We start from the raw sequence: 72,089 nt of genomic DNA, 5'->3' as shown, positions 1-72,089 counted from the left end.
AAAACTATGAAACTAAAATAAAGTAAAATTTTTATATCCAAACTCATATGTGAAAATTAAGTGAGTAAACTTCCCGAAAACGACCAAAATAGGCCAAAAAATGCATAAATATGAGTTTAAATGCCCAAAAGCCTTAAATAGGGATGAAAATAGTTTTATTAACATAAAATAACTTAGAACAACAGAAAATATAAAAGAACATGTACCCGAAAAGGATTGAAATGCAAGACTCGGTTTCGTCGAGTATTAAAGTCAATCTTAAACTAGCTATAACAACTTGCAAGATCAGACACTTTAGGATGAAAAGATGAAAATGAGCAGGGAAAAATGGCTGAGATAGAGGGTTATTTATGGGGGTGGGGGTGTTAGGATATATGTTGTGGTTTACGCTTTGTATTGTGTTTTCGGTTTTGTTTCTAATAGACCGAAATCATTATGGATTTCAGTGGGCTTGACAGGTTGGGCTTGGGCTTAGCCTACGTGGCTTATACTAGCATATATAAGCTTAATGTTTATCATTGTTAGGAAGTAAGTGAATTACGTTTCCTCTAAGGTGTAACCGATCGTGTATTACGGAATTAAGTACCCGACGTTTATAATAAACGTGTGCTTTGAATCCTGTGTCTTGTGTTCTTAATATTTGTTTCTTGATTCATCACGTGTTTGGACTCCGCCCAATCACGTGTTAAGTTGATATTGCTTTGTAGTGATCCAGATTTGGGACTTACAAGTGGTATCAGAGCCTATAGACTTAGTCTAGGCTCGGTTGCGATATCAAAGATTCTAGAAGTTGATTTTTTGGAGTTTTTGAGGTATCACTGCTCGGCCGACTCTTGAAGCATACCGGAAACCAAAGAACAGGAAGAACAAATCTTCATCAGGTTTTTAGGACTTTCGGTTGAAGGTTTTAAGATAAGATCTGTTTAAATCTTGTTAAAAATTCGAAGATATTGAAACGCCGTGTTTATCGGGATTCAGAGTATTGATCAAGTCAAACAGCATTCTCAACTCACCTTGGTTCTCGGCTCGTTCTGGTTTTAGGCGCAAGGGGTTCTCAGAAATTGCTTGCTTTCGTTTGTGTTTTGGGTTATCGGTCTCAGGGCTTGCGGTGTAACGCCCGTTAATTTTGGTTCCAAGAGTTAAAGCTTGTAAAGTATGTATTATTCTCGGGATTTAACCGACGTTTCTCGGGAGCCTTTACGTCATCTCGGTACGTTAAATTATCAAACCTTTCCTTCCAAGTTACCATATCACTTAAACTTTGAGGGATAATGTGTAACATTTTATTTATATCATAAAATAATGAAAAACCCTAACCATAAACCCCCATGCGCAGCCGATCGGACCAGACCCCCCTCTGGCGATTTTTCTTCTGTGCAGCCTGGTTTCAACCGTAAAAACTTCAATTCAAGGTCGGTTTTATGATTTCCCATGTCTTTTGCACCTTATTGACCTTTATATTGTACGTATTGATCGTTAAACGACTTGTTTTAGATTAACCGGGTGGCTGCCCAATTGAGCGTTTCCGGGACTCTTTTGAGTGAGGTTTTTGCACCAAAATTCTCCTAGGTATGTGTGGTACATCATACTTAAAAACCATATTCATTGAAGGTGTTTAGGTCGGTCAATCGATTTTAGTTCGAAAACTAGGGTTTATCGGGTGTAGAATCGTCAATTGTTGAGTTTGATGCGTTAATCAATCGAATGACCAACCAAATCAGTTTGTATAGCCCTATGGGGGGTTTAAGGGCTGTGGGAAAATTATTTTTTTGGTACTCGGGGCTGATTAGGTTGGTGATTAGTTAATCGAGTCGGTTGTGCGCAAATTGTCATTTAAACATTAAAGTGAGTGTTGTAAAAGGGAACCGTCGGCCCTATCAACTCGGGGGACATAATAATGATGTATGAAAAGGTGAAGATGGAATTTGGTCCATTTGGGGCTGATTTGTTTGACAATTGGTTTTTAAGATTTAGTACGCGCATCATGGTTAGCCCCGACTCTATTTGGGCCTGTATTCGACTCGATTTGCTTACCGAAGGGTGAGTTGTGCATCATGGTTAGCCCCGACTATGACTGTAGGATGGATTTGATTAATTGAAAGGTTTTAGGGGCTGAGGTAAAGTAAAAGAGTATGGGTTGGGCCTCGGGCCAAGTTGTTGGGCCTGAGCGGCCCGTTAGGCAAGTGTGTTCTTACGGTTTAGTTTAGTAACGCGTTGTGTACAATTTACAGGCCCTTACTTGTGAGTGTGCACTTAGAGATTTCCTAGCTCGTTGCTGGTGTTTGGTTGAAAGGGCATACGTGGATGGAAGAATGTACTTTGAACAATTTGATTTTAAAGAGTTTCATAAAATATGTTTTAAAGTTGGTTTTGGGCAAAATTCCCGAGTTTTAGGGAACTTACTTTATTATTAATGTTTTCCGCTGAAATATACTCTGAGATGGTTATTTTAATGGAATGAATTGTTTTTAAGTTTAAATATTTTTATGAGTGTTTTGAATGAATACCAACTGTGGGGTTCCCGGGTTTCGGGGCCTTACAAATTGGTATCATAGCCATGGTTCGAGGGATCCGAGCATCCCCGAATGCTTGGACTCGAACTGTAAGAAAAGAGACCAGTATGCCCACCGCGAGTAGCTGCACACCAAGAGGTAACTTTAAATTATTAGTCATTCCTTTAAATTTAAAAGTTTCCAGTATCTGGTTAACTGCCTAAGTGTTAGATCGAAGGCTAATGAGGTTAGGGGCAGGGGGTGATTAGGACGGGAGGGTAAAGTAAACGACTAATTACGCTTGATCAACGTCATTAGCAGTTTACCCTTACCTTACATGTTCTAAATGCCACCTATACTTAATCGTGTTAAAATTCTGTCTTTGTAGGGATAAGTCATTGTTAATACTCGAGAAGCTAAGAGAGGTGGTCCTAGTGTTCGCGGTCGTGGTCGTAAGCCACGTGCTGAAGCCGAGAGTGAGATTCTGTAACGTTTCCGGCAAATTCAGGTATACCCTAGCCGGTATATACTATTTATGTGTTATTTAATATGGAATATATGAATTATAATGAATTTATACAAGTATGAATGATTCACAGTACGAATTATACTCGATCATACGGTTAATCGTATTGGAATTACGATTAACCGATGAACGGTTATTGAAACCCGAACGAATCGGGGATTACGTTATAGACGAAATATATGATGTTTAGTAATGTTTACGAAGCATTAAAGCTTCGGGATAAGTGAATTATAGCACGGAAAAAGAATTTCGATTTAATGGTACGTCGGTACGTTAAACGTAACCTTTAACACCAAACCAAGCAAGAGATGATCAATCAAGCCGAAAAAGATGTGCAGTTATTAATAATATGATGTTTTAAGTCAATAAATGTCATGGTTTAAGTTTTTAAAGTTTTTAAATCGGTTTTATATAAATTTCATTTTTAAGCCGAAATACGACCGTTTTAGCCTCGTTTTAAGCCGAATTAAACGTTTAACCGAAAAACGAAACGAACCAGATTATCCACAACATTATCCAGATCACGTAATCCGAATGTGTGGCCAAGAATGGAGGTGTGGGCCCCACCCCACACCCTTATGGAGACCGATCGGATGAGGGTGTTCCCCTCATCCCTTTCATTTTCTTTTTTCTAAAACCCAAACTCCCAAATTCTCTCAACCCTTCAAACATTCATCCAACTTCCCTTTGATTTATACCAAGAAACCGAGGTAAAGATCGGATTATAGTCGTGTTCATCTTCTTTTCTCGAGTCATTTACAAGAAAATGAGGTTTCAAGTGAAAAATGGGTGAAAACCCGAGATGAAACCGATTCTTGCATGATCAAGTGATGTATACAAGTTATACAAGGGATCTTGGTCCAAGAAAGGAGTTAAAAGAGTCAAAAACGAATTTTTACGGTTAAAATCTTTGTTTATTTATCATAACCGAAACCATGAAAGAAATGGCTTGATTGTGGGTGTAACTTGCTTGGTGTGGTGTTTTTGTGCTTGTAGGTGTTGTATCTAGTTGCTAGCAAAGGCTAGAAAGCGAGATCCTCGCGGTCTAAAGCTAGAAACACAAGGTAGTTCGGTTTTTCGTATGATTTATATGATTTGGACAGATTGTGATAGACTTAGAGTTGGGTCATGAAATTTCACAGAGATGATCTACACATGAAAATATGAGATCTGTGAAAATTTGGTAATTTTTGGACAAAGGATGAATATTTGGTGAATTTAATGCTCGGTTTTGGCTAAAAAATGATGAAAAATAGTTAAACATCATGAAAAATTCTGGAAAATTCCAGATAAGCTTTTTATAACATATAAAAGTCACACACAAAATTTTAGATCCGTTGGAGAAGTCTAAGTAGGCGTTTCGGTAAAACGAGTTCTAGGGTTTTCTAGCTCGGTTTTGGTGAAAATGGCATGAAAAATGAGATTTTGGTTCTGGAAAAATTACACGGAACTATGTGGATGGTAGGGGTCATCCCAGAAAAATTTGGGATTTTTCTAAGGTCGTTTGGTATTTTCGATATATTTGGTGTTTAAATGACGTTTAAAAATAGATAAATAAATGTTAAATATAAAAATTAATTCTGGAAATATTTTTATAAAATTCCTTACTGTCAAAAAGTGATTTGTGCAAAATTTCAAGATCCGAGACTAAACGGATAATTATTTGTGCTAAAAAGAACATAAAAACAAACTTTTGAAGCTTAAAACGCGTAAACCGGCAAAGTTCGCCTAAGCGAGCTGACTGGTGTATAAAAACCCTAAAAATGGACTATTTTCATGAAACTAAGTTAATCAAGTAAAAATAAATCATCCAAAAATAATTCGGATAATTTGGGTAATTTTACCCGATTTAGCAGTTTCCGGTGTATTAAAGACGGAAACGGGCCCCGCGGCCAAACGGGGTGTTTAAACCGAGCTCTAATTTCACCACTTTAATTAAAATATCAGTAACAACTATTTTCGGGTCGTGCGTGACCAAACTCATTTTTGAAAACATAAAAACGGATAACCGTGCTAGGCACGCAAAACGGGAAAACAAACTAATGGTAGTTTTGACTAAAGAACTCTAAATGATATCACAATCTAAGTCCTGAGAAGTGTTTCGGGGTTAACATTGTCCCCGGATCGTGTACGGTACTGGGTTAACAGTATCCCCAGACGTACCGGTTAACACGAATTTAAGTTATATTAATAGAAATTGTATAGTAACGACTTAGGGATCGTATTACAGATCCGGACCGGTAGCCGTGCACAGTGTTACATATTTGCTCACGAAAATGTGAGTTTCACGAGCCCCTTTTTACTGAACTGTTTTAAATATTTTCCCGGGGCGGAAAGCATGTTTCTATCAAAATGTTTAAGTACATGCTGATCGCATGGAAATGAATGTATTTATATAATGTTTATTGTACGGGAATCGTACGGTAATGTATTAAGATGGTAATTGTCTGAGTTGCTAACAGTGTAAGGCCCGAAACAGTGTTCTGGGTTAACAGTGTCCCCAGAGGTTATTAAATGGGTTTCTGGGTTAACAGTGTCCCCAGAGGGTATTAAATGTGTTTCTGGGTTAACAGTGTCCCCAGAGGTTATTAAATGTGTTTCTGGGTTAACAGTGTCCCCAGAGGTTATTGAATGTGTCTCTGGGTTAACAGAGGTTTCACTTGTAGGCTTAGCATAATTACATCGCTATTATATGATTATTATAATGATTTGTCATCGTTTACTTAAATTAGTGAAACTCACCAACTATTCGTAGTTGACCCGTTTTCTTTACATGCTTTCTAGGTACACCCAAATTGGAATGAGTGATATGTGCTTGATGATGTGTGCTATTTTGTGGAAGCTAAAGGATCTTTATTTTGTATTAAATATGCTAATGTACTATCGGTAAAACTTATGTGTTAACGCCTAGATGATAACGAAACTCGGAACAATGTATTGAGATGTAAATTAATGTAGTGGTGTTTTCTTTATAAGCAATGCTGTTGATATCAGATGCGTCTGTTGCATCCCGTTTACGTTTCCGCTGCGGTTACGGGGTGTTACAGATTCCTACTCCCCAGCAGGAGACCCTGATTCATGAGGAGGGGGATAACCCCGCCTTAGATCCTGCCATGCGCGCGGCTATCGCGGGTGAGGTCTACCCAGGTGCTCCATAGCGCCATACCTGAGATCGTTGCTGAGGCCGTTAGGGCCATGGAGGAGTCACTGTTGGTAAAGGTTCGGATAAGGGAAGGAAGAGTAAGGAGGTGCAGGTCGAAGAGGAAAAGGAAGTGTATATGCTGAGTGGGGATGAAGATGAGGTGCGGACTATTAGTGTATTTACTCAGGGTTGCTCGTATGGTGACTTTTAGAAGTGTGACCCCCCTTCTTTTAATGGTACTAAAGATGCTTTGGCTGCACATCAGTGGGTGAGAGAGATGGAGGCCGTTCTGAGGGTTAGTAAGTGCAAGGGGGATAACATGGTGACTTATGCTCTTGCCTCGTTTTGTTCTGAGGCACTATGTTGGTGGGATAACATGGCGCAAGCTATGGGGGATCGTTCGATTAGGAGGATGACGCCCGTTAATTTTTTCGCACCAAAAACTGAACTTGAACTAAATTTGGACTGGGCTTTTCGTATTTGGGCTTGAGAAATCAGAAACTTGGGCCAAAATGGGCCCAAGGTGGGCCCATGGAGCTCCGATCGCAAAAGCAGCCCCCCCTTTTTAGTTCTTTCACATATAAACTAGATCCAAGATATTTTCAACATCATTTTCGTGAAAACTCGGGATACAAGTTCTGCTCCAGCCAAAAACCAGCAAAAACAAGGTAAAGAGGTCTTAAATAATCGATTTTCGGCTTGTTTAAACTCGTTTAATACCATAAAAACATGTTTTGATTACTAAAATCATTCCTAACCGTGTAAAAATCCTAAAAATGGTCCATAAACATGTTTTGATCATACACATAGTAAGGACCCTGTTTTGATAGTTTTTTTGGCCATAAACACGGATTAAAGAGCTGAAACGGCATTTTTACGGTTCAAAAGTTCGTTTTTGTACACTAGCCGAAACCCTAAGTTAAGGGCTGTTATGTTGATGAAAAATTGCTTGGTTTGTGATATAGGACTTGTATCTAGATTTTTTAGGAGCACAAGAACCTGAAAACTTGATTAAAAAGTCGGAAACGAGCCAAACCCTCTAAGGTAATGCCGAAACACTCGCTTACAGGCTATTTAGGTTAAGGTTGTTATTTGCATATTTTTAGGCCTTGAAATTTTGCAGGGACATCAGGGACCATGTCAATGAGTCCCTGTTCAAATTTGGTAGTTTTTCGACCATCCGAGAATATTTGGCGAATTTATTACCGAATTGGGACGTTTATTTGGGAAAAATAGCTAAAATACTTCAAAAATTATGAAACTTTTTTGGGAACTCATACTTCATGTATTTTGATCACATATGAATTTTGGGATGATATTGAGAAGTTTAAAGGTGTTTTGTTTATTTGCGTTCGTGTGAATTTTTATAGCCGAATTTGGGCCGAAAATAATATTGCACGAGCTTTTTACATTCTAGAATTGATACAGGTTGATTTGGGACATGATTTGAGCATTCATGAATTATTGTGGAATTTTTGGAAATTTTTTGGGGTATACGGACGATTTACAGACAAAATATAGCTGATAAAATGAATTTTTATAAATTAATAAATCAGTAAATAAATTCCAGAAATATTTTTATAAAAATCTTCATATTTTAATTGATAAGTGGTTAAATTTTCATAATTTAATGATTAACGGTTAATTAATTATACTAATTTGAATATTAAACAAATTCAGTTTTTATAAAAACCGACAAGTTCGCGACTAATGAACCTGCGGGAATATCAAAATACCAAGAGTGATCAAAAATCATATTTTTGGACTAATTAAGTGAAAATAAACTTTTCTATGAAAAACCTAGACAATCCGGGTGGATTGTGCGCGTTTCTTCTTAAATCAAACTGAATAAACGGAAACGTGCCCCGTGGCTAATCCGGGACCCTAATAGGTGATCCTTCTTTATAACTTAATCATTTTATTAACCAATACGTTTACCCAAGCTTATTTTCCCATAACTGTTTTCTGAACGCGTAGACGAACAACTTGGCCCAGCTGGGAAAACGGGAATCTGAGCCAAGTTCGGTTTTAAGTATTAGACATTGAACAACAACATCACAACCTAAGCCTATTGCCACTTTCTGGGCGTTCCAGCTACACCCAGATTAGTTATACAGCCCAGTTTAGTATTGAGATTATAATAATATTAAAATATTAATATTATTATAATATTGATTATAGGAACTACTGATAGCAGACCAAACAAAACACGAGCTGAGACAGTACTGATTATCGACTAAATCGTGAGTTTCATGACCCCACTTCTAAACTGTTTTACGAACTTTTGGGGTGAAAAACATGTTTGCTTATATCTATATACTTATCTGAAACATGTGATGATGTGAATTATCTAAGTGCTAACACATGAAAGTCCCCACTAACACAGTGATTAACTTCGAGCCGGTGGCTTGTGAATAGTACTATTGGTTTGACAAACCCAAGCGGGGCCAGCACGGTTGCTGAGACATTATCCCGTTTGCACATGTCCATAATTTTACGAACCAGCTATGTAGTGTTAGACATAGCTACCGGGGCATGTTGTGGGCAGAAAGGGGCTACAGTGGTTGATTGAGCGTGGGAAATGGAGGCACGCAGCACGAACAGTCCAGGCTTCACTGTAGCTTAGCATAATTACATCGCATACATCATTTACATACATACATACTTATTTCATGATTACAAGTGTTGACTTGCGAATACTCATTACTGTTTTCTTGAAACTCGTGAAACTCACCAACTCTAGTAGTTGACCCGTTTTAAACTGCCTTTCAGGTGTACCTAAATCGGAATGATTTGGTGATCTGTTACTTGCCTGAGGTGTGTGGTTGATGCTATGTGAATAGAAGCAAGGACGATAGTAGTAAGGATGTATAGTTAACGAACTAGTTTTGTTTGTATCACCTAGACGGTAAAACAATGATAGAACAAAGAAATGTAATATATTGTAAATTACTTTGTAATGTTTCTTTATAAACAATGTGTTGATACCAGAGGTGTTTGTTACATTCCCGTTTTACGGTTCCGCATTGTGCTAGTCGGGGTGTGACATGTTCCCACTTAACGATATATACCTTAAGTTCCGAATCAAACTGCCAAGCCACCAAATCACCTTTCACATCTTTTACAGGCTTGTACTTCTTCATCTGGTATGCTGATGTTCGAGCCTTGGTCAATTTTACTTCCTCTTTCTCATGATATCTAAAGGCTTCAATCATCTTGTTCATTCTTTGCATATCATGCTCGAACATACCCTCCAAAGCACGCGTATGTTTTCTTTCTTTCGCTGTGAGGTGACTTGTTACAACAGCTTTGTTCCACTTCTCAATCTCTTCACGCAATCTACGTTCCGCTGAATCAAAGTGCTCAGTAGTGAAAAACGGAATACCTGAGTCGTTGTTGTTGTCGGTGTAGAACTCAGGGTACTCCTCAACAGTAACGTCTTCGACCTCTACCTCATCAAAATCAGGCACATTCCCATGTGGAATGCCTGTATTAGTACTTTCCTCGATTTCAATATCCACGTCCACACTCTTACCCAACACATCCATCTCATATTCATTTAGATCCAGAAGCAAGGTAGTTTGTTCTTTTGTTAATGAATGATCAACAAATTCACCTTCTTCGATCTCGTCCGCGTTCACCATACTATACACTACTCCGTTCATCCCCACAAATAAAATCATATTTGCTGGAATGACATCAATCGGTTTAGCTCTCGTGTAATCCTTGTATGGCACAATCTGCAACTAACTATCTCCAGACCTACCACCAGTACTCGAATCAGTCTTATTACCTAGCGACGGTGCAGAACTGCCGCTCGGTTGCTGATCTACCCCACCACCTGTTCCATCTTAATCATCTTCATCGTTCTTTAATTTCTTCAATTCATCATCTTTACAAGTCAACTGAAGAATGATCTCATCCTATTTGTCCAATCTCTCCCCCTGAGCAGCAACAAGGGCTCTAAGTTCCCTGTTTTCACATTGAGTGAACTGAATATGTTGCAACAAATTCCTTTGCACTAGCTCATGGGCAGCCCTGTCAGCTTGCATTTGAGTCTACTGAAGGTGCAATAGATTCATCATATGAAACCATTGAGTTTGAAGATTCAAACCGAAGAAATTAGGATGAACTGGTTGCAACGGACCCTGAGGGCGAGTAAATGTCATAAATGAATGCTCAGGTCTCGGTAACTGTGTAGGTGTAATAGGTGTCACTGGTGTAGGCATACGAGCCAAAACAGTCTGAAGAATGTCACCAAAAACAGGATCTGGTCGTGCAGTAGTAATCAAGGTCAAAGATGGAGGTATCGGAGATACTGGCATATGAACCGGAGTCGGTGACCTTGGAATCTGTTAAGGCATAGGAGATGTGGAAATAGGATCTGAAACAGATACAGGAGGAGTCGAACGAACAACCGGTTGACTAGGAATCTCAATCCCTGAACCACGTCTAACCCGTTGCTTCTTTACTTTATCACTCTTCTCCACCATCAGTTCTTTCCCTTTACGTTTACGTTTCTGCTCATAACTTAACGCAGCTTGTGGTCCTGGACCACCATTACCACCATCATCTCCACCATTTCCATCACCACCACCTTCACGTTCAGAGTCGGAGTCATCATGAATCCAACGATCATTAGGCGGTGCAACATAATCAATATTCACCAAATGACTAATCAAACATTTGAACTTTGGTCGATCCGCAAGACTCTAACCTCTGTACGATCTCAAACGTCTCATTGTCTCGTTATCCATGTGCTTCAGCTTCATAACATCATCTTAATCTTTAATCAAGTCAGGATGTAGATCATTGATTATCATCTATAGAAATCTTGGATACATTAGAAACTTATGGCGGCTCATCAAATTTTCCTTCAAGTGATAATAAACCATTTCAGAGAAATTGAATGGTTTATTTAACACTAAGGCAATGAAAGTAGATTGAAGCATCGATCGACATTCATCAAATCCACCTTTACGACCTCCGAGACAGTGTATTAACACATGCAGCAAGTACTTGTATTATTCACACAAGTTTGCCTTGTTGTACATAGATCTACCTAAATCGCCATTATACTTTACCCGGTTGAATAACCCTCTAATCAAATCCTTTTCGAACTCACACCGATCGTCAATAGTATCAATAAACCCCAACGAGTCTCGAATCACTCCAACATCGATCACTTCTCATTTGTCTTGAATAATGGCCACTATCTGATTCTCAGCTTCATTCAACCTAGCTGTATCCCAGAACGCACGAATAATCTTCTGATAAACCATTGTGCGAGTATATATGGCTTTGTAAATTCTTGAACGAGTCAAGAAGCTGATCATTTCGCCAAAGATAGGTGTATCATCAAATTTCGGCTCGAGATAGGCATAGATATTATGACTTTCATTCCATGATAACAGTACAGGTGCTTGTTCAGGTACAGCTTGATCAGGATTCTGAACGTTTTCGTCTGCCATTTCTGTTAAAATCAAACATAAACATTAGAATGATATTTAAATATTACATTCTGAATAACGAATGGCTATCTCATTCATTAAATGATTTAAAACGAATAAGACATTCGTTATACATTAAAATATTACATTCGTTAAAAGTAACGAATCAAACCTATACATTAACTCATTCGTTATGATAACGAATCTGACTTGAATTTTATTAACGAATTAATTCTAATTCGTTACCCTATTCATTATCAGACTAATATCTATTCGTTATCTATAACGAATCATATAATCATTCGCTAACAAATTTACAAATAATAATTCATTTGTTAACAAATAGCGAATCTGTCCTAAATTATCACTTTAACTATCAGGAGTCCAACTTATATATTATTTTGACTTAGTGAAGTCAAAGACGACGAACATTATCGTCGAAGCCTTTGATTACCCATCAATTTTAACCATTTCACTTAACACCAATGATCGAGTATCGATTAAATGTACTAAAACACATTATTTGTTCGAGAATCGATTTGATTTTAAGTTTTAACATTCATTAACTGTTCGGTTAATCATGCAATAATAAACCAAACCCGTAAACCCTTAAACATCCAATGAACATCTATACATATTATACGTTTGAGATCGTCAGTACCTGTAGAACACGATGATGTTAATCAATTGGTCTAATAAGCAATCAACAGATTTTGAGAAAAATTTGCAAGAGTTTGGTTAGGAAGATGAAGGAATAGGAACGGGCGAATGAGAGACCATTCGTCTGTCCTTGGGATTATAAACCCTTAGATTTCACACAACCCAAGGTCATTCGTTCAAATTTGAACTAACGAATGGCCTCATTCGTTAACTTATTAATCCTAATTCGTCAATCCTTTAAGACGAATAAGAATTCATTCGTCAAACTTTAACGAATATACATTATTCGTTAATGTTTCTAACGAATGTAAGTGCCATTCATTAAAATCTTAATGAATGATACCTTAAAATCATTCCATTCGTTAAAGGTCACACGAATGTCAACCATTCGTTATGCACAACGGAAGCTAATGTCATTATAACGAATAAGTAATCTCATTCGTTAATTTTTAAATAACGAAAGGCTTTACATACGTTAAACCAATTAACGAATCACCATTTTTCCTTAGCGAATGAGACAAAAATCTCATTAAGGAATTAAATAATATTAAAAACCAATTAGGGTTTAAACAAGTAATAAAACAATCAATCACATCCAATTAGGTTTTGATTGAATACATTAAAATACCCGATCAACCACGGATCGGTAATGTTTAAACTAAACGTATTTTTTACGTTAAAACACAACTGATACCAGTTGTAAATACATTAAGCACAATTAACTAAAAACTTTTGGGGATCAATCTCTTTTCTTTTTCTTTTGAATCATTCGCTAGCTTGGTAAATCAAAACTAAAGCAAAATTGAAAAAGAAAGAAAAAATCTTTTAAGATTTTTGAAAATATTCAATGAACAAATAACTAAAAACAGTAAACAACTACACTATTAAAGCAGTACATATTTTTGGTGAGTTGAGCAGGGAATCATATTGACGAAAATGTCACCAAGTAACACTTCAATTTTGATGATTATTATTCACGTAACCCAACGATGATTGTAGACATAATTGTCCTCTTAAACTTTTCACAGACTTGTCGGAAACTTTACGATATGCTTTAATTTGGTTCAATTAGGCACGAAACCATGTGTGGACCCCATCAATCAGATATAACATTTATATCTCTTATACAGTGAATTTCACATGTACGTTTTACTTTGATTTTTCCAAATTTTAATTAACTGTGAATCATGCAAAAATAATTAAAGGAAAATAAAGCAGAACGTCAAAATTGTCCTTTAAGATCGGTATTACTACACGCAGATAAGGTTCCATTTCAACAAAATAAAAGGATAAAAATAAGTTGAAGTTGTACAGGCCTTAACCCCCAGTTCGATACATGACTTTCACACATTTGTGCTTATAGTATACGCGGACAAGGTCCAAGGCTTGTACGAAACACCAAGAAAATAAAGCAGAATACTCACATGTTAATCCTCAGGTCGGATAATCTTATCGCGCAGGAGAGGATCCAATATTTGAATAAAAATAAAGAAAAAATAAAGTTGAATTTCCTTGAAAAATAAAATAAAAACAAAGCAGAATTTTCTTCAAAAATGAAAGCATGCACACACAGTAATCATTTTGACTTTTGATTTTTCTTAAATCAGATATAATATCAATCTTTTAAGATGTAATTTCACTAGATTTGGCATTCATTATCTTTATATCTTATCAGTTCCTATATAGTCTGTCAAGCCTATCTTTGCATATCATATTGCTGGCCTTACGGTAATTTTTAATCTAGTTTATTCATGTACTAGATCAATCCCGTCAATGTACTATCATTTTTTTTTTTTTTGCTTCAAAACTCATTTTGATGAGCATTTTTCAATGTTTTTGATATTTTTCAATATTTGAATATTTTTGGAGTTTTTAAATTTCTCTATACAAACTGAAAACACAATATTTTTGGATTTTATATTTTCTCCCTCTAAAACAACAAAAATCGAAATAAAACAAGAAATAAAATGATTTAACCAAGCTTTTGAATATCTTTTAATGTTTTTAAACCATTTATACCCAGCAGATATTGAAAACGTGTTTTGTCAAACGCCTTGGAATAAAGGTCAGCCTTTTGAAAATCCGTGTGAATTTTATCAATTGATATTAATTTCTTTTCAAAACAATCACATATGAAGTGATAACGGATTTCAATGTGTTTGGTTTTCGAATGGTAGAACCGGATTTTTGGTGATTGAAATTGCAGCACAATTATCAATATAAATAGGAATAGTAAGAAACTTCAAACTGTAATCCCGCAAGTGTTGCTAGATCCAGTGAACCTGTGAGCTGCAACTCGAGGCCGCCACATACTCCACTTCGGCTGTTGAAGTTGAGACCGTTGTCTGCTTCTTACACTACCAGGAAACAAGCAGGTTCCTTAAGAATTGACATCCCACTGTTGTAGACTTGAAGTTGATTTTGCATCCTCCGTAGTCCGAATCAGTAAAAGCGGTGAGATCAAACTTATCGTCTTTGGGATACCATAACCCAATGTCTGGATTTCCCCTCAGATAATATAAGATGCGCTTTAGTGCCGCCAGATGAGTCACTCGAGGACTCGATTGGTACCTGGCACACAAACAAACAGCAAACATAATATCAGGTCACGATGCAGTCAAATACATAAGAGATCCGATCATAGCTCGATACAGGGTTGGATCTACGGTATCCTCCAATTCATCCGGTGATAAATTGTGACCCACGGGAAGAGGTGTCGAAGGAATTTTACCATCGGATATCTTGAATCGGCTCAAGACATTGTTCACATATTTCATCTGATGGATAAAGATCCCGGAATCAGACTAGTGAACTTGCAATCCTAAGAAAAAGTTCATCTCTCCCATCGAGCTCATCTCGAATTTGGTTTGCATCGTCTTTTCAAAGTCTTTACACAAGCTGTCGTTCGTTGAACCAAAAATGATGTCGTCCACATAGATTTGGATGAGGAGCAAATCATCACCCAGGTTCTTATAAAATAACGTACAATCCACAGTATCTCTCGTGAATCCACTTTCTATCATATGGTTAGCCAACGTGCTGTCCACGCTCTCGGGGCCTGGTGTAAACCATAAAGAGCCTTGTTTAATCGGTAAACACGCTCTGGAAAGTCTGGATCCTCGAAACCGGGAGGCTACTTCACATACACTTCCTCATGAATAGCTCCGTTCAAGAACACCGATTTCACGTCCAGTTGATAAACCTTGAAGTTTTTATAGGCTGCATAGGCAAGAAAGATACGTATAGCCTCTAGTGGTGCCACAGGAGCATATACTTCGGTGTAATCTATGCCTTCTTGTTGATTGTAACCAATAACAACCAATCGTGCCTTATTCCTCACGATTACCCCACGGTCGTCCTTTTTTGCACTTAAAAGCCCATTTGGTCGGAATAGCCTTTTCACACGGTCGGGTTTATCAATTAAGTCCCATACACCCAGTCGAATAAACTGTTACAGCTCCTCCTGCATAGCCTCCACCCAAGATGGTTCCTTGAGTGCCATCATGACACTTGTCGATTCGATCTGTGATAAAAAGCAGGTGTATTGTGCAATACTAAGGATACCCGAAGAGTGCAAATCCGCATAAGCACAAACTATCGAATCCTCAGTAGGAGATAAGTTACACTCAACTTGTTCGTCACATACATTAGCTAATTGGTGTCGTGTACGAACCTCGTCGTGTACATCACCAATTATCTATTCCCGAATGATTAGAATGAATCCTTAAGGAAGGAATGACAGGTACAGATACGTTATCACCCAAATTGGTGATATTTTCCTCAGACGAGCCTAAAGATACAGTTGGAGAGTCATCATCAATTAGAATAGGCTCATTTGTGTCTATAGCTTCCTCTAATGGTCCTGACGATGAATCAACAAAATCAGCTTCATCGGAAGACTTAAAAACTTCATTTGATGTTTATGATACATTAGGAGAGTCATCTACATCAACTGAAGAAGACCTTGGAATAGGAAGACATTGTTCTTCCAAATAAGATCTAATGAGATCTTCATGTACCTCTTCAACCACTGACATAAACGAATTAAATAAGCCGTCGTAATCAAACATCCAGTCGGGACCTGTACCAGTTGGCGGAGTAGTATAACTTTGGCAATCAACATGATACCATTCTTCCACACAACCCGAAGAGATATTGAAGATACGTTTCTTAGGGGAATTGTATCCCAAGAAATAACCCTCAAACGCTTTTTCATCAAACTTTCCAGTATCTCTATTCAAAACAGTACACGGACACCCGAACGGTTCCAAATACTTTAAGTTCGGCTTACGATTGTTCAGAAGCTTGTAACTCGTCTTCTTGAACTTCTTTATTGTTAATACGTGATTAAGAGTATAACATATTGTGTTCACAGCTTCGTTCCAGAATTGAACGGGTAGCTTTGAATCAGCAAGCATCGTTCTCGCAGCTTCAATCAACGTACGATTCTTTCTTTCAGATACACCATTCTGTTGAGGAACATAAGGCGCACTGAATTCCCGATGAATTCCTTTCTGTATGCAGAAGAATCCAATACATTATTCTTAAATTCAGTTCCATTGTCACTACGAATTCGTCTCACTTTCAGTTTGTAAAGTGATTCGGTCTTCGTAATCAGATTCTGAATTAAGATAGGGGTCTGATCTTTCAATCCCATAAATAACACCCATGAGTAACGTGAGAAATCATCAGTCACCACCATGCAGTACAAGTCTCCAGCAATACTAGCACGATTTACTGGACCGAAGAGATCCATATGTAGTCGTTCCAGTGGTGTAACAATCGTGTTGAGTGACTTGCTTGGATGTGATTTCTTCTTTTGTTTCCCCGTCTTGCACGCAACACAGTGATCATTGATCTTGAAATTCTTAAGGGATACACCATCCACCAATTCATTAGAAATAAGAAAATTCATCTTGCGTATGTGAATGTGTCCCATGCGGCGATGCCAAAGGATAGACTCCTTTTCGGTAGCTTTCGACACGAAACATGTAGCTGAGGGTGAAACATTTACATCATAACTCATATCTAGTACATAAATATTATTCGATCGAGGTGATCTCATAACAACCATATCTTTAGGAATTGTGTATCCCGGTTGAAGGATAACACATTCCTTGTCTGTGAAAACGGTGGTAACCTTTTTATCACATATCTGAGAAACACTCAGAAAATTATGATCCACCTTCTCACAATAATTTACTTTTTCAAACGTCACTTTCCCATTTGAAACTTCTCCTTCTTTTGTAATCATTTCCCCATTGTTACCAGCAAACGTAACATAACCTCCTTGAATATCTTTAACCTTATTCAGAAGATCTAGGTTGCCAGTAATATGCCTATAACATCCACTATCCAAAATCCATTTGTGAGTAGACCCGAACCTGGATGAACTCTGCACAAACAAGTAAATGATTAGTTCAAAAAGGCAGCTTGGGCTCTCCCTTTGATACTTTCGGAGTAAATGATAACTTAACACTAGTATTCGGAACTTGAGAATAGGTTACCGGTTTCTTGTTTTTCTTCTTTAAGTACCCGTCACGTATAATTCCCGAATCAATGTTTGAACAAATTGGTTGAGCACGGTCAACACATTTGTTTGTTACATTAAATGATTCAATCCTAACAACTTTTCTTGGATTGACATCAGAATACATTATAACACTCTCATCAACTTGCTTTTCTTTTGGTTTTTCATTCAGTTCAGTCTTATAATTTGATGACACATTGATCTCATCAACCCTTGCTCTACATTTTTTAGACACATGTCCCCGTTCACCACATCTAAAACATAAGCGTGAATGTAAAGACTTATATAGTGAACCACTTGATTGACTTTCATGCACAGGTTGAGCCTTAGTTTTGGTTCTTCAAAAGACACTTTCTATGTACCAGCATATTTAACTCCCTTTTTATTTTGGAAAAATTCTAGGATGGTAGAATTTGATGAATTCTCCATTCCAGATGATTTGACAAATTTTATTTAAATGTGGTGTTCTTTTCCATTTCTTGAACATTTTTGAATTTAGATTCGTTAAATTGTTGTTCAAGTTTAGTGACTTCTGAAGTGTCATCCTGAAAGACACTATCAATTAATTCTGGATTAAGAAGATTCAGAGGAACTTCCTTATCTGAAAAAACCTTTGAAAGACCTTTTAATTTAAATATCTTCCTGCTTGAAGATTTTGGTTGAGGATTTATGAATCTCATCAACTCCTCATTAGACACCGAAGGTCTGTCTAAATGATATACATTAGGTGATACCTTAGGAGATTTAGAAGTTTAACCCAAAGATTTTGAACCATAGACTACCTGTTCAAATTCTTCAGGTTCACATAAGATGTGATTGTCAGCAGGAATAGTCTTGTTTTTGACAATCTCATCTTGTTCAACTAACTCCTCAACAGAACCATATAATTCACTTTTGGTAAATACGGATTTACTATGGATGTGAATCGGTTCTTGAGTTGATTTATTTTGAGCAAAAATTTCAGGTTCAACTTTAAGCACTTCAGGACATTGTGTAACATCTGGAATGCTACAGTAATCACCTTTAAATGGAGGAGGAATCTCAACAAACCCTAAACCTGCTTTCCCAATTTTCTTGTGGGAATTGCTTACTTCAATTATTTCATTTAACAAAAACGAGGAATCTCGAAATTTTCCAAGTTTATTTTTCAATTCAAGAATTTCATTTTCCAGTTTAGAAATACAGGTTCGGAGTCTGAGAATCTCCTGAAAATGTAGTTCAACCACAATAATCTTACATCGAACCTCAGCTTTTAGATCATGATTGCTTTTAGACAGATTTTGGATTTTTAAAGTCGATTGTTCCAGAAATTTAGATTTATGTCTATAGCACTCATTGATCATAAAAAGCTCTTTGTGAGAGAGGTGTTCTGAGTTAAGACTGTTTCGAGTTTGGATTTGATTTCAGCACATTCAGTACACTCTAACACAACAGTTGAGGATTCAGTTTCACTAACTTGAGGTTTAGGACATACCTCGTCGATCTTAGCCATGCAAGCATACGATTCAATGTGATCAGGGTTTGAAGTGTCAGATTTGGCTTGCACAGATGAGTTATCAGATGAAATCTGATAAGAGTCAATTTCAGAGTCTGATGTATCGCTCTCTTCAGATACTTGATCACTACTTGCATATTCAAATTGATCAACTGGTTCAAATACCGCAAGATTGGCCTGATTCCCTGACAACCTTTGCGACCAATCAACCCATTCGTTAGCGACAAGAGCTTGATTGTTGTTTGACTTATTCTTCTCTCCTTCAGAAGAACTCCTTTTGCTTTGATCATTACCCGATGAATTCTTTCCTTGTGATCTCTCAGTATTACGTGGACCGGAATATTCTTTTCTTGGCTTGTCACATTCTTTGGCAAAATGGCCAAAGTCCCTGCAGTTGTAGCATTTAACCTTCAATTTATCAAAACCAACTCGTTTATTCAGAGTTGGAAGGTCTTTTCCTGTTCTTTGCATGAACTTCTTGACCTTTCTAACAATCATAGCCATTTTCCATTTGAGATCCATCAGTTCAAGATCATCAGGATCAATTTGATCATAATCTTCATCGGTTAACTCACTAGTGGCAATTTTTCTACCCACCAATTGTTCGTATGATGTCATGAAAGCACATACAAAAGCAAACTGTTGTTCGGCTTCTTGAAGATTTACTTTTGGTAATGAACTTGAAGCATTGGCGGTAGACTCAGATTTTTCACCTGATGCCATAAAGCATACATTAGGTGAGTTGTTGTTTATATTAGGAGTCTCATCTTGAGCTTGAGTGAAGAAAGCAGTGATTGGGACAGAACTTTGACTTGAAGAAGTGTTTGCTGGCATTGCTCCACCATAAATTGAAGGATTTTGGTTTTGATTGTCCTTCAATGATGTTTGACACTTTAACTTAAATTCTCTTTCCTCAATTTTGTTGATAAACTGCAATGCAGTAAGTTCTGGGTTACGAAAGAAACCGTTTTCTTTCAACACAAAGAGAAAAGTCGAATATGACGAAGGCAATGCATTCTTTAGCGTATCGATCTTGTCAGTCTCAGTAGGCTCAAGGTTAACGCTGGCCATTTCAACCACTTGATGACTAAAATGATTTATCATCTCTTCAACCGTTTCGTTCTTCATCAAGATAAAGTTACTGAATTGAAACTTCACAAGCGTTTTCTTGCTCTCTAGTGTATTATCCAGGCTTCTTCTTTTCAGGGTGTCGAATAATGATGCACAAATCTTTATGGTGCTGTATTGATGAAATATCTGTTCAGGTAATGCCATAGTGAGAGTTGAATAAGCTTTTGTCTCACTTTCAAAATCTTTCAACTCTTGAGTTTCATAATTCTTGAATTCCTTAGGAGTCCAGCCGAGATTTTCACTTCCAACCAACGGTGCGGAATACACAACATCAAGATAACGTACACTACTTGGATGAACAAATCCCAAGTGAGCACGAAACCTTGGTTCCCACCGAGCAAAATCAGAAAGTTTCAGCAATTTTGGACACTTGTTGTGACTCTCAATTTCATTGTCCATGGCAAGCATTTGCTGCATTAGAGCATTTTGGGAAGCTAAAGCATAGAACAAGGCGTTCTGAGAATCCATGATAACACTTGTTGAAAGTTAGAGGACTAAACTTGTAAACACTGAAAACTTATGATTACTTTTCACACGAATGGAGGAACAATAACGAATGTGACACGAATAAAGGATATTCGTTAACGAGAATGCTGTTAAGACGAATGGGTTTAACGAATGAACTATGAAGCGAATAAGTATCACGAATGGAGAATGAATAGCGAATGAGCTTTAAGCGAATGTGGTTGAAGTACGAATGTAGTTTTGGAACGAAAGTAGTTTTAACGAAAGGAGAGGATTAACGAATGAGCAGTTAACTTTTAACGAATGAATTATAACGAATCAGGTTGATTAACGAATGAATTAACGAGTGAGCAGTTCATGATTAACGAATCAGAACTCATCAGTTAACATATGAGACTTCATCAGTTAACGAATAAGAACTCATATCTTCAAACTTTTCACAAATTCAGATCACTGTCGAAACTAGTCCGAAATCTATGAAATATCCATCAATCAACTCGCATATCAATTCCGAACCCTTACAATTTCTCGTCCGTAATCTCAAACCACTACCAATCCTATCAATTACACTCTGTATTCACCAAACCATTTCAAATTCAAACCAGACTATCCATAGCTCAATAAACTTCAATTCAATTCTCAAAACAACCTCAAACCTCCATTACTATTCAATTAACGGATTAATACTCCTAATTACATTAAGAACAGTCCCAAATTCAATGATAACCAGACACTCTGTTTTACCGAATCAACGAATTATATCAATTCATGATATAATTGATACAATCCTTGATGAATTTGAACAATTCATTAACGAATAACATCGAAGATCTGATCTTAAGTTTCTGATACCACTTGAGAGAGCATGATAGGATCTAGATCTTGTGATGACATCGATGTTATCGCTGATTAGGTATACGATTAGGCGAGGTTTACGTTAGTGTGTGTAGTGTGTGTGTTAAGAGAATAATTGGGCAGAGTAACGAGAGGAGTAAGGAAAATGATAAGAACTGTTTCACTAGAATAACTTACAGGGGGTATATATAGGAGATGACCTTATTCGTTAAGATAGACTTAACGAATGAGTCATTCGTTACACTTACTTAACGAATAAACAACCTTATTCGTTAATACTTTAATGATAGCGAATAGCCTACATTCGTTATGTTCCATTTGTTAATCTTGGTTAACGAATGGGACTTACATTAGGACGAATGTGCCTTACATTTTGGCAAATTTACATTAATAACCCCTATAACATTAAACTATTAAATTATCATCCAATAAAGACCGAGATGGACAATACATGTATCAACATAATCAAACACCATAAAAACTCACAAACATTACAAAGCCATTATTCTAGAAATCAAAGCATAACATAGTGTATTAATTAAACCCTACATCCAAGATGATCACCAAGAGGAATTAGCCACTCATGGTTTGAGAAATCATCATAATATCAATTGTATGCCACATCAAACGAATTAAAAATGCACCAAACAATGATTACCAATCCCAAGATATTGTTCTTCATTCCCAGAAATCGTCCCCCAGTGTTTCTTGATGAAAAGATAATGAAAAGGTTAGCCCAAAACGGCCAATTAAAGCCAATATGGTTAGCTGTTACGATCGGACCGTGGTCCATGGTCCAGACCGTGGGCCACGCTCCTGGCCACGGTTCCTTCTTTCTTCCATGGTACGGTGTGGTCTGTTTCTTTTGCTTCAGGTGGACCGTGGTCCACGGTATAGACCGTGGGCCACGGTGGGGCTGGCTCCCGATTTTCTTGTTTTCTTCATAATCTTCTCGTTCCAGCTCCTTTTTCTTCACCGTTTTCACCTATGATCTTGTAACGCCGTCCTTTAGCTTTCCAAACCTACAATCACACAATATAATGTAGTATTCCAAATCCTTGAAATTAAACATAAACGCACACGATTTAGTTAGAATTACTACCCTTAAGGGTGGCTCTATGATCCACCGTCACATCCCCACACTTACACGTTGCTTGCCCTCAAGCAACACTTGAAACCACAATTGCTTTCAAAACACGCCACCAAACATACCACAAGCCTGGCTCGGTCAAGGTCCCAATTCATACCCTATTCCCACATAATTAGAGGTTTGCACTAGCTACTTGATATTATATTTTAAAACATTGAATTCTAGTCAACCTTAACATGCTTCGGTTTTTACTCACACATAACACAACGTCACTCATTAACTCCCGTGCCGGTGATCGTTCCATGAATTACAGTAGTACTCGATTCTCCTTGCATACGCTTGTACCACCGTCAAATCTCCACCTACTCGTGCTTTAACACAATCGCAAATCAAGAGGTCTTAACTGGGTTGTAATGGGGCTAGGTGTAAAGGTATGGAATGGGGATATTGAAAGTGACTTAGGTGATCCGACCCGACTTGTTACATTGAAACTAAATTAAACAATAAAACACACAACTATATACATAATAGCTTGAATCACAAACTCGAACCACAAGGCTTTGAACATTGCCTCGACTTTTCCTTATCTTTTCTCTTTTTTCTCTTTTTTTTTCAATTTTTTTTCAAGATTATAACTCGCATAACGATTAACTACTACTCTCTATTAATTACTAACAAAACAACTACGATTACAAAGAACAACCTACCAAGTCGGATCATCTCACAAATACATCAGGGTTTGATCAAATAAAAAGAATAGGTCCAATAAGTTTTCTAAAGGAACCAACCCCCCGCCCCTCTCATTACCCACGCTCATATATGTAATTTATGTGGCCCAACCCCCAAAACCCGTACTCACACTCATCCAAGACGAGGCTTTAACCTATGTGCCTCAATCACTTTTGCATTTATGCCAAGCTAAGGTCTCGAAGTGCATTGATGGCACAAGTTCTAACGGAGAATAACCATTCCGTCAGCGCTCTTCGTTTTCCCAATACCCAAGTGACTGTGGGCATATTATGTGATTAGATAAAATGAAAGCATGCTAACCTTGCCTAGACTACTACTCGACCACATTTTTAACATAGCTAAGCAAACTTGATTTTTAGGGGAATTATGACCATGAAAGGGGACCAACACTTTGCCCCGCCAATCTTACCGGATGTTTCTCTTTCAATTGTCTTCTTTTTCATCAAAAATTTTCATTTCATCATCATTTTTTTAAATAGTTTTTAAAATTTTAATCAAAAGATTCCCCATCCCCACACTTGGGATACATTGTCCCCAAGGTATGGTTTTGAGAAACTAAGAATAAGCACAAAAAAACACCACCTCTTTCTGACCCGTAACACTATCTCAAAAGATTTCTTCCTCCTCCCTTCCACCCAAATACGAAACCGAACACAAAATAAACAACTGTACAACAATATACACAAACACATGCACCTGGTATGATGAGGCCCTCATCAATAATAAGGCGGCCGTGGCGGCCCAAAGATGGAGGTCATAAAGTCCAAAAATTCACCAAAGTTGAAAGCTCCACTTCCGCCGCTGCTTCCTTCTCCCGATGATGATGGTGGTGGTGCCATCGACTGCATCGAGTCCATCCACATGGAGTGAAGCAATGGAGGCTCGGGGTATCGTACAGAGCCGTCATATGGTGGCAGAGATGTGTAATCCACACTTGGTGGATCTGGGATGACCTCTTCACCAGCATGCCACTGTTCGTGCATTCTTCTGTTTCTGTCGTCCATATACAGCATGTTTGATTCGTGCTCGCGCGTGCATAGGCGTGAGCACGGTTCCACATCTCGTTACGGTCATGCCTCTCTTTCTCGGCTCGTTCATGATAAGCCCCCATGAAAGTTTGGTGGTCGAAAAGCGCCCGGGACTCCTCCGACCAATTACCGAAAGTGGAAGGCCGATGCCTCTCCACCACCTCATTTATCGAACCCATGTGGGCCCAATTGTCTCCATATGAAGCATATCCCGAAAAATAGTCCCAACCCCTTTGTTGGGATCCACTACCACCAACATTCTCATCACCACCAACCACCTCCATGTCTTCATCGTCACTTCCTTCCTCAATTATTTCCTCCAACTCTTCATTCACCTCTCGTTGAACATCCTCCCTTAATACTCTCCATTTTTCATTACCGTTCTTCAATTGATGGTACCTTTCGCTCTTTCTATATATCCAACCTGGCCCCAACGCATCCAACTTGTGTTCCGTAAATATCTTCTTCAACCCAATTGCGCCTGCTGGGATGGCACCATGCAACTTCAGCATCGCCGTGATCAATCGACAGTGAGGGATTAACTTTCTCTTGTTTCTCTCTTTACTCGTCCATATGTTTAACATGGCTAAGTAGCGAAAGGAAATTCATGGCTTGCCAGTCATCAACGCGGCCAAAACCGGCATATCACTGTTTCTCACCACTGAAATGTCACTCCGACGGGGAGCCACATTGGATAGACATATTGTCATCAACAGTTGAGCTTCAATCCTCAACCCCCTTTTTTAAAATTCAAACCTGTACCTCTTCCCCCTTTCAACATGGACGATTATATATTATACCATTGCGGACTTTTGTCAGGATGGTCAAACAAATCTCTAACCGATGGATAGACGTACGAATTGGATGGCTTGCTGTCGAACTGAGCAAATTGATTGAGTGTCTCGATAGACATCTCCACCATCGTTCCACCCACGGTACCGATCAACTTCATCTCCGACCCCTTCCTAAACGGTGGGCACCTCAAGGTAGATATCCACTCCTCAATCTCCCTAACATATAACACAGCGCTCTCTCCATCATAGCACTGGAGAGCAACTTCCAACCTAACGCTTCAAACTTATCGAACACGCCAAATGCTTCAAGACCAGGGTCAGTCATTTCCTTCTCACACATAAACCCTTCAAACCTTTCTCTCAAAGTGCTCATCTTATCCTTGAACAATTCTGGTTGCCATTCTAAAGCATAACTCGATAATACCCCACCTTTCCAGTCGGGTTTTGGGATTTCTACTTGCACATGCTCTTCCTCTTCTCGCAACCGTTGTCTTTTGGCTTGGGCAGCCCGACTACTCAAAGATGCCGCCTTACCCTTCCCCTTGTCCGAATTCCTTCCCATCTATACACACAAACCACCAAAAACAAACCAAGTTAATTCAATATGTCCATCCCCACACTTGCTTGTTACCATAGTTGTGGATAAACAACTCGTTATATAATTAACCAATGTCACAAAACTTCAATAAACGCTTACTTTTTCAACTTTTCCATGATAAATCACCAATCTCAAGCATTTATTTCTTATCCACAACTACAATTTGTAACCATTATAACCAACAAGCAAGTGGGTTTACACAAATTAACACTACCTTGACAGATTTTGCAATATATTCAAAGAGTTGACAATGAACATACCTTGGTTTGATGTTTATGGTGATAAACAAGCACTTGTCTAAAGCAAACAAGAAAACCCAAAAAAACTTTGAAATTTTTGAACCCTAACCCTCACAATCGGGTTACCACTTAAGAATTGATGAAAATAGAGTTTGGGTTGTTAATCCTCTTACAAATTCACACACAATCGGGTTAAGAAACTTGGATTTGGGGTTATTAATTGGAAGAGATAGTGGGGAAATTAGGTTTTTAGAGAGGAGTATGTGAAGAAGGAGAAGATGGTTGGTGAGTTTTTTGGCTGAGAATGGATGTAAAAGAAATTTAAAATTCGTTTTTAACCTTTAAAACCCGTCAAACAGCAGCAGGGGAAGCCGCACCGTGGGCAACGGTTTGAACCGTGGTCCACAGTTGACCAGGGTTAACGAAGCAGTCAGGTGAGACTGTGGGCCACAGCGTGAACTGTGGTCCACGGTGATGTTGTTCCAGGAATTCCAGAGTCCACCGTACCGTGGTGACACTCTGGACCGTGGGCAACGGTGACCCGACTGTGGGACACGGTTGGGACCATGGTCCACGGTGGAACTTTTTTTTTTACAAGGAATCCAAGCAATTTACAAAACATAAACTAAAATAAAAATTACCCTACCCCCCCCCCATAAAAAACCGAGTTGTCCTCAAAATGGTAGAGAAATTCCTAAGAACTTCCCCACACTTGGTTCGAACACATTCACACGAGAGAGGTAATTTTAAAAAAATAAATTTTTAACAAAAGCTATTTACACTATACAACATACCTGGGCCTTTCTTTTACGATATGGAGCTATCCGGTGAGCTTAGAAGGAAACTCACCTTGTCTTTATCAATCATGTTCAAATCCTTTCCTTCCAATTAGGGTTTGAGGCGATGTCCGTTCACAACTTGCTTAACTTGACTTTGCATGTCTTCAATCTCCATATGACCAAACCTCCCGACTCTTGTGATCACATACGGGCCCATCCATTTGCTTTTGAGCTTCCCGGGAAACAGTTTAAGTCTTGAATTATAAAGCCACACTTTTTGCCCAACCTCAAATGTTCGTTTCCTTAATTTGGCATCATGCATCTTCTTCAAATTCTATTTGTAGTTTAAGGCACACTCATATGCCTCATCCTGGATTTCTTCCAATTCGTTCAATTTCAATTTCCTTAACTCACCAGCTTCCGTGTAATCCAAATTAACATTTTTAATTGCCCATAATGCTCGGTGAGCCAACTCCATTGGCAAATGACAACCCTTCCCATACACCAACCGATAAGGAGTGGTACCAATCGGTGTCTTGTAGGCCATGCGATAGGCCCATAATGCGTCATCTAACTTAATCGACCAATATTTTCTATCAACCCGCACTGTCTTCATTAAAATTTCTTTGCTTTGTCGATTCGAAACTTCAACTTAGCCACTTGTTTGAGGATGGTAAGGCGTTGCAATTTGGTGATTCACACCATAACGTTTCAACAATTTGCCAAATGCAAAGTTCTTGAAATGCGATCCACCATCACTTATGATAACTCGGGGAATCCCAAACCTTGAGAAGATGTTGGATTGAACAAACTTGCACACCACGGAATGATCATTAGTTCTTGTTGCAACAGCTTCTACCCACTTTGACACATAATCAACCGCAACAAGAATATAGAGGTACCCACATGAGTTTGGAAATGGGCCCATGAAGTCTATGCCCCATACATCAAAAATGTCAACAACCAAGATAGGTTGTAGAGGCAGTTCATTTCTCTTCGATATACCCCCCATTCTTTGACAATTTAAACAATGCCTAGCATATTCATTGGTATCTTTAAAAATTGTTGGCCAATAAAACCCACACATAAGTACCTTGTACCCCGTTTTAGAACCACTAAAATGGCCACCACATGCCGATGAATGGGCATGTTTCAAAATCTCTTGTACTTCATTCTCGGGTACACATCTTCTCACTACTTGGTCTACTCCAATGTATTGCTAACTTGGGCTGTGAATTGTTGCCTTCTCTTTTTTGACCAAAATTCCAGAATCGCCCCCGTGGCCAAATAGTTGAGATAATGAGCATACCACGGTGCGGTTGAAACAATAAGCAACTTTTCATCCGGAAATTTCTCGTTTATCTCCTTTAGATCATCAACACCCTCAAGAGTTATTCACGACAAATGATCCACAACTACATTCTCACAACAATTCTTGTCACGAATTTCAAGATCAAATTCTTGTAGCAACAATACCAACGAATCAAACGAGGCTTTGCATCTTTCTTTTCCATCAAATAACACACCGCACTATGATCCGAGTACACTACAACTTTACTTCCAAAAATATATGAGGGAAACTTATCTAAGGCATACACCACCGCAAGCAACTCCTTTTCCGTTGTGGTGTAGTTCAATTGTGCCTCGGATAAAGTTTTGCTCGCATAATAGATCACCACCGGCTTTTTGTCCACTCTTTGACCCAAAACCACTCCCACCGTGCTATCACTAGCATCACACATAATCTCGAACGGCTTTGACCCATCCGGTGATTGTAGGATTGGTGCTTGCACTAACTTCTCCTTCAAACTGTCAAACGCTTGCAAACACTCATTAGTAAACTCAAAGGGGACATCCTTCAATAGATGATTACATAAAGGTTTTGAAATTGCACTAAAACCTTTAATAAATCTCCTATAGAACCCGGCATATCCCAAAAACGATCTCACCCCTTTGACATTTTTCAGGGGTGGCAAAGATGAAGTTACTCTAATTTTTGCTTGATCAACTTCCATCCCCCTACTTGAAACCACATGACCCAACACAATACCTTCTTGTACCATGAAATGACTTTTCTCCCAACTTAACACCAAGTTTGTCTCAACACAACGTTTTAAAACTTTTTCTAAATCATTGAGACAAGACTCAAAAGTTGAACCAAAAGTAGAAAAGTCATCCATAAAATCCTCAAGTGAATCCCTGACCATGTCTGAAAATATGCTTATCATGCATCTTTGAAAAGTAGCCGGGGCATTACATAATCCAAATGGCATCCGTCTAAAAGCAAAGGTGCCATATGGACAAGTAAAAGTGGTTTTGTGTTGGTCATCGGGATGAATTGCAATTTGATTATAACCCGAATACCCATCCAAAAAACAATAATATTTTTGACCCGAAAGTTTTTCAATTATTTGATTAATGAATGGTAATGGAAAATGGTCTTTTGAGGTGGTGGTATTTAATTTTCTATAATCAAAGCACACTCGCCACCCGGTTACCGGTCGGGTGGCGATTTGTTCACCACTATCATCTTTTATAACCTGGATACCGGCCTTCTTGGGCACTACCTGTGTCGGGCTCACCCATGAGCAGTCTGAAATGGGATAAACAATCCCTGCATTCAACCACTTGATTACCTCTTTTTTCACCACTTCTAGCAAATTCGGGTTCAATCTCCTTTGAGTCTCCATTGTTGGTTTGGCCTCCTCATCTATAATTATTTTATGCATAACAATAGAAGGACTAATACCTTTTAAATCTGCAAGCGTCCATCCAATAGCTGCTTTATGTGCTTCCAACACTTTCACTAATGCCTGCTCTTGCTCTTGCTCCAAATTCGAAGCAATGATAGCCGGGAGGGTTTCATTCTCCCCTAAAAACACATACTTCAAGTGACTCGGAAGCTCCTTCAACTCCACCTTTGGTGGACACTCCAAAGATGGTGGTCTTCCCTATTATAGAGCTAGCACATTCTGTTTTTGTTCCTCCATCCGCAAAGCACAAACGTGTACCTGTTCAGAATCATCACAAAGGCAAGCCTCTACACAATCCTCATCATATTCATGAAGATTGCAATGATCCACCACATCTGCCAAAAAACATTCTTCTTCACTCAAAGAATTAGCAACATTAGTAAAAACATTTAAACGCATTTTCCGGTTGCCAAAAGCCATGTCAATGATACCATATCTACAATCAATGATTGCATGGGCCGTGTTCATGGTCGACCCAAGATAACATTTTGTTGTTGACTTGAGTCACCCGATGAATAATCCAACACCAAAAAATCCACAGGATAATAAAAATCCTCTACCTTCACAATTACATCCCGTACGATTCCACGGGGAAGTTTATTAGATAAATCAGCCAATACAACCTTGGTCTCCACACGTTTCAAAGGACCAAAGTCGTATTGGTCATATAAACCCACCGGAAGAATACTCACTCCGGCCCCAAGATCCAATAACGCCCTAGACATTTGAAAACCACCAACTTGAATGTTAATTAAAGGTGTTCCCGGATCTTGAAGCTTAAGAAGGAGGTCTCCTTTTAAAACCGCACTTACCCGCTCAGTTAAGTCTACCATTTAGGCACTTTTTGTTGCCTCTTTTGAGTGCATAATTCTTTTAAAAATTTTGCATAAGCGGGTACTCGTTTTATTGCTTCAAGTAAAGGTAAATTCACTTTAACCTGTTTAAACACTTCCCACATTTCCTCCTTTTGAGGACCCCGTTTTAAAATCACATTTTTCTTGCCCGGGTCAAGCAAAGCCGAAGGAAATGGAACTACATTTGATTCCATTTCCTTGTTTTTATCATTAAAATTTTGAGCTTGACCCGATGTTCGCAACGGTTCCTCAAAAGTGACATGTTTAGTGGTTTTATTAGTTTCAATTTCTTCATCATCACTTTCCTTAACCGTGGTATCCTCCACTTCACCCTCAACCAAACCGGGTGACAAATTAGCTTTATACTCTTTATCACTTCTCAAAACATTAACATGATTAATCGGAAATTACGAGATGAGTTATGAGAAGGGTTTACCTTGGTGTCGCTTGGCAACTGACCTTTGTTTTTCTTCAATTCTGCCACTTCGGTTGCAAGTTGACCCATTTGTGTGGTCAACGATTGAATGGCCTTGTCACGGACTTCATCCTTTTGCATTCGGGCTTCATCAAGTTGATTTCTTTTCTGCATGTCTTGTTGCATCATCTTTAGCATGTCCATCACTTCATTCCCACTTGATGAACTTTGGCCCGAAGATCCACTTTGATTACCACCCATTCCTTGAAATCGACCTTGACTTCCTTGATTGAAGTATTGTTGACGAGGGATAAAGGTGGTTTGAGAAGTCCCTTGGAAATTCGGATTAAGTTGAGTTTCTTGATTTCCATATCTAAAATTTGGATGATTTCTCAACCCGGGGTGATAAGTGTTTGAGTTCATGTTGAAATTCCGATTACCACCCCCCTTGACTTTGAAGTGCACTTACCTCTTCAACTTGTACTTGCCCTACCGTACACACCTCAGCCCCATGACCCAACTCATTACAATTGGTACAAACATCAATTGTTTGATTAGTAGTTTGTACCCCCACATCTTCCACGGCATGAACTTGTGGTCTTCCAATTGTCGATATTGCTCTTCTTACAGTTTGAGCCTTTCTCTTCGATGTGACCGATATTTGTTCCAAGAATGCCCAATCATCTTGTTCATAATTGGTACCGAAAGTACCATTTGTGAGTGACATCATATCCCGTTCATCTTCCTCATTCAACCCTTCATGAAAAGCATTCAACAACTCCCAAAGCTATACCATGATGAGGACAATTCTTGATCATCATGTTGAACCTCTCGAATGCTTCATGAAACATTTCACCCGATTGTTGTTGGAAAGACCTCAAGCTTCGTCTCGCATCATTAGTCTTTTGGGCCGTGTAAAACTCTTCCAAAAACCTTTGTTGCATTTCGGCCCAAGTATAAATCGATGCGGATGGCAATGTGTAAAACCATCTTTTCGCCTTATCCTCCAACGAAAATTGAAATAAAACCAATTTCACCTCATCTGGTGAGAATCCTTGACCTCCGATTGTGTTGCAAATAGAATCATATGCCTCCAAGTGAAAATAGGGTTCTTCTGTTGCAAGACCCTTGTACTTTGGTAAACTTTGGAGTGCATTAGTTCTCACCTCAAACGTTCTTCCATTTTGGTTTTGAGGAATAACCACCGGAGATGGGTTGTTGGTGATGACTGGTCTAAAATGAGCTTCAATTCCCCTAACCATATCCCTTGCATGCCTTCTTGGTACCCCCAATGGTACTCTCGGTTGACCCATTTGTCGGTAAACGGGCCTTTGTTGCACATTTTGTTGAACTTGCGGTTGGGGATTGGTTGTTGAAATTACGGTTGTTGAAATTGCGGTTGTTGTGGAACTTGTTGCAATGGTTATGGTTGTTGTATTTGATTGACATGTAGTCCACCCCATTGTTGCACTTGTTGTTGTGGTTGAAAGTCGGATCCATTCCCAAACTGCCCTTGAATCCTCAACTGATTCCCATCAACCCTGCTTGAATATCCTTCTTCGAACTCTTCATACCCTTCATTACCATCACCATACTCTGGCCCACCAAACAATTGCGGGCTCGATCTCGGACCTGCTGGAATATGAGTTATGGATGGGTCTTGGGTAAATGTGTATGGTTGTTGATAAGGTGGATTTTGTTTATATTGGAAAAGGATTGTTGTGGTGAGTTTGATGATTGTCCTTGCATAGGCATGAAAGTGGTCAAGGGGGGAAGGTTAGGTGGTGGTTGAAAACTAAACACGGTTGAAGTCGGTACATTTGTAGAGATTGTGGTAGTAATGGGTTCAGTGGATGATGGGTTTTCAAAATTTATGGGTGGTGGCATTGGTAGTACAGTTTGTTCCGAAGCCATGATTGTGGTGTCAGTTATCCGACTTTTTGTGCTTGGCGACCCAATAACCTTGTTCTCCCTTTGAAGAATCCGATTCTGACGAAAGGCTCTCTCGATTTCAGGATCAAACGCTAACGGTGAGGAAGACCGAGAGCGTCTTGTATGCATATACCTGTAAGTACCTGCACATTAGCACAACCCGCATAAAACTAACAATAACAATTAAACAAAAACTACCAAAATAACATACGTCGCGCACTACTCCCCGGCAACGGCACCAAAATTTGACGTGAGGTCTAAGACTCACTCAAAAATAAGCCAATTACAACTAAATAGATAGCGGTAATGGGTATCGAACACGAGGAGTTTGTAGAAAATGTGTTAACAAGTAGCTTTAACAGAAAATAGAATTAAACTAAAATTGTATAAAAGTGAATTCAGATTTGATTGTTTGATTTTTAGATTAACTAAAATAAAATAAAACACTTGCAAAAAAACTATTGAGATTTGTAAACAGATTAAACTAAAGCGATCATCTAAGATTTCAGGTTTAAATCAACACTAATGTTCATGCTTACTAGAAAGAACCACCTAGACATAGTTCATGGTTGTTAACTTGTTTGTGATAAAAGGAAACTAAGTACTTGGATTAACAAAATGCAAGGTTGTTACCCAATAATCAATTGACTAATATTTAACCCTAATTCTTCCCATGATATCTCAATTGCCAATGACACCAAGAACGCATGGTTTAAATCATGATCAAACACAAGCAACAATTTACAAACAATTAATCAAACACCATAACAACTCAACAAACATTACAAAGTCATTATTCTAGAAATAAAAGGATAACATAGTGTATCAATTAAACCCTACATCCAAGATGATCACCAAGAGGAATTAGCCACTCATGGTTTGAGAAATCATCATAATATCAATTGTATGCAACATCAAACGAATTAAAAATGCACCAAATAATTATTACCAATCCCAAGATATTGTTCTTCACTCCCAGAAATCGTCCCCCAATGTTTCTTGATGAAAAGATAATGTGAAGGTTAGCTCAAAACAGCCAATTAAATCCAAGATGGTTAGCTGTTACGATCGGACCGTGGTCCACGGTCCAGACCTTGGGCCACGATCCTAGCCACGGTTCCTTCCTTCTTCCACGGTACGGTGTGGTCTGTTTCTTTTGCTTCAGGTGGACCGTAGTCCAAGGTGTGGACCGTGGGCCACGGTGGGGCTGGCTCCAGATTTTCTTGTTTTCTTCATAATCTTCTCGTTCCAGCTCCTTTTTCTTCACCGTTTTCGCCTATGATCTTGTAACGCCGTCCTTTAGCTTTTCAAACCTGTAATCACACAATATAATGTAGTATTCCAAATCCTTGAAATTAAAATTAAACGCACGCGATTTAGTTGGAATTACTACCCTTAAGGGTGGCTCTATGATCCACCCGTCAATAGGGTCAATCGGGGTTACCCTAATACGAGCAGTCTGACGGACTCGTGCAGCGGCTGAAGTAGTCGAGGATAGGTGGACAGGTGGAGTAGGTGATCTGGCTACTCTAACAGGTGAACAATACTGACTGGTAACTTCGTTCTGACCTATGTGTGGTGACCTGGGTGGATAACTATCGCATCTGTAGCCGGACAGGTCAGGCTCGTTTCTGGGTAGCTCTCTGCAAATCATATCCTCTTCATTCTCTTCCTCATCCACCTCCGGATCTTCCTCCGGATCCTCTTCCGGGTCCTCCTCTGGATCCTCCTCCTCAACAAATATTACCGGTTCTTCTTCCGGTACGTAGTCGTTATTCCTTACCATACCTCTACACAATGGTTAGTTATAAGAATAATATTTATTGCTAGGGTGAACTATTGTAGGGAAGGTTAATTAATTAAGCCAAATTTAATATTATTTATATTAAAATATAATATTAGTTTTATTAATATTGAATATAAATGAATATAATATTCATAATAAGATTTACTGTTATCGACAGTATCATACGTACACATATTCGTACACCTTATTTCAGATAAGCACGTATGGGTTTTATATATATATATACATACATACATATATATATATATATATATACATACTCAGTATTACGTTTTATACACATATGTTGCCAGTTTTACCTATCTGCACGTTCCATGACTTTTCCCCGAATTCCCTCGTACAAGCAAGTCTGTTATTATGTTCTGGACCACAATAACTCACTTGCCATACAAGTTCATCCAGGCATCCATCAGTATATAATATTAAATTGTTATTTAATATTTTTCCCAGAGTTAATCGACCCTACGGTTATATTTTAGGTACTTTAAGGGATAACCTAATCCTTTATAACCAATGGCTCTGATACCAACTTCTGTCACACCCCGACTAGCACAATGCGGAAGCGTAAAACGGGAATGTAACAGACACCTCAGGTATCAACAACATTGTTTATAACGAAACATTAAAAACTAATTTACATTAAATTACATTAATTTATCTTTGTTCCCAACTAGGCGTTACAACAAAATAAGTTCGTTACACTATTCTATTCGTACTGATAACATTGCGTCTATTCACATAACATCAAGCACGATCCACGACAGGTAGCATATCATCATATTATTCCAACTTCGGTACCATTCATGAAAAGCAGTTTAAAACGGGTCAACTACTAGAGTTGGTGAGTTTCGCGAGTTTCAAGAAAACAGTTATGAATATTCTCAAGTTAACACTTGTAATCATGATATAAATATGTATGTATGTATGTAAATGATGTAATTATGCTAAGCTACAGTGAAGCCTGGACTGTTTGTGCTGCGTGCATCCATTTCCCATGCGCAATCAACCACTGTGGCTCTCCTTCCGCCCACAACATGCCCCGGTACCAATGTCTAACACTACATAGCCTGTTTATATAAGTATGGTCATGTGCAAACGGCGCTATGTGACACGGCACCCAGGCCGATTCCATTTGGGTTTGTCAAACCAATAGTACTATTCACAAGCCACCTGTAACGCCCGTTAACTCTCAGTTTATGATTTAGAGCTTGTAGAGTATGTACATCTCTCGGGATTTAACCAATGTTTCTTGGAAACCTTCTCGTCATCTCAGTACGTTAAATCATTTAACTTTTCTTCCAATTTGCCATATACTTCAATTTTGAGGGGCTAGGATGAAACTTTTTTATATTATAAGACAAAACAAAAAAAATCCCTAACCCCCTCTCTTTGATTTCCAATAGGCAGCCTCCAGCCCCCCACCCTACGATTTTCTTCTTTCCAGCCAAGGTGTGAGCGTAAAACATCAATTGAAGGTTAGTTCTACGATTCCCCAACTCTTTGACACCTTAATTGATCTTTATATTACGCGTATTGATCGATAAACAACTTGTTTTAGGTAACCGGGTGGCTGTCCAATTGAGAGGTTTCGGGAATGTTTTGGTTGAGGTTTTTGTACCAAAATCTTCCTAGGTATGTCTAGTATAACATACTTAAAAATCATGTTCATTGGTGTTCGTTAGATTGGTCAACTAGTTGTAGTTTGATTGTTAGTGTTTGGTTGACTAGAATTGTAGTTTGATGCGTTTAACGCGAGGGTTGAAGTGATTAACGACCAATTCAGATCGGGGGAACTTGGTTTGATGTACGGGCTGTTGAAAAATCATTTTTATAAGTTATGGGCCTGAATTGGTTGTCGGTTACTCAAACGGGTCGGTACAACGCGTAATTACGTTTATTGAATAGTTGGTGCGTTGTACTTGCGAGTTACCGGCCCATTTGACTCGTGTAGCATCGTGTGGACTTGTTGGCTGTGATTTAATCATATTGGGTCCACACGGGGCTGAGTTGGATGTTAACGACCTAAACAACTCTTAAACGCGCGTGTTAGCATCACCTAGTGCTTCCGGGGGTAAATTGGGAATTCTTTATTCCCGAGAGTATCTAACGGTCGTGTTGGTGAATGTAAGGCCCCGGGGGCTGTTATGATTGAATTTGATGAGATCGAGACTTTAGGTAACTCGAACCATGTTAAAACGTCTCGTAGGATAAACGAGTCCTTTCGATGTAGATTGTAATGTTTGTATGTAAACCGACTGGTGTTTGAGTTTTGGGATTACTTAGGGATTACCTAGCTCATGGTGAATACGTGTCATGTGTCAGGTGAGTTCATGATGCCCCCTTTTTACTCTTTTAAGATTTTGGGCTAGCATGCACACCTAAGCGATTTTGCTTGATGAATTGTTTAAAATTATTTTGGATGGGCTTACTTATATAGGGTAGGCCTTGAGATGATATTATCGTATGTATGTATGTATGTATTATTGTATGGCCAATATTTGGCGATGTTAGTAGTCGTTATCGACTACGGATGTTACGTATGCCTACTTTGTGTTTGCATATGTTGGATGAGATGTTACGTGTTTGGGTTGTACGTTTGCTCGACCCTGATGTTATTACTTGGATGCTATATATATATATATATATATATAGGGATGTACTTATAAAGATGTTTATATATATGTATGTGTATATATATATATATATATATATATATAAGGACGATTATTTATTGATGATGATGGCCTAACTGATGTATCCCTTTTATATTTCAAAATCCTTGGAATGACTATTATGATTATTATTATTGATGTTATTTATTAAAACTTGAACTCACTCAGCTCAAGCTGACTTTATGTGCATGTTAGTGTGAGTTTCAGGTTAGGAGGAGGATGCCTTATCGCTTGGGCATGCACGAAGCTACTTGGACGGTGAAGGGCATACGTGGATGGAAGATTTCAATATTAAACATTTATTTTTAAAAAGTTATATCAAATATATTTAAATTGGTTTTGGGCATAACTCCCAGGTTTTGGGAACTTATGTTATTAATTATTGTTTTCCGCTGAATTATACTCTGAATTGGTTGTTTTAATGAAATGAACTGTTTTCAAGTTAAAGTATTTTTATAAGTATGATGGATGAATACCAACTGTAGGATTCCCGAGATTCGGGGTCTTACAAGTTGATATCAGAGCCATGGTTCGAGGGATTCGAGCATCCCCGAATGCTTGGACTTGAACTGTAAGAGAAAAACTAGTATGCCCAACGCGAGTAGCTGCACGCCAAGTGGTAACTTTAAATTGTTTAGTCATTCCTTTGAATTTTAAAGTTTCCAGTATGTGATTAATTGTTTAAGTGTTAGATAGAATGCTAATGGGGATAGGGGCAGGGGTGATTAGGACGGGCGGGTAAAGTAAACGACTAATTACACTTGATCAACGTCATTAGCATTTTACCCTTACCTTACATGTTCTAAATGCCACTTGTACTTGACCGTGTTAAAATTCTGTCTTTGTAGGGATAAGTCATGGTTAATACTCGAGCAGCTAAGAGAGGTGGTTCTAATGTTTGTGGCCGTGGTCGTAAGCCACGTGCCGAAGCTGAGCGTGAGATTCCTACTTCCTAGCAGGAAGCCCCGATTCATGAGGAGGGGGATAACCCCGCCTTAGATCCTGCTATGCACGCGGCTATCGCGGATGAGGTTTACCAGGTGCTCCATAGCGCCATTCCCGAGATCCTTGCTGAGGCCGTCAGGGCCATGGAGGAGTCAGTGGTTGGTAAGAGTTCGGATAAGGGAAGGAAGGGTAAGGAGACTCCGGTCGAGGAGGAGGAGGAGGAGGTGTATGTGCCGAGTGGAGATGAAGACGAAGTGTGGACTGTTAGTGTATCTACTCAGGGTTGCTCGTATGGTGACTTTAAGAAGTGTGACCCCCTTCTTTCGATGGTACCAAGGATGCGTTGGCAGCACATCAGTGGGTGAGGGAGATAGAGGCCGTTCTGAGGGTTAGTAAATGTAAGCGGGGTGACATGGTGACTTATGCTACTGCCTCCTTTCGTTCCGAGGCACTGTGTTGGTGGGATAACTTGGCGCAGGCTATGGGTGATCGTTCGATTAGGAGGAAGACATGGGATGAGTTGAAGAAATTGGTTCTTGATCAGTTTTGTCCTCCGCATGAATTGGATAAGATGGAATAGGAATTCTTGACCTTGGAGGCGGGTAGTTTGACGCATCGGGAGTATACCACAAAGTTTAACCAGATGACCCGTTTATGTCCCGATTTGGTTACTCCCGAAGCCAAGAGGATTAAAAAGTATGTGAGGGGGCTTCCGGCAGATATTCGTAGGGGTGTGGTGACCACCGACATGAACTCTTTTCACTCGGTGTTTACCCTAGCAGGTAAACTGTATGATCAGAAGGAGAAGTTACCGCCGACCGAGACTAGGAAGATGTGGAACAAAAATTTGTACGGTAAGCGGCCTGGGGGAAGCAATTTTAATTCGTCTGAGAAGAGGGTAAAGACTGAGACTTCGGATGTTAAGAGGGATGCGGCGTTTGGAAATTGCAAGAAGTGCGGGAGACCGCACAAGGGGGAATATAAGAGTGGTTCTGGTTCTTGTTTCCGATGTGATAAGGTTGGACACCCCCATTTCGAGTGTCCGATGTTGACTTGTTTCCGCTGTAAGGGTGCCGGCCACTTGGCATCCAACTGTCCTACTACCAAGGCGGGGGGGGGGGGGGGGTTGGTCAGGGGACTTCCTTGAGGGGGAAGGTGGAAGAGAAGCTGAAGGCCAAGGTGAGAAATTGTCCACATAGCCAGAAATTGTCCACATCGTCCATATGTTCCTTATTATGGACGAAGACAAAAGTGCATGCCGAGGTAGGGGTTTCAAAATCAGTTTTACAGAAAACCCACCAAGGCAAACCCCTCTAAGGATGACTGGAACATCCATAAATGTGCAGGTTAAGGATTCAAACATTATAAACCAGCAATGGCAAAGAATCCTGATAAAAGGCAAGGCTCGGCCCAAAACCGAACCTGAATCTGAAATCGGCCAAAGGACCAAGAACTCAGTCACCATCCGTTCCCAATCCCAAAGTCAGAAAAACCATTTTTGTTAGTCACAAGGTTCTCAAACCCGACTACAAATGATTTCCTAAAACTGTAACGGACCAGTCCCTCAAAATTCCTTGTTATAATTCCAAAAATTTATTAGAAAACAGGGAAGATATGACATGGCAATAGGTGCCTTGCATAGATACTTCAGGTTTACCCGGTGTTACTATGGACTAGGTACCCAAATCTAACTAAGTCCACACTTTTTGTAGGAACAGCTATGGTGGATTATCATCAGACCATGGTATGTTGATAGTGGCTTTTCCAGTCACATGATAGGAGACATCACCCAACTGCATGGCATTCAAACTATTAAGGGAGGATATGTGTCCTTTGTGGGAGGAAAGAAGGGAAAGATCACTCAAAAGGTTACTGTAAGTAATGGTGTGTTAAAGTTCGATAATATGAACTATGTCCCTGAGTTGAAACACAGTCTACTAAGTGTATCTCAGATCTGTGACAGACGTTTTTCAACTCATTTTAAAAAAAAAAGAATGTCTCATTTTGAAGCCGGGCATTGTCATACTAGAAGACTAGGTTCTTATTCGATCACAAAGAAAAGAAAATGCATACGTGATCACATGAACCAAAATGTTCCCGAACAAATTACTTGTTTATTTTAAAAAATGTTGGAACAAAATGTCATGCTTTGGCATCGTCTTCTAGGGCATGCAAATGACCAAAAAATTAAATCGTCTTGCTAAAAACAACATTGTTCGTTGCTTGCCAGTTAAAGATTTTTATAACTTTTGAAAAATGTGTGGCGTGTGCTCAAGGAAAACATCACAATAAATCTCACAAGTCTAAGATTGTCAACTCTGTTGACTCTTTACTTCAATTGCTTCATATGGATCTCTTTGGTCCTATCAGTGTGCTCAGTATTTCTCGCAAATCTTATTGCTTAGTTATTACTGGTGATTACTCACGTTTTACTTGGATTTTCTATTTAGCTAACAAGATCGAGACTGCAGAGCTGATTAATAGATTTGTAGTGCTAATGGAAAATAAGACTAACTTGATGGTCAAAGGGATATGGTGTGCAACGGTACTGAGTTCAAGAATGTTGTTTTGAATCACTTCTGTGCTGTAAAGGGAATACAACGTCAATATAATTCTGCAAGAACACCATAATAAAATGGAGTGGCTGAAAGAAAAAATCATACATTGGTTGAAGTTGCTTGCATGATGTTGTGTGACTCAAAATTGCCTCTTTTCTTTTGGGCTTGAGGCAATCAACATGGCATGCTATGTGCAGAATAGGGTGCTCATCAACAAGCAACACATGAAGACACCCTATGAGTTGCTTTATGGATACAAACCGATTGTTGCCCATTTTCTTGCTTTCGGATGTCCTTGCATCCTTTTGCATTTGAAGGCTACACCGAAGTTTGATTCAATAGCCGATGATTGCTATTTCGTTGGATATGCTGGTTATACTGCTTATTGAGTTTACAACAAGGCCACAAAACAGATTGTGGAATCATATGATGTGTGCTGGCTAGAGGAAAACGAGACCGATGCAAGAGTTGGTCCAATTGGTTATTTGACTGTCATGAATTTTTTAAATCGTTTAATGTTTTTCCAGATATTGTTGCAGATACTGCAGGTACGTTGCACAGTGAGGATAATGAAGATAAGGTTGTGACCACAACAGCAATTCATAAGACAGTAGTGCTGAATATTGATTTAGTTGGATCGTATGATGAGCACTTGAATCTTTAATGCCCACTCAAGAGCCGGTTCCTGAGACAAAATCTTCTACAAACACTGCTAAAGAGTTTGTGCAACCTACAGTTGATGCTGAGGCAACAAATGTTAGCAAACCTGTTCGTGAAACATTTGGAAGTTATATTTTCCCGAATCCTATTACGAATGAGTTTGTTGCAAGAACTACTCACGTGCGCAGTTCTTCGTCTGGGGAATATAATTTCAAATATGGAATACATGACAACTTTTCAAATCTTCCAATCACAGCACTGGTACCAAATCATCAGATTCCTACCAACATTCAATGAGATCATCCAATTGAGAATGTTATTGGTCCACTCGAGGCAGGAGTTGCCACACGTAGTCAAGCAGGAGAAATCAATGATCGTCTCTACTCCTATTTCATATCCCAAATTGAGCCAAAGAGTGATGTTATAGCCTTATAGGAACCAAGTTGGGTTGAAGCCATGCATAAGGAATTGAATCAGTTCAAAAGGTTGCAAGTATGGAAGTTGGTAGAACATTCTGAGGGCAAGAAATCATTAGACATGAGATGGGTCTCCCGGAACAAAAAAGATGATAGTGGGGTTATTATGAGAAACAAGTCTAGATTGGTGGTCTGTGGCTTTCGTCAAGTTGAGGGTCTTGATTACACATAGGTTTATGCTCCGGTGGCTCAGCTTGAAGCCATTCGCATTTTCTTAGCTTATGCCTCTTACATGGGTTTCATTGTTTACCAGATGGATGTCAAGCGACATTTCTTTATGGAGAAGTTAAGGAAGAAATCTATGTGGATCAGCCACCTGGTTTTACTGATCCAAAATATCCAAATCATGTTTATAAATTAGATAAGGCTCTTTATGCTTACATCACGCTCCTCGAGCTTGGTATGCTACCTTGACTGATCATTTGCTGGAACATGGGTACACGCGTGGAACCATTGACAAACTCTTTTCATCAAAAGAATCGACAGTGATATTATTCTGGTTCAAATCTACATGGACGATATCATCTTGGGATCCATAAATCAACAGTTGTGTGTTGAATTTGTAGCAGCGATGAATAAACAATTGAGATGAGTTCTCTTGGAGAAATGACGACTTTCTTGGATTTTGAGGTTAGAAAAAGTTCGAATGTTATTTTGCTCCATCAAGGAAAGCATGTTGAAGATATGCTGTAAAGTTTGAGATGCAAGATTCTTAAGCGGCTGTAACTCTAATGGCTGACAGACCCTTTACTCACATCAGATTTAGATAGGCCATTGGTAGGGAAGACTCAGTATAGATCAACGATGGGATCGTTGATGTATCTAACTGTTAGTTGTCCCGACATCATGTTTGTAGTCTGTCAATGTGCTCGATATCAGGCTAATCCCAAACTCTCTAATTTAAATGTTGTTAAAAGAATTTTTAGATATCTGAAAGGGACGCCAAAGTTAGGTCTTTGGTATCTTAAAAATTCGGAATTTGATTTATATGCCTTTGCTGACAGGAATTATGGAGGTTGTGGTATTGATAGGAAATCTACATCTGCTAGATGACAGTTTTTGAGAGATAGGCTCATCTCGTGGCAGTGCAAGAAACAACAAACGGTGTCAAAATCCATTGCCAAGGCTGAATATGTGGCAGCTTCTGCTTGTTGCTCACAAGTGATTTGCAAGCACCATCAATTACGGGACTATGGTTTGAATTTTCTTGACACTCCTATCTTTTGTGATAATGATGCGGCGATTACCATTGTTAAAAACCTGGTTCAACATTCTAAAACCAAGCCCATAGACATCAAATACATTTCATTAGAGATTTCTACGAAAGAGGATTGATTCATTTAAAAAAACTCCACACTGATAATAATGCGGTGGACTTATTTAATAAACCCGTTGGTACCTCTCGTTTTAATGTGCTTGTAGGGTTCCTAAAAATGCTTCGTTTCGATGATTGATTTTTGTGTTTAAATTTGTGCATATAAGTTTTTTTTTAATTTTATTTATGCACAAATTTAGGGGGAGAAAAAGGCAAAATACAAAAATAGTTTGTTTAGGGGGAGAAAAAGAAAAAAAATACAAAAATAGTGTGTGTATGTATGTGTGTGTTTACTTGCTTTCGTTAAAAATATAAAAATACAAAAACATTATAAAATTCAAAATACAAAAATATTGTTTCGTTGTATTGGGAAGTGATATAACTCTTTGTGTGAACAGTAAGATCAACACACATAAGGTACTGTAGCAGAAACGGACAGACTCTGTAATCTATGTGTCGGTAGGCTCAGCCCATGAGAATGAAAAGTCAGTATGACCGTTGACTTGTTGGAACCTAATTGAACTTGTTCAATGTGGGACACAATTTAGGGTTTTGTAAACTTAATCAAGTCTTGAGTAAAGAAAGGAATGAAAGGTCGGGTCATACACAAGCCCATTGATGTTTAGTCAACCAAATAAATGAAATATTTTAATTATGACAGTTCATTAAAGTTCAAAAAGTGTTAAAAAAATCAACTAAAAGTTGATGACAAATATATAAACTTAAGGGGTTAAAGTTAGAACTACAGAGGTGAGACATCATTATAAGTCCTAAACACATTGAATGTAAAGCATGTAAGTCTGTATTGTATGGCATGTAAGTCCAACGTTCAACCTTAATGTTTGATTTTGCAAAGTATTCCAAAGTTTGTTATAAAGAAAAACTGCCCTGTCATCAATAAGATTTTGGCCGGCATCAGGGGGTTGGAGTCAAGTTGGGGTGACTCGGTCCGATAAAATTATAAATGAAACTTGACGAAGTGGTTTCTAGGCTTTTTAAGTGTGGGTCCCACTAGATCATACAAACCTAAATTGTGTCCAGTTTTATCCCTCTAACTAAGTATTAAGGGCATGGGTTTAAGTGGACAACAATACCGATAATAAACCAAATCTTACAAAGTATGTGTGTGCTGAAAAGTGTTCCTTAGTTAAACCTAGAATATTTGATCCCAAAAAGTCAACAAAAGTTGTAAAAAGGTTAATTTTATTTTTGAGCTTGTTTTACTTGTATTCTTCTCTTATATAATTTGTATCGTCAAAAGGAGTGCGTTACGGGGATCAATTCTCGCTAATGTTTAAAACATGTTGGACCTTGTTAAAAGTTGGTTTTGAAAACATCTCGGCTCAGTTGAGTTTTTGGCACAAATGCTAAATCTTTGAATCAGGTCCACCGAAAACCAAGGTGAACCTGATCCGGTTATTATACGTGAGATGTAAAAGAGAGTTCTTGGCCTAGTTGACCGAGATCTCTAGATATTTTGGTTTTTAAATGGTTTTCGGCCAATTGAGTATCAAATGCTCATGATTTAAAAGATTTTTGGGGTGTGTACTTGTCAAATCAATCTTTCAAAATTAAATTACTCTCTCTTTAATACCGAAGACTATAGAGCTTCCATCATCATTATAGTTCTTTAAATACACGGTTCTTCATCATCGTTTTCATCTTCTTTGTGTTTCTCTAAGGTTATCGGTTTTTCATCAAGGTAAGAAAGCTCAATTATTGACACTTTTGTTATGGTGTTTAGAGTTTGTGTTCTCTGATTGCATAAAGGTTCTTATATTCACAAGTGTTTTCGGTTGAGTTTTCTGAAATTTCTTTGATGATCATATCATCATGATTTGGAAACTGAGGTCTCATGCATGGATGACTTTTGGTTTTTGGATTAATCAAAAACATTTGTAGTTAACTAGAAAGATTATCTGATCTCGTTTGTATGCTATAATGTTGCATATGAGATTATGGATGGTTCTCTTCGGAAAAAAAGTGAGGAAAAGGTAGAGCCATGAGGAAAGGTAGCTATTATTTTGTGGAATTTCCAAAAGCGCAATGAAAATACGAGCAAAAAGAATTGAATCTAAGAAGACAACGGATTCAGGATCATATTCAGATGAATATGAAGGTGTTAAAATTGTGAATCTTGAAGAACTTGAAGATTCTGATGTGGTTCTTCCAATGTCTTGCGCATGTGACCATGGAAGTCAAATGGATATGACGATGAGTTTGTTTCAGTCTGCTCCTGTAAAATAATGCAGATGAACTATTTAGCTCTAGTGAAAGTGAGAGTGATGACTTGGATGACGGACCTAGAAGGGGTTCAAAGAAAAGTCAAAATAAGACTGTATGGGTTCATAAGAGTGGAACCGTAAAGCAAAAACCGAACCAGGGTGGCGGTTGGAAAAAGAAGGAAAATTGGGGCCAAAACCGAGGCCAGCTGGTTTAATCAGTTGGTGGACCAAATGATGATCCAAGACCAAACTTATCGGTAGCCGCAACAAAACTATGTAGTGATCTATTCAACCTTTAGAAGTTTAAGAACAAAAGGTTAGATTTTGGTTGACAAGACATGACAAGAGAAGCAATAAACCAAGGGGGAGATTGTTAAAATATATTTTGTGGTTTATGCTTTGTATTATGTTTTCGGTTTTGTTTGGAATAGACCGAAATCATTATGGATTTCGGTGGGCTTGACGCGTTGGGCTTAGGCTTATCCTATATGGCTTGTACTAGCATATATAATCTTAATGTTTATCATTGTTAGGAAGTAAGTGAATTACTTTTCTCTCTAAGGTAAACCGATTGTGTATTGCGGGATTAGGTACCTGATGTTTATAATAAATGTGTGCTTTGAATCTTGTGTCTTGTGTTCTTATTATTCGTTTCTTGATTCATCACATGTTTGGATTCCGCCCAATCACATGTTAAGCTGATATTGCTTTGTAGTGATCCAGATTTGGGACTTACAGGAGGTGGATTAGGGTTTGAGATAAGGATGCATGAACTTGTTCGTTGGATAAACTGATGCACTTTGATTCTTTTATTTAAAATGATTTTTGATATAAATAAATTATGACTAGGGATAAAAACATGCTTGTAGGGTTCTAGAATAATTATTAGTTGTGTCTTGGTCGATTTGGATGGTTAGAGCATGAGTTCGGGCCTTAAACGAGCTTAACCGAACCAAAAAATGTTTTAAAAACTTATTTTTTTTTGCTGAACTGAACTGTGGGCTGTTGCGCAGCGGGCTAAGGCCAGCCCTACGCGTCACGTGAAGTGGGGTTCTCGGCCAAACTTTGCTTTTTGACAATTTTAGTCCCTGTAGTTCGTTTTAGGTCGTTTTGAGCACAAAATAAACATTTTAAACACCCTTAAAGACAATGATTTTTAAATTCATTTCTCATCACCACAAGCAATACTTGTTCACACAACATTGCTACACTCAATTGCTGTTCACTGAATCAGTGTGCTCCAATATCATTGATTAAGGACTTTATCTTTCCAAGCTTTCATATGTTACTTAGTCTTTACTAAGTTGTGCCTTATCCTAATGTTCACAACGTTTCACACGGCATAAAGGGAAAAACAAGATTATGAGAGCAAATAACACTTTATAAAGTGAGCTTAACAAGTAGCTATGAAGATTACTTCGAGGTGCTTTTCGAGATGTCTTTTTAAAATGGTGACCACTTTTTTAACCCTACCTTAAGATTCCGATCTAGAATCTAGACTATTCTATGCAAATATCTATGTACAAGTTATCTTGCGTTCTTCTTGAGACCTTATTAATAATACTCCATCAGTTTTCAGTAGCGCAAATACCAAAAAAAAAAAAAAAACTAACATACATTTTGTTTTTTCTCATAAAAGTCCCTCAACAACTTTTTACACATAAAAGTCCCAGCACATGCTATTTAAATAGAAAAATGATATAACTTATAACAACACAATATTTTTTTCTTAAGTGGTAAAAATTGAAATGCTATAGATGAGATTTATTTCTGAATGTAGTTTCTTATGTGGTAAAAAATGGAGATGAAAAGAATATAAGAAAAAAAAAATGACATGAGCGGAGTGGACTGCAGTCCACAGAAATACACGGTGGGATTTTGAAAACTCAAACTTAGGATAGGAACTTAAATGAGTATAACTTATAGGTTAAAGTTTTAGTTACATTCGTTTTCTAGTATACTGAAGGTTTTTTTGAAGCTTTTGTTGGCGTAGTTGTATTGTATATGAATATATAGTTAATATATGCATTATAAAACATTTAAAAAATAATATATTTTCAAGTTATATGGTCGGGTTTTATACGACAAATTTTGGGTATAAGACATAAATCAACCCGTTCACTACGGTTTAAAACTTTTGAAACCGACCAATCGAAAGGTTTGAAAAAAAAACGACTGTGAAACCAATGCTTGAATGATTTCACGTTTTTATACCGAAACATGAACGCCTTAATGCCACATAAGAAAAAAAATATGTTTTTACAAGTTATGTCATTTTTTTGTTCAAACTTAACATGTGAAGAAACTTTAATATGCAAAAAATTGTTAAGAGATTTTTATGAGAAAAAACAGAAAGTACATTGGTTTTTTTATAGTATTTGTTCTTTTCATTACTAGAATTATAAACAATCACATGCAGCTTTCCACATTAATGATCTTTCATGGTCTCGAGCATCCTAACATCCCAGTATAGTGACTAAGAGCATTCTCAACCCATCCCCTAAAATTATGTGAGGAGGGTTTGTAAATTATAGGGCGGGTTGTGAGTATAAATTATAGGGTGGAGAGAGAAAATATAGTATTTTTTGTAAATTTGGAGAAAATGTAGTGATTTTTTTGTAAATTATAGAATGAAGAGAGAAAACTGTAATTAAAAAGATATAAAAAAATATTAATTAATTGAACAGGAGAAAGAAATATAGTGTTTTTTAGTGTAATTATATGATATATATGGATATAGGGATATAGAACGGGATGAGAATGCTCTAAGAGCCTTCTCAATCTATTCTTCATCTCCATCTCTATAATTACACTAAAATCATCTTTTCTCTACCATTTTTCAATTAAATAATATTTTATTATACTTTTATCATTACCTTTTCTCTCTCATTCGCTCACAACCACTTTTAAAAACATTAAAAAATTATAGAGATGAACAGTGTGTTTCTCCAAATTTAACCATAAACAGTAACATTTTCTCTCTCCTTCTTTCACAATCACTTTAAACCATCTCTAAAAAATGAAGAACCCCTCACAAGAATCCATTGGGAATGCTGTAACATCTACGAAGTTGTACACTTATCTACTAAACGCTTATTATTTGCATGTTCTAAGCTTGTAATAATTAGTGTTTGGTAATAAGTTATTCCATTTTCATAATAAACTTTATTTATATACTTTTCACATTATTAATAATTTAATGAATTTTCTTTTATTTTACGAAAAAAGGCACCCCACGTTGGTGTGACACCCTCAAGTCTCTCTCCCTGTTTTTAAAGTAAAACCTGTATCATACATACAGCACGCACTGTATATATACTAGACTAGATCTCACTGTCCGCATTCCTTCCAAATGATCAAACCAATGGAATCCTCCTCCAGATCAATTCTGAAATGGGTTTTGTTGTTCTTGACATTTAACCTTAACCAACTGAGTATTCAGTTAATCCAATGTAGCGTCACTTACGACAGCAAATCCGTCATTATCAATGGCCAAAGAAGAATCTTGATTTCTGGTTCCATACATTATCCCAGAAGCACCCCTGAGGTACCCTATTTTTTATTTTTTGGATTTATTTATTAAAGTTTGAATTTGGGGGGTTTTGTTGCAAATGCAGATGTGGGAAGATCTTGTAACGAAGGCTAAAGATGGGGGGCTTGATGTGATTGATACTTATGTGTTTTGGAATGTTCATGAACCTTCTCCTGGCAATGTAGGTTGATTTTGTTGCTTGGTTGGTTTCTGAATTCTTTTTAAAAAATAATATTTTATTTTATGGTGGATTTGCAGTATAATTTTGAAGGGAGGTATGATTTGGTGAGGTTTTTGAAGATAGTGCAGAAAGCAGGGATGTATGTGCATCTTAGAATTGGACCTTATGTTTGTGCAGAATGGAACTTTGGGTATAATGTTTATATGGGTTGGTTGTTAAATTGTGGTTTAAGTAGGGTTTAAAAACTAAAAGGTCCAATTTTCACTTTTGGATGTCAAATGGTTTGGTCTCTTTGAGGTCAAAACTTATAGAATTTGCTTGATTTTAACATAAAAAAGCTATTGTGTTTGGATTATGTAAGTAAGGTTAAATGGAACCATTTTATAGCTGCATCGGTCAATTTTGAATTGGTCAAAATTTGACTTTTGGCAGTCAAATGAGTTGGTTTCTTTGATGTCAAAAGTCATAGAAATTTTTTGTTTTTAACCAGAAAAAGGACTTTTGTAGCTGAAGTTTTTGATTATGGTGAGATTAAACCAGTTTATAGCTGCATTGGTCAAGAAATTTGGGTCATTTTTGAACTTGGAAAGCAACAAGTTTGACTTCCTAAATAAATGAAGTTACTAAATGTCAACAGTCTAATCAGTGATAATTTATGCAGAGGGTTTCCAGTTTGGTTGAAGTATGTTCCTGACATTAGTTTCAGAACCGATAACGAGCCATTTAAGGTCACAATTCCTCACTTTTTAAAACATATTAAATTGTTTATCCTTTATACAATTAAGAAATTTAATTTATATAAAAATGCAGAATGCAATGAAATCTTTCACTGAGAAAATAGTCAACTTAATGAAGAGTGAAAAAATGTATGAATCGCAAGGAGGCCTGATTATTCTTTCTCAGGTATAAACATATATTTACACAATATTGAACCTTAATTTTTTATTTATTGCCAGTTTGGGGTTTTTAAATTGATCACACGTTGAGAATGAGTATGGGTCAGTAGGAAAGGCGTATGGAGGTGCGGGACATGATTACATGAAATGGGCTGCTAACATGGCGGTCAAATTGGATACGGGTGTCCCATGGGTAATGTGCAAGCAAGATGATGCTCCCGATCCTATTGTAAGCCCGATCTGACCTGTTTTACATGGTAGCCTATTTGGTCTTGCGCTGAAAGCCCGTTTAATGTTTAATACTTTTTCGGGCTTTGTTGGCAGATAAACACATGCAATGGTTTTTACTGTGACGAATTTTCGCCCAACAAGCCTTACAAGCCCACAATTTGGACCGAAGCTTGGAGTGGATGGTATTTCACCATTGAGATCATATGCTTATAAATGGGTCGTAACTTGTAACGGATTGGATTTAGGTCAACAAGAACACGGCCCATTTAACTGTAAATGCCATATATGACAACCCAGTAACTGATTATCTTCGTGTTGTGTCATATTCCTTCAGGTTTACAGAATTTGGTGGGCCTGTTTATGTGAGGCCCGTTCAAGATTTAGCGTTTGGTGTTGCTAGATTCATACAAAAGGGTGGATCATTCTTCAACTACTACATGGTTGATTTTACTTACGCTTTTATTTTTTGTAACGTTTATAAATTTCTTATTGTAACATGACAATATCAGTTTTAAAGTAATATTTGAAATGTTTTGTTTGAAAATGAGACAGTTCCATGGAGGCACTAATTTTGGTCACTCGTCTGGTGGCCCGTTCATCACCACCAGTTATGACTATGATGCTCCAATTGATGAATATGGTGAGGCTAAAACTATGTATCTGTACTTTGTCTTGGAAGGTTAAACTTATTAAGCCGATATGGGGTAGTCGGGCTGATTGGGTAACCGATCAATTGATCAAAGCAACATACATTAAAAACGAATCATTTTTATACGGGCCGGGTAGGGCTGCCAACACTTTTTGTCCATTTTTAAAGATGTTTTCATAGTTAAAGATTTAGTTGGTCCGTTTAAAGTTATAATCTCAATCGACGGGTAAACGGGTCAAAAATGCCATCTCTACCACAAATGTTGAAATGTTAACGATTGATTATGAACCCACACAGGCTTGATCAGGCAACCAAAATACGGTCATTTAAAGAAGCTTCACAAGGCTATTAAACAATGTGAGCCTGCTTTGCTTTCAGCCGAGCCCGATATCACCTCTTTGGGAAGCCTTCAACAGGTTGTGCCTTTATAAATCTAACTTAATTTTCCCCAATAAATAAAATTGTCTTACTAAATATTATTGCTTTTCAGGCCCATGCATTCTCTCCCAAATCAGGACCCTGTGCAGCTTTTCTCTCAAATTACGATCCGAATAATGCTGCAAAAGTGACATTTAATAACAAACACTACACTTTACCTCCGTGGTCCATAAGCATCCTTCCTGATTGCAACAATGTTGTTTTCAATACTGCGAATGTATGTAAAGTTAACCAAAGTGTAAATGAGTTATAAATTTTTTATATGTTGTTTTTTTCTTCTTTTTTTGTGATTATTGTGAAAATGATACAGGTTGAAGTTGAATCTACACAAATGGAAATGTTACCGAGCGATTCAAATATGTTTTCATGGGAGATGTATACAGAAGATTTAACTGTGAGTGATGAAAGCTCGACGTTCACCGTATCGGGCTTATTGGAGCAAATTAATATTACAAGGGATACTAGTGATTATCTTTGGTACACAACTAGGTATGACTCCTAGTTTAAAGGGTGTCGGGTTATCAATAGTCATTTAAATAGGGCTATACACAAGCCAACCCAGGGTGTGCTCTGGCTCCGCTCGTTTATCTTAACGAGCTGAAATGTTGAGCTCAAGCCAGCTTGTGGCTTGTCGAGCCGGCTTGTGTATTTTTGAATTTTTACGTTTGACACATATTGATATAATTATTTGTAACATTCACATAATCGAGCCAGCTCATGGCTCTTCGAGTCGGCTCATGTTTTTCTTTTAAGTTTTTACATTTTACACATATCAATATAAATATTTGTAACATTCACATAATGCAGAATTTATAAGCTACATAGTTCATAATTTATATACATATTAAAACTTGGGTTATAATTGGCATATGCTAAAGTTTGGGTTTTGCTTTTAAACAAACCAAATGAGAATTTTCGATATCAAGAGAATTTTTGATGTTTTCGGTTTTTTTCATTAAAAAATGTCATAAGCTACAAATACACACAGAAATTTGGCTTTTAATTTAAACAATCTCAGCCGAGCCTGAGCCGACCTATGAACACACAAACACACAAATTTGGCCTTCAAGTTAAATGACCCAACGAGCCGAGCCGACCATGGCTCGGGCTCAGCTCAGGTCCTTTACAAAGGAGCTGATTTCAAGTGAGCTTTTTCCAAGCGAGACACAAGCCACGAGCATTTCGAGCAGCCTTACACGTAAATAACAAATATGGTTTCTACAAAATTATTACTGTTATTATTTTTTTGCAGTGTCGATATTGGTTCATCTGAATCATTTTTAACTGGAGGGGAGCGCCCAAAGCTTCTGGTGCAATCAATGGGTCATGCTCTTCATGTGTTCATAAATGGAGAACTCTCAGGTGTTTTTTTTTTTTGTTGATAAACAAATATTTAAATTAGAAAATGATGTAAAATTTGATGCATTTGTATGTAGGTTCAAGTTTTGGTACAAGAAAACATAGGAAAATTACATACAAAGAAAGTGTTAATTTACGTGCCGGAACCAACAAAATCGTACTGCTTAGTGTGGCAATTGGATTGCAGGTTAGTTTCTTGAATTTTTGAAATATTATTTATATGTTTGCAATGATAATGGAAAATACTGTAAGTTAATGTTTTGTTATTCTAAAGAACATGGGAGGACATTATGAAACATGCGAGACGGGAGTGTTGGGCCCGGTGGCTCTTTATGGCCTTGACCAAGGAAAGAGGGACTTGTCATGGTTCAACTGGACCTACCAGGTGCGTACGGGCTGAAGATTTAGGGTGTAAATGAGCCGAGCCGAGCCAAGCCCGAGCATGACTAGGCTCAAGCATAGTTCGTTTAACTTACAGAGAGCTCGAGCTTGGCTCATTTCGAGCTCTATTCCAAAAATTCGAGATTGGCTTGTTTAATATTTATTAATTAATTCATCATTACTTTTACATGTATTTCAATTATAGTTTGTGTATAACATAACAAATACTATTAAGTTATTTTTAGCAATTTTTATATATATAAACAATCATTATTATATATAATAGGCTCCTTTAGGTTCACGAGCCACTTTGAGGTCAATAACCGAAGCTTGCGCTCGGGCTCGTTTGTTAAAGAAGCCAATTCTGAGCTCGAGCTTGGGTTCGTATAAGGTCGGCTCGATTCGAGCTTTTAGCGAGCCATTCTCGAGTAGCTCAGGAACCATTTGGCTCGTTTACATCCCTAGCCTATTGGGTCAAAATAGGCAACTTTAGTACGGGCTGAAATGGGTTGGTTTGACCCAAAACACTTGACTTCCCAAATTTTAACTTAAAAAATAATAATAATAATTTGTGTCAAACAGGATTACAAAATAACATGTTATTTTAATAGTAATCCAGTTTTATGAAATAAAAGCTATGATCCGAACCGTAAATAAATGAGTTGAAATTGTCACCTCTAATTTTCATCACGGTTTGCTAATTTTTTTTAACAGGTTGGTCTAAAGGGAGAGGCAATGAATGTTTTCTCCTCAAATACTAATTCTCACATCAAATGGATTCAAGATTCTTTAATCACTCACAAACAACAACCATTAACATGGCACAAGGTACGTGTAAACTACATAAATCAAGTTCGTTAACAACGTTATTATTGAAAAAGATTTCATTATCACATTGAACTTTATAAAGGGTATCAGAAAAGATAAATCTTTAAGTCAAAATCATAACGTTAGTCTTTATAAACCATAAGATTCTTGGAATCTTTTCAGGCTTACTTTAGTGAGCCTGATGGTGATGAGCCATTGGCTTTGGACATGAATAGTATGGGAAAAGGTGAAGCATGGGTCAATGGTCACAGCATAGGGAGATATTGGTCAACTTATGCTAATGGTGATTGCCAAGGGTGTGATTATGCTGGAACCTATCGACCGTTGACTTGTCAACTCGGGTGTGGTCAACCAACACAAAGATGGTACCATGTTCCTAGATCTTGGTTAAAACCAAGTGATAACTTGTTGGTGATCTTTGAAGAACTTGGAGGTTCTCACTAAGGTTTCCCTAGTTAAGAGATCAATGGTCAAACGGACTTGAAACGTTGTTGGTTGAAGCCACGGGGAAGGTACAGGAAGTAAAACAACTCCAACTGTGATAAAGAATTTAGCCTAGTTATTTAGTGCGATTTTAATTGATTCAAGTTTTAAATTGTAAGTGTGTGCATGCTCTTGTAGAGTTTTGTATAATGTTACTATCCTATGTTGAAATGGAACATCAAGTCTTGTAGTTGCTAGTGATTTATGATGGAATAATTGAACGATTTTAAGAGTCAGGGCGTTGTATGTCTAGTGAATTTGGCGATTGATGCTAAAGTAACATCACCCCAAATGTGTCCATCAACATGTATGTCACATTATACGACTATATAATGTCATATTGACCATATGACTATGAGTGGTTACATCTGTCATTTTCATGTCAGTCTATTTTCATATGGTTCTTATGATTTGGCGAATATACGACATATCATTTTTCGTCTGTCATACGACGACCCATTTGACTTGTCATGAGACATGTAAGGCACGTTAGTGGTGTCTAGATAGAATGTTAGTGGTGTTTTTTAAGTCAAACCTGTAGTGAAATGTGCTTCATAAATGCTACTCTAAATCATAATCTCTTTATTTACTTGAATATCTAAAAGCATGTTATTTATTTGATTAAAAATCTCAAGTCCAGAAAACACTACTTGAAAGAATAACACGAAAACATGAAAGAGAACATCATGATGATAGGCTTGTCCAAGTGTTTATGCATCTTCAAAAATTTAAAATATATCTTGAATGGTTATTTATTTATTTATTTTTCAAAAAATCTGTGCATCATCCACTTGTGCTTGTGTTACCTGAATGTTTAATGATTGTTTGTTGAAGTTCATCCTTTTTTGCCCCCACGACCTTTGCAACCTTCCTCTCACCTTTCAGCAACAAGAATGTTGGCATTGCTTCCACCCCCCAATCCGATGCAATTTCCTGTAATGGGTTGACTTTCAAGGGTCAAATGATTAGTATAACATGCATTGTTCTGTTTCTTTTTTGTGATTAATCAATTAGTATTGTAAGGACTCAACCTTTTTGGGGATTCTAACAATCTAACACCTAAAAATATATTTTTCCTTAGGACTTAAACAAAGTGAAAGATGTACATTTTTTGATGCACTTATTAGAGTTGAGGTTTAGTGAAAAGAAACCCTCTTTTAAAGTGTACTGATTCTTTACTTCTATTGTAAAAATATTGGGGGCCCGTAAATATTATTTTCTAATATCAAAATTCAAATGTTGTAAACATAGAAATTGAAAAAATATGTTGTTACCTTTAACTCATCCACATCAACTTTGAGGAAAGTAACATGAGGCATTGATTTAGCCAGTTCTGCTACAAATAGAGCAATGGCTCGGCAAGGTCCACACCAAGATGCAGCAAAGTCCACAACGATCTGCATGAACAACGCTTATTCATCGGTTTTCATCATAATTATCCCACATGCTTTCAAATTTCCGAACAGAAATGTATACAGCATATTGTGGTTATAGAACAAACGGAGATATGAAGGAAAAAGATACTGAAAATTGAATCACATTCGTCTTCACCATAATAGATTATAGAATTTTCAATACAGACAGCAATAAATCGATTACTGCAATGCGTAAATCAACGTAAAAATGGAAGGAGGACACGAGTCAAAACAAATAACCGAAATTTACCGGATGAAATAAACGGACGGCATACCAATCTATTCTTGTCCTTTTGGATATGATGATTCCAGGCATCAACAGTGTGGCAGCTAATCACCTGTCCTTGTTCTCCCATTTTCTTGATCTCAATAAAAATGGCTTCCAGGAAATGATATGAGTCTAGTTTGTTTTTGGGATGAATTAGCTAGATGGTACAAAGATGCTAGTCATCATATGATCGATCAGCTAATTATGTAACACATATCGATCTTAACCATAGATTATTTTATTTTGTTTAATGATTTTGTACATGGTATTTAACAAAACGTTACTGATAGCTACGTAATAGCTAGGTAGGTGTGCATGTCCATATGCATGGGATTTAGAAATTCGTTTATGCACGTACAAAGATAGAATTAGAAAGAATAATTTTATTATGTTTGCATTTATTATTTTTTAAAAGAATAGATTACAAAAAAATTGATCAATTAAGTAATTTATATCGAATTTTTGTAGAATAAATCGTATCTGAAAAAACACATACATACATACATACATATTACATACGTATTGATGAATATATATACTTATTTTAATTCTGCCAACAATAAACTGTTTAGTTATTTCAAGTTTGACGCTAACTTTGTTTTTATAAATAATACAAACTAAAACATCAAACCCCGAGTCCTGATAGATTGAGCCATATGATGACAGACGTCGGGTCTGGACAGATAGATTATCGAACTAATAAAGTTTCACAAATCACAAGTGGATCATAACACAAACAAACACCACAATATTGCAGCTTGATACCTTTCTGTACAAACAAGAGAGAACCGAATGAGTTGCCTTTGGCTTCGAGTAATTAGATTGGACACAACTGATATTTTCTTTAATAATAATAATAATAATAATAATAATAATAATAATCTTCAACATATTCTAAATCTCCTCCAAACCAACTCATGAGATTTACCAAACCGCCCTTAAATATCGTCTCATTTAACACCCACCTTGATATTTTCTTCACTCGTTCCTAAACGAGTACAAAACTTCATAAGCTTCTCTTTAATTAAGCAAACTTTTTCTGAATATATCAACAGCTTGATCCAACGTGTTAACCTATTTAAAATCAATTTCTCAATTCAACACTTTCTCACGAATAAAGTGATAATGGGCTTCTATATGTTTCGTGCAGGCATGAAACGTGGGGTTCTCGACACAAAATATCGACAAACCATTATTCCCGTACAAGGTTACCTTCTCATTATTACCTTGATTTAACCCTTCAGAAAAGGAACCAGGCCAATACTCAGCCTCGGTAGTTGAAAGTGACACTATAGGCTAGAGGTGCACAAATTGGTTAACCGGTTAATATTACTAACCGGTTTTGACCGGTTAAAGAAATGGTTTTGGTCCGATTAGACTGAACCGGTTAATAACCGGAAAAAAAACCGGTTTTTAATAAAATAATAATAAAAAAATTGGTTAGCGGTTTTTTGAAATCAATAATACAAATCGGTTAGGATTGGTTAGTAACCGGTTAGGATTGGACCGGTTAGTAACTTGTTACAATTTCGGGTACGAACCGGTTAACCGGGTTCTGTGTGCACCTCTACTATAGGCTGCCTTTTGTTGCACCATATAACAACACTTATATTTGATCCCCTCTTAAACTTAACACCATATAGCTAGGAGTGTACTTCACATACCGTAACACTAGCCATGCAACTATAAGATGCGGTTTCCTTGGAGCTTGAAACAAATCTGCTTAGTACATCCATGACATATACGCAATGTTGGGTCGAGTCAAAGTCAAACAAATGTGACCTTCAATTATTTGTCTATAAATGTTTACTTCTTCAGCCGGGACCCGTTTGGTTCCATAGGTACTCGTATTGGTTTGCAACTTTACATACTGAATTTAACCAAAAGATTAACAAGATACTGATTTTGGTGAAGCATAAACCCGCCGTTCTCATACTCAAGCTCTAGACCCAAGAAGTGTTTTAATTTTCTCAAGTTTTTCATGAAACGAGTGCACAAATTCGTTTTTAATTGCTCCACCACGTAAACTAAATCACCAGTATTAATTAAGTCGTCTACATAAATGAGGACGACAATGCTTTATCACCTTCGGTTTGAAGAAACAAGCTAACTATCGGCTAAAGTAGGAACAAAAATTCACCTATATTACCAAACTAGGCTCCGCGATTGTTTCCGAAACATAATTTGGAGAGTCTTGACTCACAAAGCCTCCCGGCTGGTCCATGTAAATTACTTGATCCAATTCGCCGTACAGAAACACGTTACTTTACATCCATTTGCCATATATAAATCCCAACCTTTGCATTCAACAATGGCTAAGACAACGTGAACCGAACCAAATTTAGCTACAAGGCTGAAAGTATCGTCGTAGTCAATCCCTTATTGCTGTGAAAAACCTCATGCGACTAAGTGAATCGTATATCTCTCTATCGACCTGTCTTTTAATTTTGAAAATCCGCTTACACGAAATCGGTTTTGCATAGCCCGGTTCTGGAACAAGGTGCCAGGTCTTGTTAATCCTTACTGGCTACAGCTTCTAATTCTTGCTTCATTGCTTCCATCCACTTAGAATCTCTTATAGCTTGTTCTACGGCCTCGGGTTCGGTTTCTTGACTAACAAGTAAAGCAACATTCACGTATTTCTGGTTATGCTTTCTGACTCGTTTAGATCTCCAGACAGCCTGTGCACTGTCCTCAATGGTTGGTGAAGTGTTTGAATTGTCTGACTGACACCCGAACTGTAACACCGTGAAAATACCCATCTAGTTTTGGGCCAATAACGTCAAGATTAGAAGTTAAGGGGCTAAAAATGCCAATTCTGAAAGTTAAAAGACTGGAAATGAAAAATTTGGGGTTTTAGACCCATCGCGCTACGCGATGACTAGGTTAAGTAACCCGGGACACGTGGCCAACCACGTGTCAACACGTGGCAGCCTCTAGTAAATTGCGACGTCGCGCTACGCGACGGCTTTGAGGAAAGGGCCATCGCGCTATGCGATGGTCTGCAAAACTCACCTATAAAAGGGCAGCTACGGGTTCAAGCCATTTCATCCCATTTTCACCTTAGATTTCACATAGTTAACCTTGGTAAGCGTGCAAGAGAGTTCCGAGGTGCTGTGAGCAGTTTTTGCGAAGAGACGAGGTGTCGTTACGCTGTTTAACGAGCTGCTGATCTTGAAACGAAGTACAAGCCGAACCGCTGCTGATTTCTTAGCTCTACAGTTTTGTCGAGCCAATTAAGATAACTAGATGATAATAGATGATATACAGGGATTGGAGTCATAGAAGATCGCTTGAGATGGCTCGTTTTTGAATATTACAAATCCTTGTATTATTAATATCCCGGTTTTGTAAACTGAAACTCGGTTGTTTAATTCCCGAGTAATTTTGATAATGTAAATTAATATTTTAATGTTTAAAGACTTCCGCTAAAATAAACCCGCTACTCTGATATATTTACAAAACAGGTACCAACTGATGGTCACACTCCTAGGCCCTGGATTGGGGTGTGACAGGTTGGTATACCTAGAGACGTTTGCCAACGTGATATCCTTTATTAGGCCAAAGCGTGCTATTCCAAACGTCATATGTAAATCCAAAGTATTTTCATAAAAATGACTATAACTATACTAGGGTAGGTCAGACCTTGAGTCTGCTGAACTGAATCATACATTAAGTCTGCTGATCAGACCTCGAGTCTGCTGAACTGAATCAGACATTAAGTCTGCTGATCAGACCTCGAGTCTGCTGAAACTGTAACAGACTTAAAGTCTGCTGAATAGTATCAACTAGATACTTATGCATGCCTATTATGAATATAGGTTGTTAAGCATATTGAGAAGAGGAGTTTGATAATATCCACTGATATACGAGGTGAACACGTTAACCTTTTACTATCTGAACTGATTTTACTCTTGTAATAGACAGGATGCTTATTACAAAGAGTCCGATAAACGATTGCATGAGATATAATCTCTAAAATCGTTATAATACAAAATAGATAATAAAAAGAAACTCAGACCAAATACCCATGTGTCTGGATCCAAACATAACTGATAATTGGCATACAAAACCAAGTCAGACATAACCGGTTCTCCAACAGGGTTATATAGCCTAGGGGAAGGTTGTCTCCGAACAGGGGCTATGTACTCGGGGAACCTTTGAATTGTGTGTGTAGGGCAGTGGTACAAATCCCAGGAATGGACGGGTATTTCTGCTGAGTTTGTGAAACAGAAAACTATGTTTGTATTTATCGACTGTTATAAATGTTTTATCGAGTCAACGTTTCACCAGCATATAGCTGACGTGTTTTTCCCACCCTTGCAGGTAACTAGATGATAATAGATGATATACAAGGACTGGAGTCATAGAAGATCGCTTGAGATGGCTCGTTTTTGAATATTACAAATCCTTGTAATTTTGTAAACTTGGTTTTGTAAACTGAAACTCGGTTGTTTAATTCCCGAGTAATTTTGATAATGTAAATTAATATTTTAATATTTAAAGACTTCTGCTAAAATAAACCGCTACTCTGATATATTTACAAAACAGGTACCAACTGATGGTCACACTCCTAGGCCCTAGATTGGGGTGTGACACGAACTAAGTTGTCGATGAACCAATGCGCCATGGGCTGCTATAGAGACCTGCATCTTCGGTTGGATTCAACATGTTCATTATTAATCAGCATATATATCATTATTTTTTATGGAACAAATGAGAGAAACCATACAGTTCTTTCTACTGAGCTATATTGTTTTGACTTCAAAAGTCAAGAACAATATTTTTGTGATCAAACAAACTAAAAAATCATCATATATAACCGCCATTTGAAATAGTTTCCCACATTATATTTAAACAAACAAAACCCATATCAAAACAACCTTGGCAGACTAAATTATCAAACAAACAACCAACAGTCTTGATTCTTGAATACTATCAAAGTCAAATCGGGCCAATCTAAAATAAAAAAAAAACATTAAAGCTTTATAAAGTTTTTGAAACAATATGTACCCAAAAGAAACCATCCAACAAGAACAAATGCAAAGAACGCCAAAAACGCAACAAAATGAACCCCCCCCCCCCAAAAAAAAAAAAAACTAATTCCTGCAAAGAATATGATCACAAACGGGGCATAATCTTGAACCATCGATCTTATACTCACCCATCGCCCTCTCAACAGAATCATAACTGCAATATTAACCGCATTCCATCCGCCCCCCTCAAACCCCATCCGGTTCAGATTATTCAACACAAACGAGTGACAATTGCAAGTCAAAATATTATATTCCCGGTGTTGGTATTCTTGTGTACTCTTTCTTAATGCACAATCCCATGTGTTTTCGTTTTGGTCTCGGTTAGTTCCTGTTTCTACAATATTGTATTCTTCTTCACTTTTGTTCATAGAAAACTTCATCAAACGGACACCAATGTATAATTAAAATGTCTTTAGAACTGTTTAATAGCGAAAATGAAGTACCTTTTCTTTGGTTATTTGGATGTAACGAGCAACAGATCCGAAAGTGAAGTTATCGACTCACACAAAATTTGGGCCCGCAAAGTCAAGGATGACGCCATCTTCTCGATCTATACCAATGTGGCCGACAAACGGAAGGAGCCATGAAACAACAGGGAGTGGGGTCCACACAATGCAACATGGAAAACGGGCTCTCGATGGGTCGATGTGCATGCTGTTGTGTTCAATGTTCATTGTGTGGTTAGGCTTTGTATCTGTTTCCATTGCAAGATCTGCACAACACACATTGACATTTTGAAAAGTGTTGAATTCACACTATTTGAAAGTTTCAATCACACTTAAACTGATGAATAAGGCAATGGTAAGATAGCATTATCAGTTGCATAATTCGTAATAACTAGCCCTATCGTTTTGCTAAACGCTCAACCGGGGTGAAATTGGAACTTAAAGAAGATAAAACACGAACTGAATTTGAGATCTGGTAGGTCATTTGGAAACATGAATAGGGATTACCTTACCTTACCTTTGTTAGATTAGAAACCCTAGATAGAAGTAACATGAAGAAGTTATGAATAAGGAATTGAGGTGGGAGCTATTGGGTTAAAAAGTGAAGATGAGTGTGAAGGTAGGGTACTTACTCGGTAAAGATAATGCAGCCCCTCCGCGATCATAAACAATCAATGAGAAACAGGCCGGTCACCCGCTGGGAACGAGAAGAACATGTATTTCGCCCGCAAGAAATGCCACCCTCCGCGGAGAGCATTTAGACCATCCGCGGGAAGATACATAAGTCTCCCGCAATATGAACATAAGAACTTACAAAGAAAGAAAAAACATGGAGGACTCGTTATAGCTAAGCGCATGCCAGCACGTGATATGGAAGCAGGAGCCGATCACAGGGCGAGCCCCGTACTATCCACTAACGCACGGCGGGCCAATGAGATGGCGCCGGCGCGGTACCTGCCTCTGGCTAGGATCTCCGTAGGCCAACTGGGCAACCAATCAGGAGCCATTATCAGGCACAGCCATGAGAATGGAAGGTTCCATTGGGTGGGACAGCTGGCCCAATCACCCTTCCCCCCTGGCTATAAATACAATGTGAAGAACAATGGTAAGGGGATTCGATACTTTCTCATTCTCACTAAATGGATCTATCACTTACCATACTGATTCTCACGCCGGAGGGTGTTAATGAGAAGACCCCCTATTCCTCTTCTCGTAACGAGCTCACGATGTTTTGTGGTGCAGGTTGATAGCCGTTGACGATTGGAATATTTATTGTTATCTCCACCGGGAAATACCGATTTAAGCCTACTCGGGGTTAGATTAGGTGTTAATCCTTACTTGTGTGAGACATTAAGCTAAACCTACCAAGGGTTAGACTAGTGTTTTTTTCATTGGCGTCATCCGTGGGACCTAGAACAGACTTGAGAAATTATTCTGACCGTCATGAGTTCTGGCCGTCCACCTCCTTCAATGCCGCAGTCTTCAAACCGTGTAGGACCCAACCGGAGTGGGTCCCCGGAACGAAACGGGTGACAAAGTGAGGATTATATTGAAATAGAACGACTACAGCAAGACTTATCGTTTCGGTTTACCGAAGCAAACACTACCAGGCAAAAACGTCCCATGATAGTGGAGGACGAAGAAGAAGACTTGGTGATGTGGTTAAAAAGAGAACAAGAAAGGGTCAGCACAGAGTATGAGAAGAAGTTAGAGGAGCAGATGAGAAAACAAGCCTAAACTGACCCTGTGAACACTTCTATACTTGCAGAACACTCAAGAAGACTCATCCGACGAAGATCGTCATTCGCCGAGACGTGGGAGTGACAAATTCCGGAGTCACAGAGACCATTCAAGAGGACCAAGTAAAACTCGAGAACAGTCCCCGGGACAAAGTCGAGTGGCTCGCTCAAGAAGCACGGGGATGAAAAACCAGAGACCTCATGGGAGCAGAGAAGAAGACAACAGTGGAAGTGAGAGTGAAGGCCTCAGTTTAAAAAGTCTGGCGCGGGGAAGGAAACAATTAAGTTACTACCTCGACGCAAACGCAGATTTTTCAAAACCATATCGCTCGAAAGCCTTCGCAGAAAAATCAACGTCTATACAGCGAATCGCGAAGGCACCACTACCGCCTGACTCGAAATTACCATCAGCGGTAGGAAAGTATGACGGTATGACAAACCCTAGCGATCACCTACAAAGTTTCATAGTTGCAAGAGGATTCACGGGATGGACCCTACCCGTGTGGTGCCACATGTCGCTCTAACCCTTCATGGGGCTGAAAGGGGAATTGTTTGAAAGACTCCCAGAAAGAAGAATCACCGGATTCGAGGAATTAAATCGTAACATTCTCCTAACACTTCAGTCAGCAACGGAGACATAAGCGTGATCCCGCTGATATACTGACGGTTTTCCGCGGATATAATCAGTCAATTGAAGATTTCATCACGCGCTACAACAAAGAAGGCCTACTGATAGGAGATGTCACTAAAGATATGATGAGAGCTGGGTTTCAACTGGGGGTACGCAGTGATGACCTTATTCGGTGCCTGTCTGGACGCGTTGGCATGCCTAAGTCATGGGATGCCATAATAAGTGAAGCTAAGGTATACGCGGCAACAGAGAAATCCTTGAGCAAGCAGGAATATTCCAGACCTGAAGTAAAATATGAGCCCAAAGGCTACAAAGGAAGCAAAAAAGAAAGGGGGTCAATACGGACTAGAATCCAACCACCCGCGAAAACGTCTATACCCACTGCGGTTAGACCGCTGGTAGGAGAAAAGCAAAGTGATAAAACCGTGGGTATAAAAACAGGAATGGACCTCGGTGTCAAAAACCCCGTTGCAAATATTGGCTACAAAAATGTGGATTTCCGCACACCATAGCCAATTTTCAAAGAAGAAATTTAGACAAGTCAAAATATTGTAAATTTCATGAGGATGTCGGACACAACACGGACGACTGCACCAATTTAAAAAATGAAATAGAGGAAGCAGTAAAGTACGGGAAGCTTGAACACTTGGTAATCGAAGCCAGAAAGCATGCACGAAACCAAGGAAATGTCAGAGAAGAAGGTCCTTTGAAAAAATAGATCAAAAACCTTAATTCCATATGATACAAGGTGGGAAACACAAGGGGGCAAAAAGGTAGTCACCAAGCAGTGAAGCCTGGAAAGAAGAGCTCGTCGTTTTCCCGAGAATCAGAGAAGGACCGTGCCTAAAGCAGCCATTGATAATTACCGCGCTGATTGCCCATTACTGAAGCACATACGTGTTTATCGATCAAGGAAGCATGCCCAACATAATGTAACAACAGTGCTTCGACCAATTAGACGCGGAAGATAAGGCAAGGTTGGAACCAGTCAATGCCCTAGTATCAGGGTTTTCAAACGAAGTCACCCACCCGCTGGGACAACTAAAATTCTAGGTAACATTGAGCAATGGCAGACATTCAAGAACTTAAGAGGTGGAGTTTTTAGTGTTACTGGTAAAATCAAGACATGACATAATTTTGGGAAGAGAGGCGATTGGAGACTTTAACGCCAACCCTTCTATCGTACACGTTATGATGGGTGTACCCACCCTAACAGTTTTCGCATTGATAAGGCCGAATAAAGATTGCTTAGTAGCGGAAGGGTCGAAGCCCCCAAAAACACCAAAAGTCTCAAAAGAAGAACCAGAAAAATGGATATTGAATGCCAAATTCCCAGATCAAACAGTGACCATCGTGAATACCCTATTCGACAGAGTTAACTCACATTTAAAGCAGCTACTGCTGAAGTACACTGATGTATTCGCATGGCAGTCAGTGGACATGGTTGGAGTTCCGCGACGGATAGCCAAACACAAGCTAAAAGTTAACCCAGCGTTCACTCCGGTCATACAAAAGAGACGAAAGATGGGTCCTGAACAGACACAAGCAATGAACGAGCAGGTGCAGGAGCTATTAAAAGCCGGGTCATTCGTGAGATTCAATGCAAAACATGGGTAGCGATTCTGATGGTGATACCTAAAAGAAAAGGAGCATGACGGATGTGAATAGACTATAAAGATTTGAAAAGGCCTTCAACAAAGACTACCACCCACTGCCAGAGATCGATCTGAAACTGGACGCCTTGGCGCCCTATCGCTTCAAATGTTTTTTGGACGCATACAAAGGGTATCACCAGATCCGCATGGCAGAAAAAGATCAAGACAAGATGGCATACCGCATCGAGAAAGGCACATTATGTTATAAAATGATGCCTTTTGGATTGAAAAACGCCGGAGCTACATAGCAACAATTAATGGACCAACAATTTGGGGAACAGATTCAGAACAACTTGGAAGCGTACATGGATGATCTGGTCATCAAAATCTTGGAGGAAGATCAAATGCTTCGAGATATCGAAGACACGTTCAAAAGACTGCGGAGTGTAAGCTTGAAGCTAAACCCAAGCAAGTGATCGTTTGGAATAGAAGAGGGTAAATTCATCGGCGTAATAGTAACGAAAGATGGATTCAAGGCCAACCCCAAAAAAGTGCAAGCAATCTCACATATGCTGTCCCAATTCCTTGAAAGAAGTACAAACATTGAATGGAAGGCTAGTGGCCATGAACTGGTTCTTAGCAAACCATGCCACTAAGTCATTCCTGTTCGTTGCAACATTGAGGAATTGCCTAAAGAAATCACAATTCAGATGGACGGAAGAAGCAGAACAAGCTTTCTAAGAAGTCAAAGATGCTTGATAGAGCTACCAACACTGACAGCTCCGCAGAAGGAGAAGAATTAACAATGTACTTATCTGCGTCAGAGAAAGCGGTGGGTGTGGTTCTGCTAGTAGATTGAAAGAAAATCCAAACTCCAATCTACTACGTTTGCAGAACACTCACAGATGCTGAAACCAGGTACTCTACAATGGAAAAGCTAGTTCTAGGATTGATTTATGCTTCAAGAAGACTCCACAGGTACTTCCATAGCCACCCAATCAACGTGCTAACCAATAAGAGCGGCATTAGCGGTTTCCAACTTAGCCTCAACCTTCTGCGCATGCTCCTGACCGCCCCTCAACTTGATGTTATCATGCTGACAAGCTTCTTTCCAGTGGCAGTTAGCCTTAGAGTGCAGAGCAAGCGCAGAAGCCAACTCTTGAAGAGCAGTGGCTAAGTTCCACTCGGCGGTGCGAGCTTCCTCGAGATGGTCCTTTGCTTCCTTCAACAAATTTTTATGTTTAGATGTCATGGAAGACCAATTCTCCCGCACAGCCATCCATTCCTGGGCTATTTCATGAGCCGCAGAAAGGGAACGAACAGTGCCCCGAACGTAGTCATCATTATGACTACCACGGGCACGCCCACGCTGATAGTCAAGCTCAGTGGGAGGGAAAAAATGGTCTAAGAAACCATGACAAACCCCAAGATCTTGGAACTAGGATTGAGGAGTAAGATTCCAAAGAGGAATGAAATACGTACTGTCAACACGATGTAGAGGACCAAAAACCGGGACACTACCATTCCCACCACCAGTGCTCCCACCAACGTCACCACCTCCACCAACTACACCAACACTAACTCCACCATCGCCACCACCTCCACCAACACTAGAACCACCCTGGAGAGCAACGAAATGGTCCAGAGAAATTTCAGCAGGCGGGGTAGGCGGAGGATCGACAACCATGCGAGTTCCGAAAGCAACATCTTGGACGAGTTCTTGAAAGTCATCTCCATTACCTCCCACATCCTTCATAGGAGAAGGAGACCGAGAAGGCAATTCAACAGATTTACCTTTTTTGGAAGTAGAAGGAGGAGGGGAATGATGAGGAGATGAAACAGGCTCTTTTAACACCGGACCACCAGGTAGCCCACTAGTAGTTTTCTTCCTCAAAGATTCTACAACAAACATAACATATGAACACTAAGAGGTAAAAGCTATAGGTTAAAAACATGAAATATACCTGCGGATGAAGCAGACTTTTCCGCAAGTTTCTCACTAACCTTCGCTTCTTTCAAATGGGAGAAAGAAGATCAAGATTGAGTGAACCTTCAGAAGCAGCAGGTTCCACAGCAGGCTTAACAATCTCGCGAGTAGGACGAGATGGCAAAGTCTCCAGGCTGGACTGAGGTTGGAGATACACAAATTACCTGATCTGACTTGATTCAAGAAACCACTGACAAAGTCCGTAAAATCACTAACAAACTAAAAATCGCGCGAGATCGACATAAAATCTATGTTGACGTTCGTAGAAAACCATTATCCTTTGAAATAGGTAATAAAGTTTTCCTTAAAGTATCCCCTTGGAAAGGCGTTATTCGATTCGGTAAAACAGGTAAACTAGCTCCGGGATATATTGGGCCGTATGAAGTTATTTCTAAGATCATCCCTGTAGCCTACCGACTGAAACTTCCTCCAGAGCTGAGTTCTATTCACGATGTCTTTCACATTTCGAACCTGAAAAAGTGCCCTTACCGACGAAACCGAAATCGTACCACTTAAAGACTTAAACATAAACGAGAAACTAAACTTCGTAGAGGAACCAGTGGAAATACTAGAGGGGAAAATAAAACAATTAAGACAACAAAATCTCTCTAGTCAAAGTTCCATGGAATTCAGAATGGGGACCCGAATTCACGTGGGAACGAAAATCTGAATTTAAAAAGAAATACCCACACTTGTTTCCAAATAAGAGCAAGGTTGAATAATCGAATTTCGGGGACGAAATTTTTTAACGGGGGAAGAATGTGACATTTGAGCCAAAACCAGATACACCTCAGTACTCATTTACCGATTAAGTAAATAAACGCGTATTACGTAACGATCGAACGATTAACCTAACGGGTCTGGTTATGACCCAGATATCCAGGGGGGCATCTATAAGTGATATACGTTTAATATAAGCTAATATATTAGTTTTATGGCCTTAGTTCGATAGCAAACAACTTAAACGAATACATGCTCGTTTAACGACCCGCTATAGATTTAAACGCGAAATATAGTTACAAACCAAGCATTGTATCATCCGTTAAGCCGAAAAATACTTTCCAAACACTTAATTGAAATGTTTTACACGATCTGTGAAAATATTTTCAATTTTTATAAACGTATAGTATGTTTTTATAAATTTACATAAAAATAGCCGAAAAACACTCGTTTTCGCGCTGTTTATCGTACCCGGTATGTTTTTCGCGCCAAAAACCAAACCCAAACTAAATTTGAACTTGGGCTTTCAGGTCTGGGCTTGTAGAATCAGATGTTTCGGCCATAAATGAGCCCCGGGGGGGGGGGGGCTATTATGGTCTGTACGTAAAGAAGAAAACCCCCCACTTGGGTTTCTTTTTTTTATTTAAAAGCCATGAGATTTTTTTTACATCAAAAGTAACAAAAATCTGGATTCTTCAACCTGTTCTTCAGCTAAACCCCAAGAAAATCTAGGTAAATATTACTAATTTCATCATTTTAACTAATTTTAAGTATGGTTAATATCATCAAACATGGTTTAATTGCCAAAAATCTTTCCTAATCATGTAAAAATCCTAAAAATGGTCCATAAACATGTTTTGATCATACACATGGTTAGGAAGTTAGGAACTTAGTTTGATAGTTTTTTAGCCATAAACACGGATTATAAGATTTAAACGACGTTTTTACTGTTCAAAAGTTCTGTTTTATACCCTAACCGAAAACCTAAGTAAAGGGGCTGTTATGTTGATGAAAATTGCTTCGTTTGTGACATAGGACCTGTATCTAGCTAGCATAGAAGCACAAGAACCCGAAAACTTGATAAGAAGGGTGAAAAAAAAGCAAAACCTAATACCGAATCACTCGAATACGGGCTGTTTAGGATTCGATTTTCAAGTGCATATTGTTAGGTCATGTCACACCCCCTTGAGCGATCTGCGGAAGCGTAAAACGGAGACGTAGCAGATACAACTGGCATCAAATACATTGTTCATAAAGAAACATTACTAATTAATTTACAATATATTACGTTGTTCTAACATCTTTTACAGACTAGGTGATACAATCCAAACTAGCTCTTCAACTACCTTACTTCTAACTCAATGCTCACAGCGTCGTTCACAATCCGAACACGAAACACAAAAGCAATCTATTCCACCTTTCTGATTACCTGAAAAGCATGTTTAAAAACGGTCAACTACGAATAGTTGGGAGTTTCATAAGTTTTAACGAAATCAGTTCTGCGTACCACACACTCATAGTTTGTATGTACGTGCGTATATAAAAATATGTATTTACATTTGTATATATTGTTGGATTTTAACAAGATTATCAAAGTGATAAAATCCCAATTTTACCAAAAACGCAGCGGAAATAAGTTTTAAATCTTGTTAATTTGATATGTATAAAACCTATTTTACACATGCAAAACCCAAGCCCGGATCCAAATACGAAATACACACTATCAAACACATGCATGTCACTATAAGTCCATGCATGTTAAGATACCTTTTAAGAGAATCAAATCCGGGTGAGGGAGAGGATGGTTGGAAGGCAAGAACTTCAAAGGGAAGGTCCTCAAGCTTGCATACCTCAAGCCTCCGACAATACACCTTGATTAGCTAGGATTTTACACTTGAAAGCACCTCCTTCTTGCTCCTTCCTTTGGCCGAAATCACCAAGAGATAAATAAGAGTTGAGAGGATTTTTCCTCTATTGCTTGTGTTACTTTTGTGTGTTAGAGAGAAAACGATAGAAAGAAAGAATAAAGTCTTTCAAAATCCTCACCACCCAAGTCCACCAATGGAACTTATTGCACGCCTCCACTTACTTGAAAGATAATAATAAAATAATAAGGAGATTAAGAAAGAGACGGGGGGGGGGGGGGGAGTAGGCGGCCCCCTTTCTTTCCCTTTTATATTTTTATTATTTTTCAAGGTTTCTATATTTATACATATCCATAATATGTTATAACTTATACCATTATAAATATAACACATTACATGTGACATGCTAGGTATATTGTTACTTAACCATCTTAAGTAACAATATGGAATGCTTTCTCTCAAAGTATAAATCATCCATATGATTTATTTATTTCACAAGTAGATTGTATTATGAAACCCTTTTCTAAATAACTCACGTGTTAATATTTATTTGATATGATCATATCATATATAAACGAATATTGTAGGTGCTTGTCTAGCTTGTTATTGGGTATTACCCGATTTGGATCATGACATACTAGCCACATCAATAATAATATTTTTCTTGGGCCTAACGAGTCCAACAATATCCCACTTGCACAAGATATATAGAAGATTGATGCATGTAGCAAATACCGCCTAAATACGGTTTACTACCCCTAATACGCATGATGAAGTGCCATTCAATAACATCATCCCCTTCAAGTCCCTTACTTGAAATGATTTAGGTACATCTATCATTTATCCTTTTGCAACACATGTCATGTCAAATCCAGAGACACAGAGTGATCATTCTCTATTGATTTAACTTTTCAGGCCTTAGACATCTCACTCTCAACGAATAAGAGGGACAAATCCCCTCTTGACTTCACACGTCTCTCACAATCACCTTGTACCAGACCTGATCTTAGCCTTATGTACTGTCATGTTTCAGAGCAACGAAGAACTAAGTCAAAGTATAATACTTAGTGAATATCAAGACCCAATATGTATCTCAAGTCGGAGGATACTATGATATTCGCCTTTACTCAAATTTACTTATGATCAATCACAAGGATACCATGTAGTAACATTTGAGAGCGGGTCAGTCCAATATTTATAACCCATAAATATCTATGAACCTTAGCAGCAACCCTTGCTCTATATTCATATCTCATGAATATCCACCAATCCAAGTTCATAATAGTCTTACCTTCATATTTGTTCCCACAAATATGAGCGACTACGGACATTTAGAATAAGTAACTTATTCACGGATTTAAACATGCTAAAATGGAACATAACTCAAAATGTCATAATCATAAACCATAAGCTTCATCACCATTCTTGATGAACCCAAATTTCCAAGCCATGCTTTTACCCCTTTCATGGTTGGAATGTCGTTCCCAAATAGTAGTACGTCATCAACATACAATACTAAGAAGGTAATGATGCTCCCACTAGCTTTCTTATACACACAAGCTTCATCACCATTCTTGATGAACCCAAATTTCTTAACTTCTTCATCAAAACGGTGATTCCAACTTCTAGATGCTTGTTTCAATCCATAGATTGATTTCTTTAACTTGCATACCTTGTTAGGATGTTGTGGATTGACAAAACCTTCGGGTTGAACCATATAGACATCTTCCTCAAGATGTCCATTTAGAAAGGCGGTTTTGACATCCATTTGCC

The 72,089-nt window shown here is 38.3% G+C and overlaps 3 protein-coding genes and 2 pseudogenes across 4 annotated transcripts; 3 read left to right on the top strand and 2 right to left on the bottom strand.

Moving 5' to 3' along the window:
- Positions 1-31,835: 31,835 nt before the first annotated feature.
- LOC143599391 (small nucleolar RNA R71) lies at positions 31,836-31,936 on the top strand (annotated as a pseudogene).
- A 17,064-nt stretch (positions 31,937-49,000) lies between these two features.
- Positions 49,001-50,290, top strand: LOC143599390 (beta-galactosidase 3-like). The gene is made up of 5 exons (XM_077077357.1): positions 49,001-49,183; positions 49,254-49,349; positions 49,427-49,539; positions 50,011-50,077; positions 50,160-50,290. Exons 1-5 carry the CDS (start codon positions 49,001-49,003, stop codon positions 50,256-50,258), a joined length of 558 nt encoding a protein of 185 aa, XP_076933472.1. The 3' UTR covers positions 50,259-50,290.
- Positions 50,291-50,340: 50 nt separating this feature from the next.
- LOC143599389 (beta-galactosidase 3-like) lies at positions 50,341-54,595 on the top strand. Its single transcript, XM_077077356.1, has 12 exons — positions 50,341-50,474; positions 50,570-50,658; positions 50,811-50,916; positions 51,029-51,116; positions 51,423-51,541; positions 51,616-51,780; positions 51,874-52,052; positions 52,816-52,925; positions 53,000-53,109; positions 53,197-53,307; positions 54,018-54,131; positions 54,294-54,595. Exons 1-12 carry the CDS (start codon positions 50,388-50,390, stop codon positions 54,573-54,575), a joined length of 1,560 nt encoding a protein of 519 aa, XP_076933471.1. The 5' UTR covers positions 50,341-50,387; the 3' UTR covers positions 54,576-54,595.
- An 802-nt stretch (positions 54,596-55,397) lies between these two features.
- LOC143599387 (thioredoxin H-type 2-like) lies at positions 55,398-56,385 on the bottom strand. Its single transcript, XM_077077355.1, has 3 exons — positions 56,305-56,385; positions 55,889-56,011; positions 55,398-55,547 (listed from the first exon to the last, which is right to left on the bottom strand). The coding sequence occupies exons 1-3, from the start codon at positions 56,383-56,385 to the stop codon at positions 55,398-55,400; spliced, it is 354 nt and encodes a 117-aa protein (XP_076933470.1).
- A 4,884-nt stretch (positions 56,386-61,269) lies between these two features.
- On the bottom strand, positions 61,270-62,064 carry LOC143599386 (protein RTE1-HOMOLOG-like; annotated as a pseudogene). The gene is made up of 2 exons (XR_013147286.1): positions 61,777-62,064; positions 61,270-61,707 (listed from the first exon to the last, which is right to left on the bottom strand). The product of XR_013147286.1 is annotated as a protein RTE1-HOMOLOG-like (transcript).
- Positions 62,065-72,089: the final 10,025 nt, after the last annotated feature.

Source organism: Bidens hawaiensis, unplaced genomic scaffold (assembly GCF_021521415.1).
Source record: "Bidens hawaiensis isolate Kalapana, Puna unplaced genomic scaffold, B.hawaiensis_p1.1 tig00052128_1, whole genome shotgun sequence".
Taxonomy (NCBI): domain Eukaryota; kingdom Viridiplantae; phylum Streptophyta; class Magnoliopsida; order Asterales; family Asteraceae; genus Bidens; species Bidens hawaiensis.
Note: the sequence above shows the minus strand (reverse complement) of the source record. Positions and strands in the feature narration are given on the sequence as shown.

What these genes read in the sequence shown, in the direction of transcription:
- LOC143599390 (XM_077077357.1), top strand. Translation starts at nt 49,001, where the DNA reads ATGGAATCCTCCTCCAGATCAATTCTGAAATGGGTTTTGTTGTTCTTG. An exon ending in ATCCCAGAAGCACCCCTGAG is followed by an intron (nt 49,184 to 49,253) that starts GTACCCTATTTT and finishes TTGCAAATGCAG; the next exon opens with ATGTGGGAAGATCTTGTAAC. An exon ending in TGTGCAGAATGGAACTTTGG is followed by an intron (nt 49,540 to 50,010) that starts GTATAATGTTTA and finishes TAATTTATGCAG; the next exon opens with AGGGTTTCCAGTTTGGTTGA.
- LOC143599389 (XM_077077356.1), top strand. Translation starts at nt 50,388, where the DNA reads ATGAAATGGGCTGCTAACATGGCGGTCAAATTGGATACGGGTGTCCCA. An exon ending in CATTCTTCAACTACTACATG is followed by an intron (nt 50,917 to 51,028) that starts GTTGATTTTACT and finishes AAAATGAGACAG; the next exon opens with TTCCATGGAGGCACTAATTT. An exon ending in TGCTCCAATTGATGAATATG is followed by an intron (nt 51,117 to 51,422) that starts GTGAGGCTAAAA and finishes GAACCCACACAG; the next exon opens with GCTTGATCAGGCAACCAAAA.
- LOC143599387 (XM_077077355.1), bottom strand. Translation starts at nt 56,385, where the DNA reads ATGGGAGAACAAGGACAGGTGATTAGCTGCCACACTGTTGATGCCTGG. An exon ending in AAAAGGACAAGAATAGATTG is followed by an intron (nt 56,012 to 56,304) that starts GTATGCCGTCCG and finishes TTGTTCATGCAG; the next exon opens with ATCGTTGTGGACTTTGCTGC. An exon ending in TTGATGTGGATGAGTTAAAG is followed by an intron (nt 55,548 to 55,888) that starts GTAACAACATAT and finishes AACCCATTACAG; the next exon opens with GAAATTGCATCGGATTGGGG.